Below are 58,820 nucleotides of genomic sequence, written 5' to 3' on the forward strand. Positions count from 1 at the left end.
TGGGATAAGGAAAAGAAAGGACAGTATTTATATAAAATTCAGAGGATGGTGGGAACTCAACTGGGAGATGGATATAAGAGGAGGGTAGACATTATACTTAAACATTTACATATTGGACATACCAGGTTAAATAATTCCCTGTTCAGAATCAACATCATTTTATTTTTACTATGGATGTCCAGTCCCTATACACCTCCATACCCCACCAGGAAGGCCTCAAAGCTCTTCATTTCTTTCTGGACACCAGACCTAACCAGTTCCCCTCCACCACCACCACTCTCCTCTACCTAGCGGAACTTGTCGTCACTCTTAATAATTTCTCCTTTGGCTCCTCCCACTTCTTTCAAACAAGAAGTGTAGCCATGGCACTCGCATGGGTCCCAGCTGTGTCTGCCTGTTTGTCAGCTACATGGAACAGCCTATGTTCCAAGCCTACACTAGTGACTGTCACGCACTTTTCCTATGCTACATTGATGACTGCATTGGTATTATTTCCTGCACCAGTACTGAACTCTTCGATTTTATCAACTTTGCCTCCAACTTCCACCCTGCCCTCAAATTTACCTGGTCCATTCCTGACACTTCCCTTTCTCGATCTCACTGTCCATTTCCAGAGACAGCGTATACACCGACGCCTATTACAAACGCACGGACTCTCACAGCTACCTGGACTACACCTTGTCCCACCCTACTACTTGTAAAAATTTAAATACATCCTGCTGAAGGGTTTCAGCCCAAAATTTCAACTGTGCTTTTTTCCATAGATGCTGCCTGGTCTGCTGAGTTCCTCAGGTATTTTGTGTGTGTTGCTCAGATTTCCAGCATCTGCAGGTTTTCTCTGAGATTTTTTGATAGTATTTGAGTTTTTTATGATGGGGAAATTTAGCAGGTATTCTTCCTGTGTCTTTGTTCACCACTCCAACTCACTATGTGGCAGTAGTGCACCTTATATTAGTCTGCTAACCGCCATTAAACTTTACAAGAAGGGTTTAGGGGAGTAGGAGCTACAGACATGGGGTGGAGAAGGGGTAAGTATTGGGGGGTCTACAGGCATGGGGAGGGTTAGAGGTTTTACGGACTCAGGGAGTGTATATAGAGGGGTTTCAAACACGGGGAGTGGAGTAGGGAGGCTACAGACACACGGTGAGTGAAAGGAGATGGTTTCACAGCTAGGGGGAGGAGAAGGATGTTATAAACCGGGGCGTGAGGAATTTAGAGACGGGAGGAGTGTAGGGGGCGGAGAGAGAAGGGAAGGTGGAGTCAGGCGGGACAGGGCAAGCCGAGTCAAGACAAATCAAGACATTGAATCACGGTGTCGGGATGGGACGACTGCGAATAGTGTTGATGCTAGTGTCTGGAGCGTTGCTAGTCGGTTAGTGACCCCGGGAATCCCTCCTCACCCGCCCGGAAACCCCGAACCCCATCCACTCTCACCGGGACCCTTCGACTGCCTTGAATCCCAGCCGGTATCACCCACTTGGACCGGTCTCGCACCCCGGAAACGCCCTCTGTCTTTCGGAACCCCTAACGCCCGGGAGCGCGCCCCTGACCCGCCGTAACCTCGGACGTCCGGGTCCCGTCTCCGACACCGGGAACGTCCCCCGGCTTTCGGAACCCCCAACATCCGGGATTGGTCCCCGACCGCGGGAGCGCCACCACCCCCTCACCCGCCTTGACCCTGGGAATCTCCCGCTGGAGGAAGCGGGAACTTCCGCGTGGTTGAATCCGGTACGGCGCGTGCATTTGCTGCGCGATTGAGCTCGCTCACGGCACACGCGCTGATGGCTGTTTTGTGTCGGTGCCCAGGCGCGGCGACGAGCGGCGCGCGGCAGGACTGGGGCTACGTATCGGTCCGGGAACGCGCCCGGCTCTTCTGGTGGCTTTTCTACTCGGAGAGGGAAGCGGGCGGTAACTCGTCCGCGCCGCTCGTCCTCTGGCTCCAGGTACGGCCTCGGGGAGAGGAAGACATAGGGAATGAGGGGTAAGGATGGGGATGAATGGGGGCATGAGGGGTACGAGCTAGGGTGAGTGGGGGGAATGAGGGGTACAGATGGGGATGAGTGGGGGCATGAGGGATACGAGCTAGGGTGAGTGGGGGGAATGAGGGGTACAGACGGGGATGAGGGGTACGAGCTAGGGTGAGTGGGGGGAATGAGGGGTACAGACGGAGATGAGGGGTACGAACTAGGGTGAGTGGGGGGGAATGAGGGGTACAGACGGGGATGAGGGGTACAGATGGGGATGAGTGGGGGAAAGACTATGCGGAACTGTCTGGCACTCACGTGTCAGGCAGTGTGCCAATTGTCCACTAGTCTGATTCCTGGGACAATAATATGGTGTGATGAAAGATTGGATGGAGCATCATGGGGTCCAGACAAGGAGAGGAGATCTGTGACGGGCACAGCTCTTCAGAGGGGTGGTTGTTGTGTTGGGGTTCGGGACGAGGATTGAAAAAGGGAGAAATGTCTTCCCTTGAAGGGTGTGACCTTGTGGGGTGCTATCCCATGGGCAGTGGAGACCATCACTGAATGAATGTAAAAACAGAGATTTTGAGTCAAGAGAATGAATTGCTATATTGCATCAGCAATGATTTTATTGAATGGTGCAGCAGCTTTGAAGGGTGAAATGGCCTCTCCTGTTTGGATATTCCAATTTACAGCAGGGTCCTGGGCACAGAGTGGGTCCATAGACCATGGGTTCAGATACTGAATCTCCCTCTCCTCCCCCTGCAGGGTGGTCCGGGAGCCTCCGGTTGTGGTTTTGGAAACTTTGAAGAGATTGGGCCTCTCGACGTTGACCTGAATCCCAGGAACTATTCATGGGTAATGTTCCCATCTCTTATTGCTGAAACCACACAAGTGCCAATGAGGTTCTTTTGGGAAGTTAAACCAGGGCATTGCATGGCAGGGTTTGGGAATGTTGTAGATCCAGGAAACCTGAGGTGTAGATATGTAGTTCTTTGAAAGGGGATACAGGCGGACAGGAATTTGGCACATTTTCCTTTGTCAGTGAAGGCACTGGGTGATACAGCTGTACAAAAAGGATGTCATCAAGAGGACACTTTTTCCCAGGTTGGAAATGGCTAGTACAAGAGGTCATAATTTTAAGGTGATTGGAGGAAAGTATTGCAGGGATGTCAGAAGTGTTTTTTTACACTCTCTTAACTCTACAAATCTCTGGTGAGACTGCACTTAGAGTATTGTCTTCAATTCTGGTCACCTCATTATAGGAAGGATATGGAAGCTATGGAGAGGATGCAGAGGAGATTTACCAGGATGTTGCCTGGTTTGGAGAACAAGTCATATGAAGCAAGGTTAGCAGAACTGGGACTTTTCTCTTTGGAGCGTAGAAGAATGAGAGGGGACTTGATAGAGGTCTACAAGATTATGAGAGGCATAGATAGGATGGATAGTCAGTACCTGTTTCCCAAGGCACCAATAGCAAACACCAGAGGGCATATGTACAAAATTAAGTGAGGAAAGTTTAGGGGAGACATCAAGGGTAAGTTTTTTACACAGAGGGTTGTGAGTGCCTGGAATGACTTGCCAGGGATGGTGGTGGAGGCTAAAACATTAGGGGTATTTAAGAGCCTCTTGGACAGGCACGTGGATGAAAGAAAAATGGAGGGTTATGGGGTAGTGTGGGTTTAGTACTCTTTTTAAGGATTATATGGGTCAGCACAACATGGAGGGCTGAAGGGCCTGTACTGTGCTATAGCGTTCTATGGGTGCATGGAATACATTGACAGAGTGATGGGTGTGTGGAATGCTTTGACAGGACTGGGTGCAAGGACAGGGATTGGTGCAGTCAGGGCTGGGTGCATTGGCAGTGATTGGTGCAGACTGGGTGCATGGACAGGGATTGGTGCAGACTGGGTGGCTGGACAGGGATTGGTGTAGTCAGGGCTGGGTGCATGGACAGGGATTGGTGCAGTCAGTGCTGGGTGCCTGGACAGGGATTGGTGCAGTCAGTGCTGGGTGCCTGGACAGGGATTGGTGCAGACTGGGTGCATGGAAGGGGATTGGTGTAGACTGGGTGCATGGACAGGGATTGGTATAGTCAGGGCTGGGTGCCTGGACAGGGATTGGTGTAGTCAGGGTGCCTGGACAGGGATTGGTGTAGTCAGGGCTGGGTGCCTGGACAGGGATTGGTGTAGTCAGGGCTGGGTGCCTGGACAGGGATTGGTGTAGACTGGGTGCATGGACAGGGATTGGTGTAGTCAGGGCTGGGTGCATGGACAGGGATTGGTGCAGTCAGTGCTGGGTGCCTGGACAGGGATTGGTGCAGACTGGGCTGGGTGCATGGACAGGGATTGTTGTAGTCAGGGCTGGGTGCATGGACAGGGATTGGTGCAGTCAGTACTGGGTGCCTGGACAGGGATTGGTGCAGACTGGGTGCATGGAAGGGGATTGGTGCAGACTGGGCTGGGTGCATGGACAGGGATTGGTGTAGTCAGGGTGCCTGGACAGGGATTGGTGTAGTCAGGGCTGGGTGCCTGGACAGGGATTGGTGTAGTCAGGGCTGGGTGCCTGGACAGGGATTGGTGTAGACTGGGTGCATGGACAGGGATTGGTGTAGTCAGGGCTGGGTGCATGGACAGGGATTGGTGCAGTCAGTGCTGGGTGCCTGGACAGGGATTGGTGCAGACTGGGCTGGGTGCATGGACAGGGATTGTTGTAGTCAGGGCTGGGTGCATGGACAGGGATTGGTGCAGTCAGTACTGGGTGCCTGGACAGGGATTGGTGCAGACTGGGTGCATGGAAGGGGATTGGTGCAGACTGGGCTGGGTGCATGGACAGGGATTGTTGTAGTCAGGGCTGGGTGCATGGACAGGGATTGGTGCAGTCAGTACTGGGTGCCTGGACAGGGATTGGTGCAGACTGGGTGCATGGAAGGGGATTGGTGCAGACTGGGCTGGGTGCATGGACAGGGATTGGTGTAGTCAGGGTGCCTGGACAGGGATTGGTGTAGTCAGGGCTGGGTGCCTGGACAGGGATTGGTGTAGTCAGGGCTGGGTGCCTGGACAGGGATTGGTGTAGACTGGGTGCATGGACAGGGATTGGTGTAGTCAGGGCTGGGTGCATGGACAGGGATTGGTGCAGTCAGTGCTGGGTGCCTGGACAGTGATTGGTGCAGACTGGGCTGGGTGCATGGACAGGGATTGTTGTAGTCAGGGCTGGGTGCATGGACAGGGATTGGTGCAGTCAGTACTGGGTGCCTGGACAGGGATTGGTGCAGACTGGGTGCATGGAAGGGGATTGGTGCAGACTGGGCTGGGTGCATGGACGGGGGGGGGGGGGGGGGGTGGTGCAGTCAGGCCTGGGTTCATGGACAGTGATTGATGCAGACTGGATGCCTGGACAGGGATTGGTGTAGTCAGGGCTGGGTGCATGGACAGGGATTGGTACAGTCAGGGCTGGGTGCATGGACGGGGGTGGGGGGTGGGTGCAGTCAGGCCTGGATGCCTGGACAGTGATTGGTGCAGACTGGGTGCCTGGACAGTGATTGGTGCAGTCAGGGCTGGGTGCATGGACGGAGGGGGGGTGGGGGTGGGTGCAGTCAGGCCTGGGTGCCTGGACAGTGATTGGTGCAGACTGGGTGCCTGGACAGTGATTGGTGCAGTCAGGCCTGGGTGCCTGGACAGTGATTGGTGCAGACTGGGTGCCTGGACAATGATTGATGCAGACTGGGTGCCTGGACAGTGATTGGTGCAGTCAGGGCTGGGTGCATGGAACGCACTGACATGGATTGGTGGTGGAGGCAAATACATTGGGAGTATTTAAGAAACTCTTTATGATAGAAAATTGGAGGGTCATGTAGGAGGGAAGAGTTAGGTAGATGACAGAGGAGGTGGTTGATTCAGGTTCAATTTCAACATTTGAGAAATATAGATAGATACACGTATGGGGGGTATGGAGGGCTCTGATCTGGGTGCAGATCAATGTGAGCTAGATAGAGTAATAGTTCAACATAGACTAGATGGGCTGAAGAGCCTGTTACTGCACTGTGGTATTTTAAGACTCTATCTTAGAGAAGGTTAAAAGGTCAGCTCTAATTTGTGGGCCGAAGGGCCTGTACTGTTCTATAGTCTATGTTGTAACATCTATTTGTGCTGCATCCTTGACAATTGGATTTCAACAGCAAGGGTCCTCTGTTCCTCTGTACTCTCTGGCATTTTATCATTTGTGATATCCTAACCTTAGTAGACCCCCAAAATGGATCACCTCACATTCACCAGGATTAAATGACATTTACCATCCTTTTGTTCAATATATCAACTGATCAAGTTAACCAGTTTACCATAAGTGACGGTGGTACAGTTGATGGAGGTGCTGCCTCACTGCTCTATAGAACAGGGTTTAATCTTCACCTCAGGTCTGTCTGTGCAGTGTTTGTATGTTCTTCCTGTGACCAGCTGGGTTTTCCCCTGGGTGCTCCAGTTTCATCCCACATCCCAATGAATATGGATGGGTTGGTTAATTTGCCTCTGGAGTTGGTAAGTGTTTGGGAAGATGAGATGATATGGAGGAAAATAAAAAATGTGTTGATATAGGATTGGAGTAATTGGGTGGTTGATAATTGGCACAGACTTGATGGGCTGAAGGGCCTGTGTCAATGCTGCCTCTCATCCTGCAACCTAACCCTGTCCTCACTATCGAATTTTAGTCTCGTACCTCCTACACTTGTATCCATATTGTTAATGTTTACGGAGAGCAGAGAGACCTAGAGGTCCAAGTCCACAGTATTGATGCTGGTTTATTATTGTCACATGTACCAAGACTGAGTGAAAAGCTTATCTGGCAGAGTCAGGCCTCTGCAAACGAGACTCAGCTCGTGGACTTGTTTCAGCCGGCAGTCCGGCCCTCTGGGATTAAGTGTCAGCTTTGGGGCCTGACCCGATCAACAGCCTGGGCCCCCAGCAGCTGGAAGTGGCGGTGGAGCCTCCCTCATCACTTAGCCCGACGACGCGACCTGCTGATCAATCCCCATGGGATGCGTTCACCAACCTCAAAGAGCTGCCAACAACACACTGCATCGATGGAAATCTGGAAAGATGCACTATTTACCGAGGAAGCATAGGAGAAGAGCTGGGCTGCCGGTCAGATTGAAGCTGAGGGGCTTTAAGGGTCCCTCTGCCCACCATCCTACTAGCTAATGTGCAACCATAGAGAACAAGGTGGATGATCTTAAAAGGAGACTCACCTACTGCAAGGAGATGCAGAACTGCTGTGTATTCTGTTTCACAGAGACCTGGCTCTCCCCTGCCAGCCGCAACTGTGCCATCCAACTGGAGAGATTTTCGATCCATCGGATGGACCGCACGGCATCTTCGGGCAAGACGAGGTGAGCTGATGTCTGCCTACTGATAAACTGCGTGGTGCTTCGATACAGTGGCACTGACAAGCTCCTGTAGCTCATACCTGGAAAACCTGTCGGTGAAGTGTCGTCCTTATTATCTGCCACGGGAATTCACAGCAGTCTACGTTCCCCCCCAGGTGGATGTGGAGTGTGCTCTGAACACACTGTATGCCAACATCAGTGAACTTGAGACCAGGTATCCAGAAGCTTTGCTCATTACAGCCGGGGACTTTAACCAGGCTAACCTCAGAAAAGCGCTGCCAAAGTTATACCAACGTGTCTCCTGATCCACTAGAGGCTTGAATATACTTGACCACTGCTACACAGCTGTTAAGGATGCCTACTGTTCCATCCCATGACCTCACTTTGGAAAATTGGACCATCAGGCTGTACTTCTCCTGGTTTACAAACAGAAACTGAAGCAGGAGGTCACGGTGTCAAAAGTGGTGTCATGTTGGACAGAGGAAACAGATGAGGTCCTCTGTGACTGCTTTGAATCGGTGCACTGGTTGGTATTCAAGGACTCGGCAGCTAACCTCGATGAGTATACCTCAGCTGTCACAGACTTTATCTGGAAATGCACAGAGGACTGTGTGTCTCGCAAGATGATCCAGGTATTCCCTAACCGGAAACCTTGGATGAATTATGAGGTCCAATCCCTTTTGAAGGCTAGAGCTGCGGCTTTTAGGTCCGGGGATACCAGTCGCTATATGGAATCCAGGTGTGAACTCCGGAAAGTCATTAAGAGCGCCAAGAGGGAATATCGAGCCAAGTTAGAAGCCCAGGCTAACCAGAGGGATGCCGGTAGACTATGACGGTCTAAATGAGATCATGGGGCGCAAAGAAAAGGCTGGGAATACCAATAACTGTAGTGCTCTCTTCCTGCCGAACTTAACATATTCTATGCAAGATTCGGACAGAAGAGGAGCGTCCCGCCCCCACCAGGTGAACCGGACCTGGTGGCATCAAGATTCATCGTCACCGAGGAAGATGTTAGAAGAGCCTTCCTGAAGATAAATCCAAGGAAGGCAACGGGCCCAAATGGTGTCCAGGGATGGGTTCTCTGGGCCTGTGCAAGCGAGCTAGCTGGAGTGTTTGCTGACACCTTCAACTGCTCCCTGCTTCAGTCTAAGATCCTTTTGTGTTTTAAGAAGGCAACAATAATCCCGATGCTGAAGAAGAGTAAGGTGGCCTGCCTGAATGACTATCGACCTTTGGCTCTAACATCAATTGCTATGAAGTGCTTTGAGCGATTGGTTATGGCACACATCAACCATAGCCTACCAGTCAACCTCGACGCTTTGCAATTCGCCTACCGGAGCAACAGGTCAACGGCAGATGCCATCTCTCTGGCACTACATTCCTCCTCAGAACACCTGGAGAATAAAGACGCATATGTAAGGCTCCTTTTCATTGACTACAGCTCTGCCTTTAATACCATCATTCAAAATAAACTGATTCCTAAGCTCCAGAACCTGGGTCTTAGCACTCAGATCTGCAGCTGGATCTTCAACTTCCTCACAGACAGGACCCAGGCTGTAAAAGTAGGAGACAAGCTCTCCTCTACAATCACTCTGAGCACCGGTGCCCCACAAGGCTGTGTACTCAGCCCCCTGCTGTAATCACTGTACACCCATGATTGTGTAGCCAAGTTTCCATTGAACTCAATATATAAGTTTGCAGATGACACCACAATTGTAGGCTGTATCTCAGGTAATGATGAGTTTGAGTACAGAGAGGAAATTAAGAACCTGGTGGCATGGTGCAAATAACCTATCCCTCAACGTCAGCAAGACGAAGGAATTGGTTGTTGACTTCAGAAGGAGTAGCGGACCACATGACCCCATCTACATCAGTGATGCGCAGGTGGAACAGGTCAAAAGCTTTAAGTTCCTCAGGGTGAATATCACAAATGACCTGACTTGGTCTAACTAAGCAGCGTCCACTGCCAAGAAGACCCACCAGCGCTTTTACTTGCTGAGAAAGCTGAAGAAATTTGGCCTGTCCCCTAAAACCTTCACTAAATTTAATAGATGCACCGTAGAAAGCATTCTTCTAGGGTGCATCACAACCTGGTATGGAAGTTGTCCTGTCCAAGACTGGAAGAAGCTGCGGAAGATCATGAACACAGCCCAGCACAAAACACAAACCAATGTTCTGTCCTTGGACTCACTTTACACCACACGCTGTCGAAGTAGTGCTGCCAAGATAATCAAGGACACGACCCACCCAGCCAAAACACTTTTTGTCCCTCTTCCCTCCGGGAGAAGGTTCAGGAGCTTGAAGAGTCGTACGGCCAGATTTGGGAACAGCTTCTTTCCAACTGTGATAAGACTGCTGAATGGATCCTGACCTGGACCTTCCAAATATCCGGACCTGTGTCTCGGTTTATTTGCACTACCTTACTTTCTCTTTTCTATTTTCTATTTATGATTTATAATTTAAATTTTTATTATACTTATTATTGATTTGTACTCCAGGGAGCGTGAAGCGCAGAATCAAATATCGCTGTGATGATTGTATGCTCTATATCAATTGTTTGGCAACAATAAAGTAATAAAGTATTAAGTCTGCATACAGATCCAATCATTACACAGTGCATTGAGGTAGAACAAGGTAAAACAATAACCATGCAGAATAAACTAAAAGCTATTGAAAGATTGCAATGGCAGTAAACAATAACGTGCAAGATAATAACAAGGTAGATTGTGAGGTCAAGAGTCAATCTTGTACAAAAGGTCCATTCAAGAGTCTGATAATGATGATATAGAAGGTGTTCTTGAGTCTGGTACATGCTTTCAGGTTTTTGTATCTTCTACTTGATGGAGAGGGAAAAGAGTATAATGGTAATAGAAAGTTTGTGGACCCTGTACAATTTTCTCTATTTCTGCATAAATATAATTTAAAATGTGATCAGGTCTTAATGTAAGTCCTAAAACTAGATAAAGAGAGCCCAATGTAATAACATAAAAACATTATGCTTGTTCATTTATTTATTGAGAAAATTAATCCAACATTACATGTATTTGTTGGAAAAAGTATGTGAACCTTTGCTTTCAGTAACTGGTGTGACTCCCTTGTACAGCAATAACTTCAACCAAATGTTTCCAGTAACTTGATCAGTCCTGTACGTCGGCTTGAGGAATTTTAGTCCATTCCTCCTTAAAAAATTGTTTCAACGCTGGGATGTTGGTGGGCTTCCTTGCATGAAGTGCTTGCTACAGGTCCTTCCACAACATTTCTATAGGATTAAGGTCAGGACTTTGTCTTGAATTTTCTTCTTTTTAAATCATTCTGTTGTTGATTTACTCTTGTCTTTCAGATCATTGTCTTGCATTGCCCAACTTCTATTAAGCTTCAGGTGAAAGACTGCTACCCTGACATTCTCCTGTAAAGTGACTTGGTACAATTTTGAATTCATTGTTCCCTCAACGATTGCAACCTGTCCAGGCCCTGAGCCAACAAAGTACCCCCAAACCATGAAGCTCCTTCCACTACGCTTCACAGTTAGGATGAGATTTTGGTGTTGGTGTGCAGTACCCCTTTTCCTCCAAACATAGCAGAATGCATTTCTGCCAAGGAGTTCAATTAAATTGACTTTACTCCTCATGTATGTGAAGGATGTAAGAAATAAAAATCTTTACGTTATGTCTGCATCTAAATGTGCAATCATAGTAATTTATAATAAATAGAACAGTCAATGTAATATAGAGTACACTCAAGTCAGTGTGAGTTCATCAGTCTAGTTTCCTGGTGGAAGAAGCTGTCCCGGAGCCTGTTGGTCCTGGCTTGTAGCTGCTGGATGGTAGCTGCTGGAATAGATTGTGGTTGGGATGGCTTGGGTCCCCAATGATCCTACGAGGCCTTTTAACACACCTGTCCTTGTAGATGTCCTGAATTATGGGAAGTTCACAACTGCAGATGTGCTGGACTGTCCACACCACTCTCTGCAGAGTCCTGTGATTAAGGGAGGTACAGTTCCCATACCAGGCAGTGATGCAGCCAGTCAGGATACTCTCAATTGTGCCCCTGTAGGAAGTCCTTAGATTTGGCGGCCCGTACCACCTCTCCACAGAGCACTGTCCTTGAAACATTGTGGAACATCCAAGTGCTCTTCTGCAAACTTGAAACCTTTTGGAGAGCAGTGGTTTCTGCTGTGGTGTCCTTCCATGAACACCATTCTTATTTAGTGGCTTTCTTATAGTGGACACATGATCAGAGACTTAAGCAAGTTCTAGAGATTTCTGTGGGTCTTTTGCTGTTTGTGCTCTTGGTGTGATCTTTGCAGGACCCCCACTCCTAGGGTGACTAGCAACAGTACTGAATATCCTCCATTTCTGGACAATTTCTCTTATTGTGGACTGATCAATATTCAGGTCTTTAAAAATACTTTTGTTACCTTTTCCAGCTTCATGCATCTCTACAATTCTTCTAAGGTCCTCTGAAAGTTGTTTTGATTGAGGTATGATGCACATAAACTGCTTTCTTGAGAAGCAAGTTGGTTTTTGTTGGTAATGTATCTTTTTTAGAGGGCAGGCAACCTCTACAACCCACATCTCCAATCACACCTCATTGACAGGTAGCGTGCAGTCAGACTGTCAGGAAAGGCAAGCAGGTGATGGGACAGTTGTGGCCTACAGGCTGGGTATCAAAACATTAGAGATGCAGAGTCAAAAAGGATAGCAAATTTAGTACTCAAGGTGTTGTATCTAAATGCACATAGTATAAGAAATAAGGTTGATGATCTTGTTGCACTATTACAGATTGCCAAGTGTGATGCTGTGGCCGTCACTGAATTGTGGCTGAAGGATGGTTGTAGTTGGGAGCTGAATGTCCAAAGTTACATGTTATATCAGAGGGATAAGAAGGTAGGCAGAGGGGTGGTGTGGCTCTACTGGTAAAGAATGGTGTTAAATCTTAGAAAGATGTGACATAGGATTAGAAGATGTTGAATCCTTGTGAGTTGAGTTAAGAAACTGCAAAGGTAAAAGGACATTGGTGGCAGTTATATACAGGCCTCCCAACAGTGGCTGGGAGGTGGCCCACAGATTACAACAGGAAATAGTAAAGGCAAGTCAAAACGGCAATGTAATGGTAGTCATGGGAGATTTTAACATGCAGGTCAACTGGGAAATTCAGGTTGGTATTGGATCTCGAGAGTGAGTTTGTTGCATGTCTAAGAGATGGCTTTTTAGAGCAGTTGTTGAGCCTATGAGGGAATCAGCTATACAGTATTGGGTGTTATGTAATGAACCAGAGGCGATTAGGGAGCTTAGCAATCAGTGATCACAATATGATTAAGTTCAACTTGAAATTTGTTAGGGTGAAAGTAAAGTCTGATGCAGCAGTATTTCAGTGGAGTGAGGGAAATTACAGTGGTATGAGAGAGGAGTTGGCCAAAGTAGATTGGAAGGAGCTGCTGGCTGGGATGTCAGCAGAACAGCAATGGCGTGTGTTTCAGGGAAAAATGAGGAAAGTGCAGGATAGAAGTACTTAAATGGTAAAATAGTACAACTGTGGCTGACAAGGGGAGTCAAAGCTATTGAAAAAGCAAAAAAAGGGCATACAACAAAGCAAAAATTAGTGGGAAGATAGAGGAATGAGAAGTTTTTACAGAGAGCAACTTAAAAAAATCATTAGAAGGGAAAAGGTGAAATATGAACGCAAGCTAGCAAATAATTTAAAAGTGGATAGTAGAAGTTTTTTCAAGCATATTAAAAATAAAAGAGAAATGAGAGTGGACATAGGACCGCTAGAAAATGAGGTAGGAGGAATAATAACGGGCAGAAGGAGATGGTTGATGAACTAAATGAGTATTTTGCATCAGTCTTCACTGTGGAAGACACTAGCAGTATGCCTGATGTAGTGGGTGAAGGAAGAGAAGTGGGTGCAGTTACTATTACAAGAGAGAAGGAGCTCAAAAAGCTAAAAGACCTAAAGTTACATAAGTCACCCAGACTAGATGAACTGCGCCCTAGGGTTCTGAAAGAGGTAGCGTTAGAGATGGTAGTGGCATTAGAAAAGATCTTTAAAAAAATCATTGGATTCTGGCATGGTGCCAGAGGACTGGAAAATTGCAAATGTCACTCCACTCTTTAAAACAAGAGGAAAGCAGCAGAAAGGATATAATAGACCAGTTAGCCTGACCTCAGTGGTTGGGAAGATGTTGGAGTCAATTGTTAAGGATGAAGTGAAGTAGTACTTGGTGTCTCAGGACAAAATAGGACAAAGGCAGCATGGTCTCCTTCTGGGAAAATCCTGCCTGATGAACCTGTTGGAATTCTTTGAGGAGATTACAAGTAGGATAGATAAAGGGGATGCAGTGGATGTTGTATATTTGGACTCCCAGAAGGCCTTTGACAAGGTGCCGCACATGAGGCTGCTTACCAAGTTAAGAGCCCATGGTATTACAGGGAAGTTACTAACATGGTTAGGGCATTGGCTGATTGGTAGGAGGCAGCGAGTGGGAATAAAAGGATCCTTTTCTGGTTGGCTGCCGGTGACTAGTGGTATTCCGCGGGGGTCAGTGTTGGGACCACTTCTTTTTATACTGTATATAAATGATTTAGATGATGGAATAGATGGCTTTGTTGCCAAGACTGCAGATGATATGGAGATTGGTGGGGGACAGGTAGTGTTGAGGAAACAGGTAGAATGCAGAAGGATCTGGACAGATTAGGAGATTGGGCAAGAGAGTGGCAAATGAAATATAATGTTGGAAAATGCATGGTCATGCACTTTGGTAGTAGAAGCAAATGTTTTCTAAACAAGAAAATCCAAAAATCTGAGATGCAAAGGGACTTGGGAGTCCTTGTGCAAAACACCCTAAAGGTTAACTTGCAGGTCGAGTTGGTGGTGAGGAAGGCAAATACAATGTTAGTATTCATTTCAAGAGTTCTAGAATACAAGAGCAAGGATGTGACGCTGAGGCTTTATAAGGCACCAGTGAGGCCCCCACCTTGAGTATTGTGAACAGTTTTGGGCCCCTCATCTTAGAAAAGATGTGCTGGCATTGGAGAGGGTCCAGAGGAGGTTCACAAGGATGATTCCAGGAATGAAAGGGTTATCGTATGAGGAACGTTTGATGGCTCTGTGTCTGTAATCATTGGAATTCAGAAGGGTGAGGGGGGATCTCGTTGAAACCTTTCGATTGTTGAAAGGCCTAGACAGAGTAGATGTGCCTCGTGTGGCACCATGTCAAAGATCTTCTGAAAGTCCAAGTACACAACATCAACTGATTCTCTTTTGTCTATCCTTGTTTTTTTTAAAAAAGAATTCCAACAGATTTGTCAGGCAAGATTTTCTTTGAGGAAATCATGCTGACTACGGCCTATTTTATCATGTGTCTCCTGAGACCTCATCCTTAATAATCGATTCCAACATCTTCCCAACCACTGAGGTCAGACTACAGTTTCCTATCTTCCTGCTTGAAGAATGGGGTGACATTTGCAATTTTTTAGTCTTCGGGAACAATTTCAGAATCTAGTGATTCTTGAAGCCTTCGCAATCTCTTCAGCCACCTCTTTCAGAACCCTTGGGTATACACTATCTGATCCAGATGACTTATCTACCTTCAGACCTTTCAGTTTCCCAAAAAAACACCTTTCTAGTTATGGTAGCCTCACACATTTCATGCCCCTGACACCTGGAACTCTCACCATACTGCTAGTGTTCTCCACAGTGAAGACTGATGCAAAATGTTTATTCAGTTTGTCCGCCATTTTGTTGTTCTCCTGCCCCCATTACTACCTCTCCTGCTTTGTTTTCCAGCAGTCCAATATCCACTCTCGCCTTTCTTTTACACTTTATGTATCTGAAGAAACTTTTCATATCCTCTTTAATATTGTTGGCTAGCTTACTTTCTTATTCCATCTTTACCTTCTTAATGGCATTTTTAGTTGATTCTGTTGGTTTTAAAAAACTTTCAATCCTCTAACTTCCCACTAATTTTTGCTCTATTATATGTCCTCTCTCTGGCTTTTATGTTGGTTTTGACTTGTTACCCATGGTTGTGTCATCTTGCCTTTCGAATACTTCTATTTGGGATATGTATATCCTGTGCCTTCCAAATTGCTTCCAGAAATTCCAGCCATTGTTGCTCTGCTGTCATCTTTGCCCGTGTTCTTTTCCAACCTCTTCTGGCTAGCTTTCCTCTCATGGCTCTGTAATTCCCTTTAGTCCACTGTAATACTGATACATCTGACTTTAGTTTGTTCTCAAATTTCAGGGTGAATTTGATCATATCACCTGTCCCCGAAGGGTTCTTTTACCTTAAGCTCTCTAATCAATTCTGGTTCATTGCACAACACCCAATCCAGAATTCCTCAACCCCTAGAGGGCTCCACCAAAGCTGCTGTAAAAAGTCATCTCTTAGGCATTCTAGAAATTCCCCCTCTTGGAATTCAGGACCAATTTGATTTTCCCAATCTACCAGCATATTGAAATCTCCCATGACTATTGCAATCTTTTGGCATGCAATTTCTGTCTCCCATTGTACTTTGTAGACAACATCTTTACTACTGTTTGAAGGCCATTATACAACTCCCATCAGGGTCTTTTTACCCTTGCATTTCCTTAGTTCTATCCACAATGACTCAGCACCTTCTGGCCCTAGTCACTTCTTTCTATGGACTTGATTTCATTTTTTACCAACAGAGCAACGCTGCTCCCTCTGCCTTCCTGCCTGTTTTTCTGATACAGTTTGAACTTTTGGTCATCTCACACACAACTAGGATCTTCTTTCAGCCATGATTCAGTGCTGCCTACATCATACCTACCAATCTGCAACTGTACTACAAGTTCATTTGGTACCTTACTCCATATTCTGCACGCATTCAAGTACAACGTCCTCAGTCCTATGCTCACTCTTTACGATTTTTGTCTGCCTTTTACATTGCAGCTCATTCTGTTGACTGCAATCTTGCCCTATGAACAGCCTCTCCTCACTACACATTGCCTCTGTTTGTAAACCAGCTACTTCATCCTCAGCACTATTATCCACCTTTCCTACGATCCTACTTGCATTGAAATATACACAGCTCAGGACACTAGTTGGACCGTGCTCAACCTTTTGATTCCTAACTTTGAGGTTTTACCAACTTCTGCCTCCACAACCTCTCCACTAACTGTTATGACACTCTGGTTCCCATTCCCCTGCAACTCTAGTTTAAACCCCACTATGCAGCATTAATGAATCTTCCCACTAGGATATTAGTCTCCCTCCAGTTCAAGTGCAAACCTTCCCTTCTGTACAGGTCCCACCTTCCTTGGAAGAGAGCCCAATGATCCAAAAATATTATGCACACCCTCCTACACCAACTCCTTAGCCACATGTTAAACTGTGTAATCTTCCTAGTTCTGGCCTCACCAGCACATGGCATGGGTAGCGGTCCTGAGATCACAATCCTGGAGGTCCTGCTCTTTAACTTAGCACCTAACTCCCTGAACTTCCTTTGGAGAACTTTGTCACTCATCCTACATATGTCATTCATACCTACATGGACCATGACCTCAGATTGTTCACTCTCCCACTTAAAAATGCTGAGGATTCGATCCGAGATATCTGAGGATCTGGGCCCTGGCACCCAGGATGCAACATACCATCTGGGAATTTTGTTCTGGCCCACAGAACCTCCAGTCCGTTTCTCTAATGGATGAATCCCCTATCATCACAACGAGCCTTTTCTATCTCTCCCCCCCCCCCCCCCCTTTTCCTTCTGAGTCACAGAGCTGGACTCAGTTCCAGAGACCCAACCTCTGTGACTTTCCTCTGTTAGGTCACCAGTATTCAAAGTGTTATATGTTGAGGGGGATGGCTGCAGGGGTACCCTGCACTGGCTTCTTAACCCTTTTTCGACTGTCACACAGACTCCTGTGTCCTGCACCTTGGGTGTAACTATCTCTCTGTATGGCCAATCTCTCACTCCTTCAGCCTCCCAAATGATCCAGAGTTCATCCAGTTCCAGCTCCAATACAGCTGCAGCTGGATTCCCTTCTCACAGTTTGTAGTCATCTGGGACACTGGAGGTCTCTCTGCTTTCCCACATCCCACAAGAGGATCATTCCACCATCCTTTTTGGCATCTCTGCTGTCCTAGCTGAGCAGATGTAAAAAAAGGGAAGGAGGTAAAAAATCTTAACCTTGAGCTTTTCTTTTTTTGCTTTCTCTGGATGAAGTGTCAAAGAGCTAGAGTCTCAAGATCATCACTGACTCTGACCACTGTGACGATTGCTGCCTATCCATACTGTTTGGATCAGAGTCTTTACTGTTCAAATGCTCAAGGGACAAGAGTAAGGCCAGGAGATGGTATCTGCCATAAGTCTGTTTTGGCAGTTACTGAATTGCAGTGGGTTCAGTTTGTCCAGAAGGCTGGAGTTATTGTGTGCCATGACTGGCCTCTTGAAGCACTTTATGATGGTGGTGTCAGGGCCTCTGGCCAGTAGTCACTGTGTGATGGTAGCAGTCAGAGACACCGGCCGGTAGTCACTTTACGATGGTAGATGTCAGGGCCACTGGCCGGTATCACTTCATGATGCTAGATGCCAGAGTCAGTTCATGATGGTAGATGTCAGTTGTCGTTAAAACATGATCTCTTGTGTTTCTTCTAATCAACACACAAAATGCTGGAGGAACTCAGCATGTCAGGCAGCATCTATGGAGGGGATTAAACGGTTGATATTTTGGGCTCATCCTTCATCAGGACTGGAACGGAATAAGGCAGGAGTCAGAATTGCCACCCATCCCTAGCTTTCCTTCCCCCTTCCTTCCCCCCCCCCCCCCCAATAACCCTGTCTCCTCCTCCCCTCTTCCCTGCATGTACCCATGTGTAATGCAATAAGATTCTGCCTGTTCTTTGTCTGGCTGACAGGTACAGGCAGCCAGTTTGCTGTTTGTGGATAACCCAGTGGGCGCAGGTTACAGTTACACCACTGACAGCAGTGCTTTTGCCAAGGACCTGGACACGGTGGTGAAAGACATGATGGTCCTTCTCCAGAACTTCTTCCAGCACAAGCCTGAGTTCCAGGTACTGGCAGCAGTGGGTGTGGCACCATGGGGGTCGTATGTAGGCCCCCGATGCCATGAGGTGGGGTCACAAGTTGAGGACCTGCTCCTCCACCAACAGGAGAATTAGGGTGGTGTCAGGGGATCAGGGCTGAGGATCAAAGGTGGGCTAGGGTCAGGGTTTAGGATGGGTTTTGGGAAGAAGGTGGGGTGGGGGGGTTCAGGCTGGGTTGAGGATCAAGGGTGGGGTCATGAAGGGTGGGGTGGGGGGGTTCGGCTGAGGATCGACGGTGGGGTTGGGTCAGAGTTTAGGATGGGTGTCCAAGTGGGGTGAAGTGTTCATGCTGGCCTGAGAATCAAGGGGTGTCAAGTCAGGGGTGACTGGCTTCTCTCTCTCCACAGAATGTCCCGTTCTACATTTTCTCAGAATCGTACGGTGGGAAGATGGCTGCGGCCATTGGACTGGAACTACTTCAGGTAGAAGTCAGAGGGTCATGGGGAAGAGTCAGGGTGGAGCAAGGTGAATCAGGGTCAGGATGCGTCGTGGAGTCTCAGGGAAATCGGGTCGTGGGGTCATGTGTGAACTCAGAGGGTCACAGGGAAGGGTCAGGGCAGAAGTCACTGGATTGTGGGCAAGAGTCAGGGTGAAGGGTCATGGTTAATGGGAGGGGTCAGGGTGTGTAGTGGGGTGACATGGAAATTGGGCTGTAGGGTCAGGGTGGGATCAAGACAGAGGGCCACAGGGAATGGTCAGGGCAGAATGTCATAGGGTCATGGAGGATAATGGTTAATGGGAGGGGTCAGGGTGGGTAGTGGGGTCACAGAAAAATCAGATCATAGGGTACCAGAGTTGTGGGGAGTGGTTAGGGCAAGGGTCGCAGTGAGTGGGCAGGGTCACAGGTAAGAGTCATGGTAGAAGGGTCAGGGCAGAGGGTCATGAGGGTCATGAGTTTGCGGAGGGTGGGGATGGAGGGGGGGATAGAAACAGAGAAACATAGAAAACCTACAGCACAATACAGGCCCTTCGGCCCACAATGCTATGCCGAACATGTTTTTACTTTACAAATTACCTAGGGTTACCCAAAACCCTCTATTTTTTAAAAAACTCCATGTACCTATCCAGGAGCCTCTTAAAAGACCCTATCGTAACTGCCTCCACCACAGTCACCGGCAGCGCATTCCACGCATTCACCACTCCCTGCATAAAAAAACTTACCCCTGACGTCCCCTCTGTACCCACTTCTGAGCACCTTAAAACTGTGCCCTCTCGTGTTAGACATTTCAACCCTGGGAAAAAGCCTCTGACTATCCACATGATCAATGCCTCTCATCATCTTATACACCTCTATCAGATCACCTCTTATCCTCCATCGCTCCAAGGAGAAAAGGCCAAGTTGACTCAACCTGTTCTCATAAGGCATACTCCCCAATCCAGGCAACATCCTTGTAAATCTCCTCTGCACCCTTCCTATAGTTTCCACATCCTTCTTGTAGTGAGGTGACCAGAACTAAGCACAGTACTCCAAGTGGGGTCTGACCAGGGTCCTATATAGCTGTAACATTACCTCTCGGCTCTTGAACTCAATCCCATGGTTGATGAAGGTTCATTTCCCAATACCAGATCAAGTACAGCCTCTCCTCTTGTAGACTTATCTACATATTGTGTCAGGACACCTTCCTGAACACACCTAACAAACTCCACTCCACCTGAACCCCTTGATCTAGGGAGATGCATTTGGGAAATTAAAATCTCCCACCATGACAACCCTGTTATTATTGTATCTTTCCAAAAATTTGTCTATAAAAAACACCCAGTTCAGTTATTGACCCATTCCTGTTCCTAACTTCCACCCACAGAGACTCAGTAGACAATCCCTCCTCGACTTCCTCCTTTTCTCCAGCTGTGACACTATCTCTGATCAGCAGTGCCATGCCCCCACCTCTTTTGCCTCCCTCCCTGTTCTTTCTGAAACATCTAAAGCCTGGCACTCTAAGTAGCCATTCCTGCCTCTGAGCCATCCAAGTCTCTGTAATGGTCACAATATCATAGCTCCAAGTACTGATCCACACTCTTAAGTTCATCCACTTTGTTCATGATACTCCTTGCATTAAAATCTCAAACACATCTCAAACCATCAGTCTGAGTGTAAGCTTTCTCTATCACCTGCCTATCCTCCCCCTCATGTTGTCTACAAGCTTTCTCAATTTGTGAGCCAGTTGCCCCATCCTCTATCTCTTCAGTTTGGTTTCCACCCCTAGCGATTCTAGTTTAAGCTCTCCCCAATAGCCTTAGCAAACCTCCCTGCCAGGATATTGGTCCCCCTCGGATTCAAGTGCAACCTGTCCTTTTTGTACAGGTTATACCTGTCCCAAAAGAGGTCCCAATGATCCAGAAATCTGAATCCCTGCCTCCTGCTCCAATCCCTCAGCCATGCATTTATCCTCCACCTCGTTCTATTCCTATTCTCACTGTCGCGTGGCACAGGCAGTAATCCCGAGATTACTACCTTTGCGGTCCTGCTTCTCAACTTCCTTCCTAACTCCCAGTAGTCTGTTCTCAGGACCTCTTCCCTTTTCCTACCTATGTTGTTGGTACCAATATGTACCATGACCTCTGGCTGATCTCCTTCCCACTTTAGGATGTCATGGACGTGATCAAAAACATCCCGGACCCTGACACCTGGGAGGCAAACTACCATCTGAGTTACTTTCCTGCATCCACAGGATCGCCTGTCTGACCCCCTAACTAAAGAGTCTCTTATCACTGCTGCCATCCTCTTCCTTTCCCTACCCTTCTGAGCCAGGGGTGGGGCTCTCGCCCAGGCTGGCTGTGGTGGGTGGAATGGATGGGGGGATGGGATGGGGGGATGTGAGCTGATACAGACGGTGACTGGGACTCCTTCCGCATCATGCACCCCCCCCCCCCCCCCAACAGGCTGTGCTCCACAAGAAGGTCAAGTGCCACTTTGCCGGGGTAGCCCTGGGTGATTCCTGGATCTCCCCACTAGGTATGTACTGTACTGAGAATTGGGGGGGGGGGAGGGTAAGGGAAGGGGCAGTTGGGGACAGGGCCAGGACAGGAGTGGTTTGACTCTCCTGGGGGGAGGCGAAGGGGACAGTCTGGGTGGGAAGGGGACAAGTTTGGAGTTTGTGGGCTTTGGAGGGGCTGGAATATTTGGGAGTTTGTGTGTGGGGAGGGGAGGGAAGCAACTCCTCCATCAGATATTGACAGTTTTCTCCCCTGTTCCCACAGACTCAGTTCTCTTCTGGGGACCCTTCCTCCACAGCATGGTGAGTGGACTGGTGGGCTGTGTCACCCAATCCGTCCTTGTCATCCACCCTGTCCGACCCCCACCCTGTTGCCCGCCCTATCTCACCCTGACCCAACCAGTTCTCATCTTTTCCCCCCACCATCCCTGACTGTCCATTCCTCCAATATTGTCACTGTCGTCTCCCCCACCCCCAAGCTGTGGTCTCTCTGAGCCCTGAATGCTTTCTCTATCTGACCTATTCACCCACCTCCCCACCCCCTCTACCACCTCCACTCCTCACTTCCCATCTGACTGCCCTGTCCACAGTCTTTGCTAGATGACCTGGGCCTGGACGAAGTCAGTGCCGCTGCAGCTGAGGTTCAGGCAGCCCTCGAGGCTGGGCATTACCAGCAGGCTACCGAGCTGTGGGCCCAGACTGAGGATGTCATTGAGAGGGTGAGCACTGGTCTTCTGACTGCCACTCAGGGCAGGTGGAGTCGCGGCATGGGCGGGGTTTGTCACAGATCGTCGTCTGGCGCAGGGAGGTTGTGGCACAGGGTGAGGGATTCCAGTGAGGATTAGGGGTGCTGACGTGACCTGTAACACAGAGAGGTGGAGTCTGAGTTGCAGGAGGTTTGGTTTGTCCTGGGACAGAGTAGGGGTGGGGGGAGGTCAGTGGGTTCCGGGGTTTGTCCTGGGACAGAGTGGGGGTGGGGGGAGGTCAGTGGGTTCCGGGGTTTGTCCTGGGACAGAGTGGGGGTGGGGGGAGGTCAGTGGGTTCCCGGGTTTGTCCTGGGACAGTATGGGGGTGGGGGGAGGTCAGTGGGTTCAGGGGTTTGTCCTGGGATGGTGCGGGGGTGGGGGGAGGTCAGTGGGTTCCGGGGTTTGTCCCGGGTTTGGTACGGGGGTGGGGGGAGGTCAGTGGGTTCCGGGTTTTGTCCTGGGACAGTATGGGGGTGGGGGGAGGTCAGTGGGTTCCGGGGTTTGTCCTGGGACAGAGTAGGGGTGGGGGGAGGTCAGTGGGTTCCGGGGTTTGTCCTGGGACAGAGTGGGGGTGGGGGAAGGTCAGTGGGTTCCGGGTTTTGTCCTGAGATGGTACGGGGGTGGGGGGAGGTCAGTGGGTTCCGGGGTTTGTCCTGAGATGGTACGGGGGTGGGGGGAGGTCAGTGGGTTCAGGGGTTTGTCCTGGGATGGTACGGGGGTGGGGGGAGGTCAGTGGGTTCCGGAGTTTCTCCTGAGATGTTACGGGGATGGGGGGAGGTCAGTGGGTTCCGAGGTTTGTCCTGAGATGTTACGGGGATGGGGGGAGGTGAGTGGGTTCCGAGGTTTGTCCTGAGATGTTACGGGGATGGGGGGAGGTCAGTGGGTTCCGAGGTTTGTCCTGAGATGGTGCGGGGATGGGGGGAGGTCAGTGGGTTCCGGGGTTTGTCCTGGGACAGAGTAGGGGTGGGGGGAGGTCAGTGGGTTCCGGGGTTTGTCCTGGGACAGAGTGGGGGTGGGGGGAGGTCAGTGGGTTCCGGGGTTTGTCCTGGGATGGTACGGGGATGGGGTGAGGTCAGTGGGTTCCGGGGTTTATCCTGGGATGGTACGGGGATGGGGTGAGGTCGGTGGGTTCCGGGGTTTATCCTGGGATGGTTGGGTTGGTCTCGGATGGGGGCTGTCCACAGTAACAGGTCCCTGTTCTCTGGCAGTGCACAGCTGGCGTGAACTTCTACAACATCCTGAAGGAACGGAGCCCAGAGCAATCTCCCAGAGAGAGGAGTCAACACCTGGGTCTGTGAATAGGGGGAGATCTGCTCCGGGGAGAGGGGGGTGAGGGGGTAGTACTGAGGGAGGGCTACACTGTGGGACAGATGGTGGTGCGTGAGGCCTTGAGAAAGTCAATTTATTTCAGAATAAACCCTGTAGAACAGTGGCAAGGATGGTGGAAGGTGTAGGAGAGAGGAGTTTCATCTTTGGCAGAGGACTGCAGTAGTTTCCTTCTTGGAGGAATGCTGTTTTCCCAAGTTTTATTGAGCCTGTGCTCAGACTGTGGTAGCGACGTTGGCTGGCAGGTTGCCAAGGTTTATGTCTGCAACTTTAATTGGGAGCTGGGATGGATTTCACCAGTTGATAACATCAATAAGTCATCTCCCAGCTGGAGTACTCTGTGTGGGACAACTGGGAGAAGAGTTTTGCAGCGAATCCTTGACTTTTGCTTGGATGGTGTACATCCTTGACTTTTGCTTGAAACATCAAGGTGGCCTGGCTGTGCACCAAGATGGACAGTGCTGCAGTTTCATCGCACAGATTTCCCTGCCTGTCTGGAGGAGACTATTATTCTTTCTCTCTTCTCAGAACTGCTCTTCAAAAGATTGATGTGTTGTGACTGAGGTCATTCAGTGGCATTTGATTTTTGACTTTGTGGGGCTTTAAGATGGCAGGCTACTGCTCCAAAATGGTGAGACCTCGCTCCTATGTGGGAGCTGTAGCTTCTGACAAAATAACTCTTGAAGGCCTGTTACCTTTCAGACTGATAACTCTTTAAAAAGTTGCAGTACAATGTGATGTCACTGCACCTCTGAGGGCAAATGCAGAAGTTAGCTCTCATGCCTGTGTCTATGGGTGGAGATAAGGGCATTATTGGGATCAGTAAGATGCAGCAAAAGTCCCTTTTCTGCCTATGGTTTGCTAAAAGAGGTGTCCCTGGCCATAAGTAATGGGGTAAAGCTGGAAGGGGTCTCTGTGTTGATAGAGCCAGTGTCAGGCCCCATACACAAGGTGACCCCCTATAATGTGCACCTTCACCTCCAGCAAGTAGACCTCCTCCCTCAGCTGTGTTCTTTGGGTGAGGTGAGGTTGCCAGTCACCTGTATGCTGCTCAAGCCAAGCGGAGGTCATTTTGAGCAGAGGTGTACTTCCCATCGTAAGGTATTCATGGAGCTGGATTGGCCGGGGCATGCTGAGGGGTACTTTCATGTGTGGCACGGAAGAGAGCATTACCAGATCCGGTGGGCAACAGGCTGGCAATGTGGCCTTGCCTGCGAAGACTTTGGGCACGTGTAAGAATTGCCCTAAACACCAGGCAGCTGGAGAGGTGGGTTGAGGTAAAGGGCTGGAAGGCCAAGAGGAAGAAAACAAATCTCCAGGCTTCTCCACTGCAGGAGGAAGAACCAGGGCCTTTCCTTATCGCAGTCAGAGGACGTGGATCTCTCTGCAGCTCAGCAAGGGCCTGGAGAAGCCGTGAGAGAAGAGGACCCAGAGTCTCGCCGAAATGAAGGTCACAAGACCTCCCCACATTGGCAGACAACAAGGAAGAGGCACGCATCCTCTCTATCTAAAAACAGGGAACCAACTAAGGGGGAAGATTTAGCCCTACAAAAGGCTGCATACTCTGGGCATGCCGCCCCAGACCGGGAAGGTGGTCCCATCACTCAGGAACCATCTGTGGAAAGAGACTCACTCTCAGCCGAGACAGCATCTCCTGAGCTTGTAGCCTCTGGTTTGATGGGTAGCCCTGCTGAACAGGGGTTGTCTAACGGGGCTGAACTGTCCTTGCATGGAATAGAGTGCTCGGATCGTGTATCTGCCAGGCAGGGGATTGACACTGATGAACGGGGTTACTTGTGGTGGGTGGGGGTCACTTGTGGGGTTGGACTCAGACTGTAGTCTTTATAGAAGCAAAGTTCCCTTCTGGAGGTCATTGGGCTCCAGTGTCCGATGGGATCTGGAATACTGGATCAACGTACTCACTGAAGGAGTGGATTGCCAGGGTCACGATAAGTGCGACTCCTTTGTGTGTTTACCCCCCAGGGATGGGTAACCAAGATGACACAGATGCAGAGGTGGGTGAGGCCAAGGACTTTGAGGAGGCCGATGGGATGCCCAAACCAGGGAGAGCAGTAACAGTGAACAGAGGGCCAGTCCTGCACTGCCTCAGGAACAGGCTGTGGGTGCTGTTACCAATCCAGGAGGAGCAGGGTCTCTATAGCACTGGTCCTGAGTGCTGAGATCGATACTGGACCTGCTATTAGAGAATGAGACAGGGCAGGTGACAGAGATAGATAGATAGATACTTTATTCATCCCCATGGGGAAATTCAACTTTTTTTTCCAATGTCCCATACACTTGTTGTAGCAAAACTAATTACATACAATACTTAACTCAGTAAAAAATATGATATGCATCTAAATCACTATCTCAAAAAGCATTAATAATAGCTTTTAACAAGTTCTTAAGTCCTGGCGGTTGAATTGTAAAGCCTAATGGCATTGGGGAGTATTGACCTCTTCATCCTGTCTGAGGAGCATTGCATCGATAGTAACCTGTCGCTGAAACTGCTTCTCTGTCTCTGGATGGTGCTATGTAGAGGATGTTCAGAGTTTTCCATAATTGACCGTAGCCTACTCAGCGCCCTTCGCTCAGCTACCGATGTTAAACTCTCCAGTACTTTGCCCACGACAGAGCCCGCCTTCCTTACCAGCTTATTAAGACGTGAGGCGTCCCTCTTCTTAATGCTTCCTCCCCAACACGCCACCACAAAGAAGAGGGCGCTCTCCACAACTGACCTATAGAACATCTTCAGCATCTCACTACAGACATTGAATGACGCCAACCTTCTAAGGAAGTACAGTCGACTCTGTGCCTTCCTGCACAAGGCATCTGTGTTGGCAGTCCAGTCTAGCTTCTCGTCTAACTGTACTCCCAGATACTTGTAGGTCTTAACCTGCTCCACACATTCTCCATTAATGATCACTGGCTCCATATGAGGCCTAGATCTCCTAAAGTCCACCACCATCTCCTTGGTCTTGGTGATATTGAGACGCAGGTAGTTTGAGTTGCACCATATCACAAAGTCCTGTATCAGTTTCCAATACTCCTCCTCCTGTCCATTCCTGACACACCCCACTATGGCCGTGTCATCAGCGAACTTCTTTGTGTAGGAGAACACTTGGCATCCAATGATCACGATACCACTAGTTTCAAATTAAATATGCAAATAGATAGGTCTAGTCTGTGATTTCTAAATTAGAGATAGGCTAATTTTGATGATATCAGAAAGTTTCCGGCAAGTATGGATTGGGACAGGCTCTTCTGGCAAAGGTGTACTTGGTAAGTGGAAGGCTTTCAAAAGTGAAATTTTAAGAGTACAAAGCTTATATGTGCATGTCAGAATGAAAGGTGAAGATAACAGATATAGGTAACCATGATTTTCAAGAGATATTGAGGCTCTGGTTAAGAAAAATAAAGGAAGTGTGTTGCAGGTATAAACTAATGAGGTGCTTCTGCAGTGTAAAAAATGCAAGAGAACACTTAAAGTAATCAGGAGGGCTAAAAAAGGCATGAAGTTGCTCTGGCAGACAAGGTGAAAGAAATCCTAAGGAATTCTGTAGATATGTTAAGAGAAAAAGAATTGCAAGGGACAAAATTGGCCCTCTGGAAGATCAGAATGGTAATCCACACGTGAAGCCAAAAGAGATGGGGGAGATCTTAAATGAATTATTTGCATCTGTATTTACTGAGGAGATGGATACAGAGTCTATAGAAGTCGATTATAAAGGATGAGATCTCAGTGTACTTGAAGACACATAAAATAGGCTGTAGTCAGCGTGGTTTCCTCAAGGGAAAATCTTGGCTGACAAATCTGTTGGAATTCATTGAAGAAATAACAAGCAGGATAGACAAAGGAGAATTGGTTGATGTTGTGTACTTGGATTTTCAGAAGGCCTTTGACAAGGTGCCACACATGAGGCTGCTTAACAAGCTACAAGCCCAAAGTATTACAAGAAAGATTCTACCATGGATAAGGTAATGGGTGATTGGCAGGAGGAAATGAGTTGGAATAAAGGGAGCCTTTTCTAACTGACTGCCTGGGACTAGCAGTGTTCCACAGGGGTCTTTGTTGGACAGATTTTTTTTTTACGTTATATGTCGATGATTTGGATGATGGAATTGATGGCTTTGTTGCAAAATTTGCAAACAATATGAATGTAGGTGGAGGGCAGGTAGTTTTGAGGAAGTAGAGAGGCTACAGAAGGACTTGAACAGATTAGGAGAATGGGCAAAAAAATGGCAGATGGAACAGTGTCAGGAAGTGTATGGTCACGCACTTCGATAGAAAAAAATGAAAGGATTCACTATTGTCTAAATGGAGAGGAAATACAAAAAAGCTGAGGTGCAAAAGGAGTTTGGAGTCCTTGTGCAGGACTCACTAAAGGTTAATCTGCAGGCTGAGACCGTGGTACAGCAAATGCATTATTATAAAACCCTGGTGAGGCTTTGCTTGGAGTATCGAGCAGTTTTCAGGCCCCTTGTCTTGGAATGGATGTGCTGAAACTGAAGAGGGTTCAAAGGAGGTTCACTAAAATGATTCCGGATTGAGTGGCTTGTCATATGAGGAGTGTTTGATGGCTCTGTATCTATACTCACTAGAATTCAGAAGAATGAGGGGTGACCTCACTGGGTATTAAATGGTGAAAGGCCTTGATAGTGGATAGAAACATAGAAAAACTACAGAACAATACTGGCCCTTTGGCCCACAGTGCTGTGCCGAACATGTATTTACTTCAGAAATTACCTAGGGTTACCTGAAGCCCTCTTAAAAGACCCTATTGTATCTGCCTCCACCACCATCGCCAGCAGCCCATTCCACGCACTCACCACTCTCTGCTAAAAAAACAATTACCCCGACATCTCCTCTGTACCTACTTCCAAGCACCTAAAAACTGTGCCCTCTCGTGATAGCTATTTCAGCCTGGGAAATAGCCTCTGACTATCCACGTGATCAATACCTCTCATCACTTTATACACCTCTATCAGATCACCTTTTGGGTCTGAGAGGAAAATTGGATTAGCCATGATGAAATGGTGGAGCAACTTCGATGGGCCTTATGGCCTAATTCTGCTCCTATATTTTATGGTCTTATAACAGCATCAGCTTCTTGGACCTTGTACAGATTACAGAGGAGGAGGTGCTTGCTGTCTTGAGGCAAATTCGGATGGTTAAATCCCCAGGGCTTGACAAGATTTCCCTTGGACCCTGCAGGAGGCAAGTGCAGAAATTCCTGAGGCCCTTCCAGCGATATTTAAATCATCCTTAGCGACAGGCAAGGTACCAGAGGATTGCAGGATAGCCAATGTTGTTCTGCTGTTTAAGAAAGGCTCTAAACATAAGCCAGGAAATTATTGGCAGTGAATCTGACCTCATTAGTGGGAAAGTTATTGGAAGGTATTCTAAGGGACCAGCTATGAATAGTTGGATAGATAGGGACTGCTTAAGGATGGTCAACATGGCTTCACATATGGTAAGTCATGTCTAACCAGTCTTGAGGAGTCTTTTGAGGAAGTTGCCAGCAATGTTGATGAAGGTATTTGAGAAGGTCCCGCATGGGAGGTTAGTCAAGAAATTCAGTTGCTTGGCATTCAGGATGAGGTAGTAAATTGGATAAGTACTAGGTCTGTTGTTGTTTGTCATCTATATCAATGATCTGAATGATAATGTGGTTAACTGGATTGGTAAATTTGCAGATGACACCAAGATTGGGGATGTAGTGAACAGCGAGGAAGACTATCATGGCTGTCAGTGGAATCTAGACCAGCTGGAAAAATGGCAGATGAAATTTAATGCAGACAAGTGTGAGATCTTGCAATTATTTAGGACCAATCAGCATAGGTCTTACACAGTGAGTGGTAGGGCACTGAGGAATGTGTCAGAACAAAGGGATCTGAGAATATAGGTCCACCATTCATTGAAGGTGGCAGCACAGGTGGGTTGGGTGATAAAGAAAAATTTTGGCACATAGACCTTCATAAATCGATGTATTGATTACAGGAGATGGGATGTTATGTTGGAGTTGTATAATATTTTGGTGAAGCCTAATTTGAAGTATTGTGTGTCGTTTTGGTCACCTACCTACAAGAAAGATGTAAACAAGAAAATTTACAGCGATGTTATATGGAAAGATTGAATAAGTTAGAAATGTAGAAAATTGGGAGAAAATTTGATGGTGGTATACAAAATTATGAAGTGTATAGATACTGTAAATGTAAGCAGGCTTTTTCTACTTAGGTGAGTGGGACTACAACTGGAGGTCATGGGTTAAGGTAAAAAGTGAAAAGTTTAAGGAGAACATGAGGGGAAACTTCATTCAGAGGGCCATGAGAGTGTGGAACAAGCTGCCATCACAAATTCTGCATGCTAGCCCGATTTCAATGTTTAAGAGAAGTTTGGATGGGTACATGGATGGTAGGGGTATGAAGGGCTATGGTCCAGGTGCAGGCCGATGGGAGTAGACAGTTTAAATGATTTGGCATGAACTAGAAGGTTAAAGGGCCTGTTTCTGTGTTGTACTTCTCTATGACTATGACTTGCCAATGACTGATGGATGCACCTGCCTGGGATTGTGCAATCCGTCCACACATCCCTTTAAAAGAAGTGGGAAGTCATGATAGAGACTGAAAGCCCAGTTAGGGGTGGATAGGCTCAGTGTAAGGAGGCCTGCTCCTGCAAGCCTGGGTGTTAGCAAGAAGATGTAGCACTTTCATGAAGGTCCGAGTGGCGAGTAATATCAATGGCAGCAGGAAGATGTACCACGGATTCCATCATCTCTCAGTCCTCAGGGAACAAAGATATGCGGTGAGCTTCCTGCAGAAAACACACACATTCCAGGAGATAAATTCACCTGGCTCCTGAATTGGCGTGGGAAGGTCTACATGAGTCAGCTCAGCTCCAGTTCAAGCAGAGTGGTGATATTGTTGGAGATAAAGTAAATTAGCTCAAGCCAGGCTGCTTGCTGCATCTTGCCATGTGCTTGGGTGAACCATTATACTTTGTTAATGTGCATGTCTCTGTTTTGGGAGATGGCTGTGCTGTTGGCTATTTTGACTGAGGTAAGATTGTCCTCATGACAGTTGAGCATCATTGCAGCTGCTTGGATCTTTTGGTTGGTGGAACCTCCATTCTGGCCCCTGTGCCTGAGGTTTGCAACTCAGCTGACTACAAATTTCCAGGACACACGTCCACCATATGTCACGGCGTCCATTCTCGGACCACCGCCTGGTATGGATGGATGGTCTCTGCCGAGTCTCATTCTGTCTGTTCTGGGAAGCCTGGAGGGGAGAGCCTGGAAGGGAGAGCATAGGGCTTTTCCCTCCCTGAGGCTGCGGTGGGTGTGACTCTTGCAAGGAATAACTCATCCATCTGTCCTGTGAGGTAGGCCTGTCAGTTGCCTTTCTCTCTCTCTATCTCTCAATCAGGAGATGACATTTGACAGAGTGAATCATAACTAATTCCTCAGGACTGCACGTGTTCAGACTCAGACCACATTTTGTTGCCTGTGTCTGTCTGTTGTATGTTACCATTGAGTGCCTAATAAAGGTCAATAGATCCTTGACGCTACCCATTTGCTTCATGATGGGGCTGTGTCAGGGCTGCCCATTGTTGGGGCAACTGTACTCTATGTAGAGCCTTTCCACTGCCGCCTTCAGAAGCAGTTGACAGATCTGGTTCTTCACAAGCCGGAGATGAAGGTAGTCTTTTCAGCTTATGCCAGCAATATCCTCCTCACGATCACTGACCCTGTTGACTTACAGAGGAAGCAACATTGCCAGTGGATCTCCTGAGCTGTGTCCTCTGCTAGGGTCAAGAGGAGCAAGTGCTTTGCTCTTTTAGTGGGTCAGTGGGAGATGAAATCCCTGTCGGAGCTAAGACCGTTTATGTGGAGTACCACGCACCACCTCTGTCTGGGGGTGTACCTCAGATCCACTGTGGAGACTCAGCAGGCAAGCTGGCAGGACTTAGATTTGAAAGAGGCTGCCTGGCTGGGAAGCTGGTCAGGTCTACTCCACGTAATCTCATACCGGGCAGACTATTGGTCATTAACCAGCTGATAGCCTCTATGTTTTTGTACTGGCTGGTCACTTTAGTCCTGCCCACTCTATTTGTCACCAAAACCCAGAGGAAGCTGGTGGACTTCTTTGAGGCAACAGGAGGCATTGGGTCTCTGCTGCAATCCTGTGTCTTCCGAGTGAGGAGGGCATCAGTCACTGGTGTGCATAGGGACCCAACTAGCAGCTTTCTGCTTCAGGACCCTGCATAGATACATGTTCACTGAGCACCCTCTGAGGGTCAACACGCTGGAGTCATTGACATCAGCAGGGTATGTGGCTCCCAGAGGGGAGCATCAGCCGTGCCACGATGTGGGAGCTACTGCAGGTCTGGGATAAGGTCTCCTCTAGTCAGAGTGTGCCTGCAGGAAGCAGTACTCGGGCCGTGGTGGCGGTCTTTTCACATCCTGTTATGACGGGTGCGGGTGGCTCAGGGGTGTGGAGTGGCTCCGACCACACCAACCGTGCTCCACCGTTGGTGCTTGTGGGATGCAAACCCCAAAATCTCCTTCAGGAGCCAGTCCCACACAGCATGAGCTGCCTCTTGGAGTTACCTACTGTGCCATTCCATGATGTGCCAATGCTCTTTTGCACACTTTTCACTTCATTGCCCCTGCCTGCTGACTGGACATGCCATGACAGTCTGTCTTACCATCAGGCGGTGAGGGAGATCCCCAGTGGAAGTCTCTGTGTGCAGGGGTCTTTCCCCTGTACACTGGGAACTTGGGGTGGATGGTGCTGCACCGGGCAGAAACATGTAATAGAAATCTGAGCAGGTTCACTGATGCCCCACCCACATGGATAGGAGGAGTCTGTGTTCCATGCCTCTGTGGAGTGTGAGAGGCTGCAGCCCTTGTTTGAATAGCGGAATGGGCTGCTCCTCGTGTTCTGCCAGCACTGCAGCCCCACGGTTCTGGTATATGGGCTCATAGTAAGGAGGGGGCAGGCTGCTCAGAGGATGTCCTGGTGGGCTTGCTCTTGCACCTGGCCAAGGTGGCCATTCGCAGGTCCAGTCAGTGAGATGTCAAGGACTACAAGCCCCTCTTACAGAGCTACATACATGCCAGTGTGAAGGTACATGTGATCATATGTGTTCAGTAGGGGGTTTCCGTGAATAGTGGCCCCCAGGGAATTTAGTGCATTAAAGATGGTAATAACTGTATTTTAACTTGAATTCTCTATTATATGTCTTTTGGGTCACACAGTGGGAGACGGCGGTACTGAGGGAGAGTCAAACTATGGGAGAGGGTGGTACTGAGGGAGGGTCACACTATGGGACAGGTCAGTACAAGTCCCTCCCCCCAGCCCCCACTGACAACACCTTTGTCTCTCAGTCAGCCTGTTCCAACGACATGTGCGCCCTCTGCAACATCGCAGCCTGGCAGAACTGATGAACGGACCAATAAGAAAGAAGCTAAAGATCATCCCAGACTTCGTAGAGTGGGGCGGTAAGGGGTGATGGGTTGGGAGGAGGGGGAGTTGGGAAGTTTTGAGTTTGATTGGGGGAGATTGTTTAGGTGGGTGGGTTAGGGGGGATGGTCAGATTGGGGTTGGTGTTGTGAGGAGGGTGGGGTTGTTGTGGTTGGGTTGGGGGAGATTGTTCAGGAGGATGTGTTGGGGAGAGATGGTTGGATAAAGTTGGGATTGGTGCTTGGAGGAGGTTAAGGTTGTAATGGGATTGGCTTTGGGAGGAGGTTGTTGTCGCATTGAGAGGAGTTTGAAGTTGTGGTTGTGTTGGTATTCGTGTTGGGAGGAGGTCATGGTTGGGATTTATGTTGGGAGGAGATAGCAGTTGGAATTATGGTTGGGAGGAGGTTACAATTGTTTAGGGATTATCATTGGGAGGGGGTTGTAGTTGGGATTGGCATTGGAAGGGGATTGTGGTTATGTTGGGATTGGTGTTTTGCTATTGCTATAGCAATATTGCTATATTTCTTCACTATTCTTGGTTGGTGCGGCTGTAATGAAACCCAATTTCCCTCAGGATCAATAAAGTATATCGGTCTGTTTGGAGGTGGTTGTAATTGTGATGGGATTATGCTGGGAAGGAGTTTGTGATTCAGTGTGGTGTTGGGAAGAGGTTGCAGTTGTGTTGGGATCATGGTTGAGAGGACGTTGTGGTCGGGATTGGCATTGGGAGGAGGGTGTGGTTGGGATTGGTGTTGGGATTATGGTTAGAAGAAGGATGCAGTTGTGATTGGCGTTGAGAAGAGGTTGTGGTTTGGATTGGCATTGGGAGGTTGTGGTTGTGTTGGAATTATCGTTGGAAGGAGGTTGCATTTGTGATTGGCATTGGGAGGAGGTTGCGGTTTGTTGGGTCTGATTGTTCAGGATGCCATGGGGTCTCCAACCTCTAGACCCGATTTGAAAATATTGGGCCTCAATGTCCAGATTTACTGACTTTGGTCTTCTTCCAAAGACTGAGCAACACTTTGCACCATATACTGCTGATTGAAACCTGAGTCATTACATGTTGTAATAATTTGTGGATGAATGAGAACATCATTGGAGTGGTTCACCGAGATGTGGACAGACAGGAGAGACATTGATGGTCCAGGCTGTGAGACAGAATACTGGGAAATAGGATTTAATCCAGATATGTGTGAAGTGGTGAAACAAGGTGAGAGAATGTGTAGTATTGGGAGGGGTAGAGGAACTGAGCATGTGTGTGTCCAAAGGTGTTTAAAGGCAGAAGAACAGGGCAAAAGGGTGGCAAAAGCCTCAGAGTTGTACAGCCACAGAATACATGGGCAGGAAGTAAACACAGCACTAGACCAAACTTGGAGCACTGTGTACCCTACAGGGTGACACTGGTGCTGAGGGGAATCATGAGGATGTTGTGGGGGTTTGTGTGAGGGAATGTTCTGCCACACATAGGGTGGATGTGGTCTAAAGCTCTTGGCTGGTATAGGCTGTGCTGTAACATGGGTGGGACTGCCCTCTGTAATTGAGATGGGAGGATGGCATCTGATCAGTAGAAACAATTTTAATAGAATGTCTCTTCCATTAAAGGTCAGGCCAATGAGGTCTTCAGAAATATGGAGGGTGACTTTATGAAGCCAGTGATTGACACAGTGGATCAATTGTTGGCTGCAGGTGTCAACGTCACGGTCTATAATGGACAGCTGGACCTAATTGTGGATTCATTGGGTAAGGCTCTCCCTGCCTTTCCTCACAGGTTTCTTAAGGAACTAACAGAATGACAGTGTCACTTACTGTGACATCTGCCCTTTGATGCACCCCCTTCCGTGCGCTGGGTCCTCTTTCAGAGACTTGTGTTAGTGACAGAGGGCATGTCTCTCTGCTAGGTGTCAGTGCCTGTACCCAGTGGGTTGGCCTGTCTCTCACTACACCCAACTACTGCCTGTATGGCACCAGGAATTCATGAGAAAGAAACTTACTGGGAACAAGTTCTTGAGAATAGCTGTTTGTAAATGGCCACACTAATATATAGCTTTACATGTTTCACTGAGGTTGCCTCTACTCTGTGAACTCTAAAGGATACAGTCCCAAGTCTGGGTATTCCAGGAACTTTCCCTGTGCTCCTTCGGTTGTTTTTCCTTCCTTAGAATCTGTATGCCCTGGAGAACTGGGGCAGACATCTCTTCTCAAAACCTCATACAATAAAGGCCAGACTAATATCTGCTTCCCTGTTTGTTACTGCAGTTGTTTTGTGTCTTTCAGAGATTCATGTACAAAGGCTCCTGTAAACACCGTTTCAAATAACCTGCCCCTCTTTTTCAAGTGTCTGTCCCAATGGGGTGTAGTAAATGTGAAGTGGGACAGATTGGAATTGTTCCTGGGTTCAGGAATTTAGGTGGAAGATGTTGCTGCAGTGTGGGATTCACTGGGGGGGGGGGGGGGGTGGAGGGCAGTCAGAATCAGTATCAGGTTTACGATCTCTGGCTTGCATAACGTGAAATCTCTGCTTTTGCAGGCGTTAAATTACAAAACAAAAGGAATAGTGAGGTAGTGTTCATGATCCACTCTGATGGCGGAGGAGAAGAGGCCATTCCTGAAACATTGAGCATGTGTCTTCAGACTCCTGTAGTTCCTGCCTGTTGGTAGCAATGAGAAGGGGGCATGTCCTGATGGCAAGGGTTCTTGGTGATGGATGCTCATTTCCTAAGGCACCACCATTTGTGGGGAGGGTTGTGGGATTGATACAGAATTGTGAATAGATTCACACACCCCACCCCCTTCCTTTTCTCTCTTCCTGCTGTATCACTTCTCTCTTTGTCTCTGTGTTGTCAACACACACAAAATGCTAGAGGAACTCAGCAGGTCAGGCAGCATCTATTGAAATGAATAAACAATCAACATTTCTGACTAAGCCCCTTCTTCAGGACTGGAAAAGAAGAGGCAAAGATCCCAGAATAAGAGGGTGGGGGGAGGGAAAGGAGAAGGAGGAAAGCAAGAAGGTGATGGATGAAGCCAGGAGGGTGAGAGAGGGAGGATGAAGTAAGAAGCTGGGAGGAGATGGGTGGGAAAAATGTAAAGGGCTGGAGAAGAGAAATCTGATAGGAGAGAAGAGTGGGCCAGGAAGCTGGAGGGGCACCAGAGGAGATGATAGACAGGTGAGGAGAAGAGGTGAGAGAATAGAAGAAGAGACAAGGGGGAGGGGGAAAATTACCGGAAGGAGAAATAGATATTCATGCCATCAAGTTGGAGGCTACCCAGATGAAATACAAGGTGCTGCTCTTCCACCCTGAGGGTGGCCTCATCTTGGCACAAGAGAAGGCCAAGGACCAACATGTCAGAAAGGGAATGGGAGTCAGAATTAAAATGTTTGGGTACTGGGAAATTTTGTTTTTGGCAGAAAATGGAGATGCTTGACGAAGCTGGAGAGAGTCCAGAGGAGGTTCATGAGGATGATTCCAGAATGAAAGGGTTACCACATGAGGAGCATTTGGCAGCTTTGGAATTGAATTGACTTTATTACTTACATCCTTCACATACATGAGGAGTAAAAATCTTTGTTATTTCTCCGTCTAAATGTGCAATGTGCACTTTATAGTAATTTGTAATAAATAGTATGTATGACTGGACAGTCAATATAGCATAGAAATACAATTGTATCAGCATGAATTAATCAGTCTGATGACCTGGTGGATGAAGCTGTCCCGGAGCTTGTCGGTCCTGGCTTTTATGCTGTGGTACCATTTCCGCAGCATAAAGCTTGATTGAGATGACTCGGGTCCCCAATGATCCTTGAGGCCCTTTTTACACACCTGTCACTGTAAATGTCCTGAATAGTGGGAAGTTCACATCTACAGATGCACTGGGCTGTCCACACCACTCTCTGCAGAGTCCTGCGATTGAGGGAAATACAGTTTCCGTACGAGGTAATGATGCAGCCAGTCAGGATGTTCTCAATTGTGCCCCTGTAGAAAGTTGTTCAGATTTGGGGGCAAATACCAAACCTCTTCAACCATCTGAGGTGAGAAAGACGCTGTTGTGCTTTTTTCACCACACAGCCGGTATGTACAGACCAAGTGAGGTCCTTGGTGACGTGTGTACTGAGGAACTTAAAGCTGTTCACCCTCTCAACCCCAGATCCACTGATGTCAATAGGAGTTCACCTATCTCTTTTCTGCCTGTTGTCTATAACCAGCCCCTTTGTTTTTGCGACATTGAGGGAGAGGTTGATTTTTTGATACCACTGTGTCAGGGTGATGACTTCTCTGTAGGCTGCCTCATTATTATTTGAGATTAGGCCTGTACTCTCACTGGAATTTAGAAGGTTGCAGGGGGTGAATCTCATTAAAACCTACCGAGTGTTGAAAGGACTAGACGGTGGATGTGGAGAGAAAGTTTCCTATGGTGGGTGTTACCCAGAACTAGAGGGTACAGCCTCAAAATTGAGGGTCAACTCTTTAGAACAGAGGTAGGGAGGAATTGTTTTAGCCAGAGAGTAGTAAATCTATGGAATGTTCTCCCACAGTCTGCAGCGAAGGCCAAGTCCATGCGTATGTTTAAGGCGGAAGTTGATCATTTCCTGATCTGTCAGGGCATCAAAGGATACGGCAAGAAGGCAGGTGTATGGGGTTGAGTAGGATCCAGGATCAGTCATGATGGAATGGCCTAATTCTGGTCCTATGTCTTGTGGTCTTAAAGTGGTCCCCCAATTTATGACAGGTTTCACCGATGCAGAGGAGGCTGCATTGGGAGCAGCAGATACAATAGACAATCCCAGAAGATTCATAGCTTAAGTGTCTCCTCATCTGGAAGGACTGGTTTAGGGTTCTGAATGGAGGTGAGGGAGGAGATTATGGGCAAGTGTAGCACTTTGGCCTCTTGCCAGGAGGGAGATTAGTGGGGTGGGGTGAATAGCCAAGGGAGTCATGGAGGGAGTGATCCCTGGGAAAGGTGGAGAGTGGAGAGAAAGGGAAAGATATCTGGTAGGGTCCCATTGAAAATGGCAAATGTGGAGAATGATGTGTTGGATGCGGAGGCTCATGAGGTGGTAGGTGAGGATAAGAACTCTATCACTGTTAAGACAGTGTAAAGATGGGGTGAGTGTGGATGTTCAGGAAATGGAGGAGATGCAGGTGAGGGCAGCATCAATGGTGGAGGAAGGGAAACCCTGTTCTGTGAAGAAGGAGGACATCTCTGATGAGGCAGAAACAAAGGAACTGAGAAAAGGGAATAGCATTTTTACAGGAGACAAGGTGGGGAGAGGTATAGTCAAGATAGCCGTGGGAATCGCTAAATTTATAAAAGATATTGGTAGACAGTTTGTTTCCAGAGATGGAAACAGAGATTGAGAGAGGCGAAGGAGGTGTCAGGCATGGATCAAGTGAATTTAAGGGCAGGATGGAAATTGGAGGCAATATAAGTGAAATTGACGAGTTCAGCATGGGCGCACGAAGCAGCAGCAATGTAGTCAGCAATGTAGTGGAGGGAGAATTGGGGAGCGCTACTGGGGAAGGCTTGGAAATGGGCTGTTCCATGCAGCCAATGAAGAGGCAGGCATAGCTGGTGCCCATTTGGGTGCTCATGGTTACATCTTGAATTTGCAGAAAGTGGGTGGAGCCAAAAGAGATTCTTGAGGATGAGAACAGGCTCTGCTACACAAAGGAGGGTAATGATGGAGGGGAACTGGTCGGTGTGTTGTCGACAAAAGAAGTGGAGAGCTAGAAGGCCATCTTTTTGGAGGAAAGAAGAGGAGGGACTGGATACCTATGGTGAAAATGAGGCGGTCAGGGAAATGAAAGTAAGTGAGGAGATTGAGAACATGAGAAGTGTCGGATGTAGGTGGGAAGGGACTGAACTAAAGGGAATAGAATGGAGTCGAGGCATGTGGACACGTGTTCAGTGGGGCAGGAGCAGGCAGAAACAATAGGCCTAACTGGACAACCCGGTTTGTGGATCTTGGGTAGGGAGTAAAAGTGAGCAGTGCAGGGTAAGGGAACTATGAGGCTGGTGGCAGTGCATGGGAGTTCTGCATAGTTGATGAGGTCAGTGATGGTGTCAGAGACCATTTTCTGATAGTCCAGAGTGGGGTCCTTTTCAAGGGGTAAGAATGAGGAGGTGTTGGAAAATTGCTGCCTGGCTCTGCAGGGTGGAGGTCAATCCAGCAGCAGCTCCTTTGATGGTAAGGCTGGGATTGGTGCAATGAGAGTGGAGGGAAGTGCTTTATGGTCTTTCAGATGGGTAAGGTTTGAGGAGGAGAGAGGAGTACTGAAGTTGAACTGGATTATGTCTCATTGGCAATTAGAGATGAAAAGATCCAGAGCAGGCAGAGAGCTAGAGCGGGGTGTTCAAGAAGAGGAGGGGGAGGGTTGGAATGGGAGAAGGGGTCATCAGTGCAGGGTGGAGAATCCATGCCAAAGAAGTAGGCTTGGAGACAGAAGTGACGAAAGAAGAGCTTGGAGTCGTGGTGGACTCAGCTCACTGAGGTACGGGCAAAGGGGGACAAAGGTAAGACCCTTGCTGAGGACAGAATATTGCACCTCAGAGTGGGGAAGGTCAGAGGGAATGGCAAAGACACAGCAAGGATTACAGCTGAGATTGAGGTGGGAGGAAAGTTGGTGGTGTTAGAGGGGAGGGGAAGGTTGAATGTTCAGGAAAGGTAGGGTGGGAGGATGATGGAGAATCCAAGGACCCAAGAGGTTACAGGACAACTTGAGTTACCAGGGTTGGGGAGTAGTGGTGGGAGAGGGAGACCAGGGATCCAGTGGCAATGAGGTAGATCTCGGCCTGGAAGTGGAGACAGCTGAGGTCGAGGCTGGAGCTAGAGCTAAAGGCCGCATAATCTGCAGACTGAAAGTGGCAGGGTTATTGGAACCAGAGATAACAATGGCAGGATTTTCATAGGTGGTAAGATTCGAAGAAGAATGCTGAGTATTGATGTTTTATCTGCAATTAGGCATGGGATTCAAGGGGTCATTGCTTTGTAGATCCAGAACTGGCTTGCCCACAGAAGGCAAAGAGTGGTTGTAGACGGGTCATATTCTGCATGGAGGTCGGTGACCAGTGGAGTTCCTCAGGGATCTGTTCTGGGACTCTTACTCTTTGTGATTTTTATAAATGACCTACAAACGTTTGTAGATGAGGAAGTGGAGGGATGGCTTAGTAAGTTTGCTGATGTGGATAGAGGTGTTGTGGATAGTGTGGAGGGCTGTCAAAGGTTACAGTGGGACATTGAAAGGATGTAAAACTGGGCTGAGAAGTGGTAGATGGAGTTCAACCCAGATAAGTGTGAAGTGGTTCGTTTTGGTAGATCAAATATGATGGCAGAGTATAGTATTAATGGTAAGACTCGTGGCAGTGTGGAGGATCAGAGGGATCTTGGGGTCTGAGTCCGTAGGACGCTCAAAGCAGCTGTGAAGGTTGACTCTGTGGTTAAGAAGGCGTTCGGTGTATTAGCTTTCATCAATCATGGAATTGAATTTAGGAGCCAAGAGGTAATAATGCAGCTATATAGGACCCTGGTCAGACCCCACTTGGAGTACTGTACTCAGTTCTGGTTGCCTCACTACAGGAAAGATGTGGAAGCCATAAAGAGGGTGCAGAGGAGATTTACAAGGATTTTGCCTGGACTGGGAAGCATGCCTTATGAGAATAGGTTGAGTGAACATGACCTTTTCTCCTTGGAGCGAAGGAGGATGAGAGGTGACCTGATAGAGGTGTACAAGATGATGAGAGGTATTGATCGTGTGGATAGTCAGAGGCTTTTTCCCAGGGCTGAAATGGCTGCCACAAGAAGACACAGGTTTAAGGTGCTGGGGAGTAGGTACAGAGGAGATGTCAGGGGTAAGTTTTTTACTCAGAGAGTGGTGAGTGCGTGGAATGGGCTGCTGCCAACGGTGGTGGAGGCGGATCCGGTAGGGTCTTTTAAGAGACTTTCAGATAGGTACATGGAGCTTAGTAAAATAGAGGGCTATAGGTAAGCCTTGTAATTTCTAGGGTAGGTTTTGTGCTGTAGATTTTCTATGTTTCTAAAAGATCCACAGCAGGCACTGTGTCCCACTGACCAACCACTCTCTCTGTCACTACCCTTCCCTCTCTCACCACATGCTCTCTATACACACTCTCTCCACTCTGAATGCATTCTCTTCTCTCTCATTACCCTTCCCCCTCTCACTGTCCACTCTCACTTTTATGTCTCTCTCTCCCATTGCGGTGTAGGGCAGGAGGCATGGGTGAGGAAGTTAAAATGGCAGGGTCTGCCAGTTTTCTCCAGACAGCAGTGGACACCACTCTACACCAGGTCTCACCCCACCAGTACAGCCGCCTTCTACAAGCACTACCATAACTTTGGCTTCTTCTGGGTGCTGAAAGCAGGTCACATGGTGAGTCAGAATTGAGGGACATCTGTTTAGAACAGAGATGAGGAAAAATTTCCTTAGCCAGAATGGTGAATCTGTGGAATTCATTGTCACAGGCAGCTGTGGAGGCCAAGTCTATGGGTGTATTCAAGACAGAGGTTGATAGATTCTAGATTAGTCAGGGCACGAAGGGTTGTGGGGAAAAGGAAGGTGAGGGTAATGGATCTGCCATGATGAAATGGCGGAGCAGACTCGATGGACCAAATGGTCTAGTTCTGCTTTTTTTTTAATCTTATGGTCTTATGAGTCAATCACTGGCCACCTCTGTCTCCCTCTCCAGGGCTGGGGTGATGCTGTAGCTGTAGGGTCAAGCAGAAGAGGTGGGGGTATTCTGAGGGCAGGTGTGTGGCTGGCTGGTGTCTTGGGGTGGTTCAGTGGGTATCTCAGTGTGTCCTAGGGTGGGGTGGGGGATCAGGACAGGATGATTTGTGACAGTGGGGTGATTGTGCTGATTCCATGGTCACGCTGATGTTTTGTGTTTCAGATCCCAGCTGACCAACCTGAGATGGCTCTGCAGCTGCTTCGGGTGGTGACCGGACAGTGACTGGGAGAGAAAATGGGACATGACATGGGGAGGGACAGTGAATGGGCCTGGAGTACTACTGGCTATCAAATGAAGTCACGAGAGGAAAGACTGGTCCTCTTTTACTGATCCCATTAAAGGCAACTGCTGACTCTCCACCCAACTGCCATCTGTCTCTGCACTGGTAGGGGTCCTCCTCTGGTCTGGTTCTCTCTTGGAACTCAGTACACACACCATGAAGACTCAGACTGGGGGTGAATCATTTCCCCCTGAATGGCCCAGGAGAGGTACTGGGGTATCCTGAGTTGGGGTGTAGGATGGGAAGGTCACTGTCTGGGCTATTCAGAATGTGTCTTCATCCAAGGGTGGGGATACTCAGGAATTCTGTCTTTACCCAGAGGAGGGGAACCCAAGAACTCTCTGCCCTGTCTTGGTGTGGTCAGGACATCTGACAAACCGGATCTCAGTAGGGTGGGGTTGGAGCAGGAAGCTGTATGGGTTAAGGATGAGCCAAAAGAGTGTGTAAAATGTAGGGAATGTACAGGGGCTCTGGCTTCTCTGAACTGGTCTAATGATCCTCATCACAGTCCATGTGAGCGTAAACCCCACTCCCCAGAGGACTGGCTCACGTCTGGTCAGGTCCTGTTTCACATAGGAGGCTATTCGGCCCATTGAGTCTGTGCCCACCTTACCATGCTGACCATCCACTCTAATTCCATTTACCAGAATTTGGTCTGTAACTGTCTGCCTTTTTGAGGTTAGCTTTATTTGTCACATATACATCAAAATATACAGTGAAATGCACTTTCAGGTCAAATCAAATCAGTGAGGATCGTGCTGAGGGCAGCCCACAAATGTCTATGTGCTCCAGCAGCAACATAGCATGTCCACAACTCACTGACCCCTAACCATATGTCTTTGGAGTATAGGAGGAAACCAGAGCACCTTGAGGAAACCCAAGCAGACATGTGAACATACAAACTCCTTACAGTGTTGAGAATTGAACCCTGACTGGTGATCCGTGGTGGTGTAAAGCACTTGCACTAACTGCTGTGCTACCGAGCTGTACTACCTTGTTGAAAAGCCACTCAGTGTCCGTGCATTTGCTCATGACCTGCTGAGTTTCACTTAAAATCAGAGATATTGACCTTTAACCCTCCTAGATACAATGACAACACTTAGTGATTGACAGCATGGAATAGTAACCATGACCATAGTTGGTGTGCCTGGGTGGGTGAGTAGGCAGCATGGAACATCCCACAGATGATGCACAGTAGATGACACGGTCTAGTCATATAGAATAATCAACAGCACAACTCAAGAACAGACCCTTCAGCCCATCATGTTGGCACTGACCATAATGCTAAACTAAACTAGTCCCTTCTGCCTTCATGTGATCATATACACCATTCTCTGCCTGTCCATGTATTTGTCTAAATCCCTCCTAAAAGTTGCTATCATATCCTCTTCAATCACCTCTCCTGGCAGCATATTCCAGGCACCCACCTCTCTCAGTTTAAAATAAAACTTACTTTGTAAATCTTAAAGCTGTGCTCTCTGGTATTTGACATTTCCAGTCAGGGACAAATACTACGACTGTCCTATTTATGCCTCTCATCCTCTGCTCTTCCCGAGAAAACAATCAAAGTTTGTCCACACCTAGAAAGTAATCTCTAATTTGGGCAGCCTCTTCTGTATGCTCTCACAAGGCTTCACATGCCCCCTATGATGGGATAACTAGAACAACCCACAGTACTCCATCTGTGACTTAACCAATGTTTTATTCAGCTGCAAGATGAATGACTGATGAAGGCAAGTATACCCTGTGCCCTCTTTACCACCCTGCCCAATTGCGATTCTGGGAGCTATGGACTTGAACACTGCAAATTTCCCTCAGATAATAGTTTAGGTGGGTCAATATACCACCTAAGCCTAAAAAAATTGCAAAAAAATGTTTTATGATCATTTATTATACTGTTTGATGTGGAGAACAATGCATCAAAAGTTGGACAGTTTTGACACATGGGAAAGTCTCCAAAAATTACATCAAAAACAAGATGGCTGCCAGCAGAAAAATATCAAAAATCTGACTGATAACCATCAAATTGCAAGTCTTTTAAACCTGATGTTTTAATGAATGTTCTTTTCACCAATATTTTTCAAATAACAGTAGTTCCTGGAATGAAAGTTGCATTTGTACTGACGTCATCTATGACGTAATCAAGGGACAACTCTGGTATTGACGTAATGACACATAATATGCTACCTTATGGCTTCTCAGATGCAGTCTTGTTCATCATCCTCTTCGATCACTGGCTCATTTGTCATATTGTCACAGCTGCCATCTTGGCAATGCCCACATGTACTGGTACATTCCAACCTCTGCATTCTGCAGGTACACTTTAACGTATTGCACCCTCCTGAACAGTTGCAGTGAATCATCTGAAATAAGTACCTTTGGAGTGGGCCTTTTGTGTCATCACTGGAACAGGTTTTTCCTCTTCTACCCTCCATCCCCACTCAGACGGCTCCATTTCATCACTACAGCCCATCCACTCCATAACCTGGTAGTAAGTCCGCAGAGAGACCCCAAGACAAAGGAGCAGAAGTCGGCCATTCGGCCCATTGAGTCTGCTCCGCCATTTCATCGTGAACTGATCCAATCTCCGCTTTAGTCCCATTCCCCTGCCTTCTCACCATAACCTTTGATGCCCTGACTACTCAGATACCTATCAATCTCTGCCTTAAATACACCCAATGACTTGGCTTCCATTGCCGTCCATGGCAACAAATTCCATAGATTCACCACCCTCTGGCTAAAAAAATTTTTTTCGCTTCTGTTCTGAATGGGCACCCTGCTATCCTCAAGTCATGTCCTCTTGTACTAGACTCCCCCACCATGGGAAACAACTTTGCCACATCCACTCTGTCCATGCCTTTCAACATTCGAAATGTTTCTATGAGGTCCCCCCTCATTCTTCTAAACTCCAAGGAGTACAGTCCAAGAGCCGTCAAACGTTCCTCATATGTTAACCCTCTCATTCCCGGAATCATTCTAGTGAATCTTCTCTGAACCCTCTCCAATGTCAGCACATCCGTTCTTAAATAAGGAGCCCAAAACTGCACACTGTGTTCCAAGTGAGGTCTTACTATTGCCTTATAGAGCCTCAACATCACATCCCTGCTCCTATACTCTAGAAATGAATGCCAATATTGCATTTGCCTTCTTTACCACTGACTCAACCTGGAGGTTAACCTTAAGGGTAGCCTGCACGAGGACTCCCAAGTCCCATTGCATCTCAGAACTTCGAATTCTCTCCCCATTTAAATAATAGTCTGCCTGTTTATTTCTTCTACCAAAGTGCATGACCATACACTTTCCGACATTGTAATTCATTTGCCACTTCTTTGCCCATTCCCCCAATCTATCCAAGTCTCTCTGCAGACTCTGTTTCCTCAGCACTACTGGCCCTTCCACCTATCTTTGTATCATCAGCAAACTTAGCCACAAAGCCATCTATTCCATAATCCAAATTGTTGATATACAACTTAAAAAGAAGCGGCCCCAACACGGACCCTTGTGGAACACCACTGGTAACCGGCAGCCAACCAGAATGGGATCCCTTTATTCCCACTCTCTGTTTCCTGCCAATCAACCAATGCTCTATCCACGTATGTAACTTTCCCATAATTCCATGGGCTCTTATCTTGTTTAGCAGCTTCAGAAGGCCTTGTCAAAATCCAAATACACAACATCCACTGCATCTCCCTTGTCTAGCCTACTTGTAATTTCCTCAAAAAATTGCACTAGGTTTGTCAGGCAGGATTTTCCTTTAAGGAAACCATGCTGAGTTCAGCCTATCTTGTCATATGCCTCCAGATACTCCGTAACCTCATCCTTGACAATCGACTCCAACAACTTCCCAACCACTGATGTCAAGCTAACAGGTCTATAATTAGCTTTTTGCTTCCTTGTATGCCCTCTGCTTTGCTTTTACTTTGGCTTTGACTTTTCTTGTCAGCCACGGTTGCATCTTTTTTCCATTCGAAAATTTCTTCTTCCTTGGAATTTATCTGTCTTGCACCTTCCTCACTTCTCGCATAAACTCCGGCCACTGCTGCTCTGCCGTCCTTTCCGCTAGTGTCCCTTTCCAGTCAACCTTGGCCAGTTCCTCTCTCATGCCACTGTAATTTCCTTTACTCCACTGAAATACCGACACATCAGATTTCGACTTCTCTTTCTCAAATTTCACAGTGAACTCAATCATGTTATGATCATCGCCTCCTAAGGGTTCCATCACTTCCATCTCTCTAATCACCTCTGGTTCAATACACAATACCCAATCCAGTACAGCCCATCCCCTAGTGGGCTCAACAACAAGCTGTTCTAAAAAGCCATCTCGTAGACATTCTACAAATTCTCTCTCTTGAGATCCAGAGCCGACCTGATTTTCCCAATCCACTCGCATGTTAAAATCCCCTGCAATTATCATAACACTGCCCCTCTGGCAAGCCTTTTCTATTTCCTGTTGTAATTTGTGGTCAACATCACTGCAGCTGTTTGGAGGCCTGTAGATAACTGCCATCAGGGTCCTTTTACCCCTGTGATTTCTTAGCTCAACCCTTAAAGATTCTGTACCTTCTGATCCTATGTCAACTCTTTCTAATGATTTAATATCATTTCTTACCATTAAAGTATGTTACCATTAGAATGAAATTTACAGGCTGAGGTGGTTGGTGGCAGTCTCTCAGGCATGACGAAAGTCTTAGCTCTTGCAACTTTCTTGCAGAGCATTTTGTATCTGATAGATGCCAGGGAGTCATTCTGATTTTCATTGAATGCCACCATTGCACTACAGCCATTGGTTTCCACAGCATTCTGACTTTGGTGAACAACGCTTTCGAACAGTCTCTGATTCCCTTTTCTTTCTTGTGTTACGTACCCCGTAACTGGGTCACTTACCAGCAAAGGTAGAGAGGTCCGTTGAAGTCTGATGGTACTATTTTTAACAGTATTGATAAAAATACACAAAAATAATATCAATGCAACCATACAGATAATATACGTCGTCAATACTAAATCTAAAAGTGCGGGTATAATAATAATCAATAAGAAATAACTCTATCGTTGTCTAGGAGATAATGTATTGTCCGATGGAAATATAAAAGTCACTCAAGTTCATTCAAGCTGCAGGCTGCAGCCTTTGGTTGGAGTCAAGAGAGAGAGTTTAAAACTTGCCCATTCCTTTTATGATGTCAATCCTTCGAAAGTCGTTGGGGCTGATTTCTCCTTTGTTTTAGCTAAAGCCGTTCTTCCGTGGTAAGGCCCACCAATTCCGAGGCAAATGGAAAAGGACGCACGTGGGTTTTCCACCGGCTTTCGCTATTACGCAGTTACAGGATTTCTAGCATTTCTTCTGGTGCGTCTGAAGGGGCCGTTCCCCAGACCCTCTTTTATCCCCACTCACGGGGTCTCAGATGTCAATCAGGGTGGAATGATGCCATCCCCCAACCAGCCCACGTTGCCTGAGGGCTTCCACGAAGCACAGTACTCAATACACAATTCCGTCTCCAAGAGACAATGACCGCTTCCCGTTGCTTTGTATCGCTGAGGGCCAGGACATTTCAAACCCCTTTGTGGATTCTGCATGTCTTTCTCTCATTTCCTGGGTCTCCTGACCCGAATCAATAGTGATCCAGCGATTCTCAAAAAGGAGGGGGCCACTCTGCACCCCTCGGCCCCTCAAAGTTGAGCACAGGCGTAACACTTGATGATTCTTTGGAACCCCGACTTCTTTCTGATCCCAAATACTCTGGATGTTGAGTCAACAACCGGTAAAGGCATGGAGAATCTATAGATCATTTACAAGCTGCTTCTCTAAGTATCTGCTTAAGGACCTTGATATTATAGGCATTTGATTTTGCCTTGTCCTAGCAGAAATAGAGTTCAATGTAGTTTGTTACCACTACATGGTAGAGCAAGAGCACGAGGAGATCTGTGTCTTCTCTAACCAGGGCGGTAGGTTTGAAAGCAAATGTTATGATGGCTGCTTTTGCAATCTCAACATCAGCATCTCCTTCAGCTTGAATCACTTTGCAGCCTCTCTGTCGCAAATGTTCCGTGATGAGCTGGATAATTACCTGCTTGTTTGCCTCATTTGACAGGGTCCTTTTTTTCCAAACAAACTTTGTTGCCCCTGTAATGTTCAGCTTGTTTGCATTCAAATTTCTACTTTGATGCTGATGAGTACAGTCCTTTATGCTTGGCCTAACCCCATTACCATCAAACACTACAGTGGCTCTGGCATAGGGTTTGACAGTGAATGAGGCATAGTCTTCTGCAGTTGAACTGTAGGTGCACCCCTCCATCCATTTTAAGCGGTGCAGAAGTGATCCCCCATCTATAACATAGTGATCTGTCACCGGGACCGTCTGTGTGACAGCATTGTCTGATTTGGAGGTGACATAGTTCTTTATTGCTTCTGCCAGTTGTGGCTTATCCGGCTGGCGCAAGATGTTCTTTGCTTCAGACAAAGACATCAGATATGGACAGAGTTCATAGTTCATCACTTTGTCTAGCCGGAGATCACCTATCGTTGACACAGCTAGGAACCTCTGGAATAACAATGCTGGATCTATGGTATGGTCTTCAGCAACTTTGACTGCCCTGCTGGATGCTAGTGTCTTGACCTTCGAACTCCTTTTGTGTGAATACGAGAAAACAGAGTGTCCGTCCATCTTCCTAACTATGTCATTTCCTATTGTGAACAGGTCATGTGCATTGACATCCTCATTTGCATAAACCCCTGTGATGATGTTGCACAATGATCTATCATCTGAAAATGGCGTGAAACAGTCCAGTTTTGCTGCAACTTTTTCAAGGTCAGCCTCATCTCTACTCACTGCCTCCTTATGGTGTTCACTTGTTGTGTAACTATTCACAGTCAGCTCTTGCATGGCAAGGTTGTAAAAGGATGACACAGTGGAAGACATAGTCCAAACTTCTCTCTGGTGCTCTGACATCCTACTTCCTCACGTTAGACCCCCTTGGCTTTTCAGTAAGCGCATTAGTATCTGTTCTATCACAAGATCAAAGCCATGGCCAGCCCAGTGTTGGCTGCTGCGTCTGATTACATGGAGCCCAGGCTGGAACTTCTGATGAACCTCAAGGTTGTCATCCTCCAATGCATGCATCTTCTGGAGATAGGGAGGAGCTGACTTCAGATAATTCAGATGGCCAGTGGCCACGAATATCAGCAAGCAAGCTGAGATGGCGCTGAGATGCATCTCTCATGACCCCATTCGATTGGCCGCAACAAGTGCCCTAGCAATCTCTACTGTGTGCTGGTAGTTGACCCACAGTGTGATGTCATGAAATAATAGTTCATAGTTCTGGCAATAAAACACACCCTGCGGGTATTCCCATTCACATTTTATACCCCAATTATGGCACTACCATTGTTAGAAACACAGCAAAATGAGACAGGTATGGGTCCAATTCTTTTCATTGGTGGCTATGTTTTTAATGTCAGATTTTTTTACTTTCCTGTGCTCCGTTTCAGTCCAATTTTTGGTATGTTGTTCAGTATGTCTGAAAGTACAAGAAATGACCATAAAACTATTTTTTGCAATTTTTTTGGGGTAGGGGTATTTTGGTGCTATATTGACAGCGTTAGTTGGGCTAATTTCATATAACAGGGAGGAAGATGTAAAAGTCCTAATCACAAAGACTTGAGAGTGGCATGGTAATGTAGCAGTTAGCACAATGCTTTACACTACCAGAAACCTCGGTGCAATTCCTGCCTGTACCTGTAAGGAACTTGTACATTCTTCCTATGGCTGCGTGGGCTTCTGAGTGCTGCAATTTCCTCCCACTGTCCAAAGACGGACCATTTAGTAGGTTAATGGGTCATTATAAATTGTCCCTGATTAGGCTTGGGTTAACTTGGGGGTTGCTGGGTAGCAGGGCTCAAGGGGCCTATTCTGCACTGTATCTCAATAAATAATAATTAGAGAAACTCACAGAACAAATAAATCACTGGTGGTTTGTACCCAAGGAAGTGGCTGTACAGATGATGGGCCCGTTGGTTGGAATGTTTCAAATTCCAGAAGGATAGCAGAAGATGGAAAACAGCCAGCTAATGTGCCTCATTTGTTTTGGAGGGGGCAAGACAAAGCTGCGGAACTGTAGGCCAATGGGTTTAACACCAATTGTTGCTAGAATACGGGAGTCAATAATCAGAGGAAATAATGAATCATTCAGAAAGCCTGAATATAATTAAAAGGTCAACATTGTTTTTTGAAACAGCACAGGGAGAAACTTAAAAAATTTAAGGTACAAAGGAACTTGGCAGTCCCCTTGCAGGATTCACTAAAGGTGAACTTGTAGGTTGAGTCAGTGGTAAGGGAGACAAATGCAATGTTAGCATTCATTTTGAGAGGACTAAAATATAAAAGCAAGGATGTACTGCTGAGGCTTTATTAGGCATTGGTTAGACTGCATGTGAAGTATTGGGCCACATTCTGAGAAAAGATGTGCTGGCATTGGAGAGGGTTCAAAAGGGTTAACATATGAGGAGCATCCGATGGCTTTGGGCCTGTACTCATGGTGGGGGGGGAGGGGGGAAAGAGAGATGAATCTCATTGAAACTTAAGGCCCAGATAGAGTGGATCTGGAGAGGATGTTTCCAATAATGTGGAAGTCTAGGACCATGATTGAGGGATGTCCAATTAGAACAGAGATGAAGAGGAATTTCTTTAGCCAGAGGGTAATGAATCTGGAATTCATTGCCAGAGATGGCTGCTCAGGCTAGGTCATTGAGTATATTTAAAGTAGAGGTTGATAGGTTCTTGATTAGTCAGGGTGTCATAGGTTACGGGGAGAAGGCAGGAGTGGAGAGGGATAATAAATCAGCCATGATGGAATGGCAGAGCACACCCGATGGACCAAATGGCCTAATTTGCTGATATGACTTATGGTCTCATAAATCATCTTCAACAAGTTTGTTTGAATTCTTTGAAGGTTACACAGACAGAGGCGTTCCACTGGATGTAATTTTCTAGACCTCCGACAGGCACTTGATGAGGTACCATTTAAAAAGCTAGTGCATTAATTAGAAGTTATTAAAAGAAGTGTGTTATCATGGATTGAACATTGTCTGTTACAAGACAGAGTCAGAATAAATGTGTCTTTTTCAGCCTTGAGTGGTGTAACTGGCAGAGAACCCCAGGGATCGGTTCTTGGTCCTCAGTTATTCACTATTGAGACCAAAGCTGTAGAAAATAGCCAGTTACATGTCACATTGGTGGCAAGATTTCCCTATTTGTGCACTCCAGCCCTTTGACAAGACATTCTAGCATTCAATTTGCTTTTCTGATGACTGGTGTCTGCACGGTGACTTTGTATTTCATGTAGATGAGCACACAGATCTTCCTGTCCCAGAACATCTTGTTGATTTCCTCCATTTAACAACATTGTACTTTCTGGTCTTTCCAATGCAGAAGAAAACCTCCTATTTTCTTAAGTGATCCTTCACCTACCAGATGTTGAGCATTGTGGACATGCTATGTTGGTGCCAAAATGGGTGGAGATATTGGTGGGCTGCTCCTAGCACATGCTTGGGTTGTGTTGGCTGTTAACACAAATGATGCATTTCACTGTGTGTTTCAATGTACAGGTGAAGAATGAATCTGAATATGAACCTATTTACATTAATGAGCTGGAAGAGGAAGCAAAACATAAGGCTTCCAAGTTTACCAATGAAATGAAAGTAGATGAAAGGGTAGATTGTGATGAGGACATTAGGATAATAGATAGGCTGAGCAAAACCTGCAAACGGAGTACATGTGAGGTTACATATTTCAGCCAGAGGAATCAAAAGGCAGATTATTGTTAAATACAAAGGAGAGGTTCAGGTGGGTCTAAGTGTTACCATAAGACCCTAAGATAAAAAAGCAAAATTAGGCCATTTGGCCCATTGAATCTGCTCCACCATTTCTTCATGGCTGATGCTTTTTGCCTCTCAGCCCTACTCTCCTTCCTAATCCCTATATCCCTTTGTGCCATAATTAACCAAGATTCTATCAACCTTGCCTTAATTGTGCCCAATGGCCTGGCCTCCACAGCTGTCCGTGGCAAAATTCCACAGGTTCACCTCTCTGGCAAAAGAAATCCTCATCTACGTTCTAAATGGACATTCCCCTGTTGTGAGGTTGTGTCCTCTGGTCTGAGAATCCCCCATCATAGAGTGGATGTGGATCCCCCTATAACCAGAGCACCAACTGTGAGTTGGAGAACTACGAGAGAGAAAACGGCGCACAGGTCTGGGAGTGAAGCTTAAAAGGGGAAAGTTTCACGGAAACTTGGCTATAACCGGAACACCAGTCGTGTGTTGGAGAACAGGGAAGGTTCAGGCATAAAAGGAAGACACTGCCTAGCAGAGCATCATTGACGGAGTGGTCTGAGTCAGTGTGCTAGGGCTTTGGCGAGGTAAGTCATTTTTTCCTGGCATCTTTTGAGGAATAGAGAGCATGTCTGTAGGGTTAGTACTTTGCTCTGGGTGTCAGATGTGGAAATCCTGGGAATCTTCCGGTCTCCCAGATGGCCACATCTGCGCTAGGTGCACTAAGATACTGCTCCTGAGAGACCATGTTAGGGATCTGGAGCGGCAGCTCGATGACCTACAACTTATTAGGAAAAGAGAACAGGAGATAGATAGGAGCTACAGGGAATTATTCACCCCGAGGTTGCAGGGGTTAGATAAGTGGATGACCGTCAGGGAAGCAAGGGTAAGAGCTCAGATAGTAGAGAGCACCCCTGTGGCCATGCCCCTCAGTAATTGTTATCTCGTTTTGAATGCTGTTGAGGGGGGTGACCTGACAGAGGACAACCACAGCGATTGAGTCTCTGGCACTGAGCCTGGCTCCATGCTGCAGAAGGGAGAGAAGATGATGAGGAATGCGGTAGTCATAGGGGATTCCATAGTGAGGGGAACAGACAGGAGGTTTATCAGCCTGATACAGATACCCGTATGGTGTGTTGCCTCCCAGGTGACAGCGTACAGGATGTCTTGGATCAGGTGCAAAGTATTCTGATGGGAGAGGGTGAACAGCCAGAAGTCTTGGTACATAGGTAGAAAAAGGGAGGAGGTCCTGAAGAGAGAATTTAGGGAGTTGGATAGGAAGCTGAAAAACAGGACCTCCAGGGTAGTAATCTCAGGATTGCTGCCTGTGCCATGTGCTAACAAGTACAAGAATAGCATGGGAAAGCGGCCAGTGAGTGAGTGGGCGGTGAAGGAGTGGAGCTTTGAGGCTTTGACTCGAGAGATTCTGGCAGTTGGACTGTGCAATCAAGTCAATCAAGATTTGAATAGCTCAGACTCAGCAGAAAGCAGCTGATTGGGCAATTGAGGTCAGGTGACCAAGCAGTTTGAAAAGCTCAAACAAATAATTAGAGGGGTAGCTCAAGCGGAGTGGCCAGTGAAGGAGTAGAACTGAGAGGCTTCGACGAGAAGAGGCGGAGGACGAATTTGTTCCCAGTTAGTCTTTACAATGCCTCCTGAGATGGTGATGTGCCTCTCCTTTGAGATGTGGCAGTCTTGGGGGAACTCCCCTCTCCCGCAGAGTCACATCGGCCAGAAGTGCATGCGGCTGGGCAATCTGGAAGACCGTGTAAGGAATCTGGAGCAGCAGCTGGATGACCTTCGACTCATAAGGGAGAATGAGGCAGTCATAGATGAGAGCTACAGGGAGGTAGTCACACCTAGGCTGCCGGAAGCAGGTCATTGGGTGACAGTCGGGGGGAGGGGGAAGCGAAGATGAGTGGACAGGTAATGCAGAGCACCCCTGTAGCCATTCCCCTGAATAATAAGTTTACTGTCTTGGATGCTGTTGGTGAGGACGACCGACCAGGTGTGAGCCACGGTGGCAGGGCCTCTGGCACTGAGTCTGACCCTGTGGTGCAGAAGGATGGGATGGAGAAGAGGAGAGCTGTCGTCATTGGAGACTGTATAGTCAGGGGATCAGACAGGAGATTTTGTGGATGTGAGAAGGACACCCACATGGTTTGTTGCCTACTGGGTGCCAGGGTCCGGGATGTCTCTGACCGGGTGCATGACATCCTGGTACAAGAGGGAAAGCAACCAGAAGTCGTGATACATGTTGGTACCAATGGCATAGGCAGGAAGAGGGATGAGGTCCTGAAGTGTGAGTTTCGGGATTTAGGCAGAAGGCTGAAGAACAGGACCTCAAGGGTGGCGTTCTCAGGATTGCTGCCAGTGCTAGGTGATAGTGATGGTAAGAATTGAAGGAGATGGCAGTTGAATCCATGGCTGAGGAGTTGGTGCAGGGGGCAGGGTTTTAGATTTCTGGATCATTGGGATCTCTTCTGGGGAAGGTGAGACCTGTACAGATTGGATGGGTTGCACCAAGACCAAGGAGATGGTGGTGGACTTTAGGAGATCTAGGCCCCATATGGAGCCAGTGATCATTAATGGAGAACGTGTGGAGCAGGTTAAGACCTACAAGTATCTGGGAGTACAGTTAGACGAGAAGCTTGACTGGACTGCCAACACAGATGCCTTGTGCAGGAAGGCACAGAGTCGAATGTACTTCCTAAGAAGGTTGGCGTCATTCAATGTCTGTAGTGAGATGCTGAAGATGTTCTATAGGTCAGTTGTGGAGAGCGCCCTCTTCTTTGTGGTGGCGTGTTGGGGAGGAAGCATTAAGAAGAGGGACGCCTCACGTCTTAATAAGCTGGTAAGGAAGGCGGGCTCTGTCGTGGGCAAAGTACTGGAGAGTTTAACATCGGTAGCTGAGCGAAGGGCGCTGAGTAGGCTACGGTCAATTATGGATAACTCTGAACATCCTCTACATAGCACCATCCAGAGACAGAGAAGCAGTTTCAGTGACAGGTTACTATCGATGCAATGCTCCTCAGACAGGATGAAGAGGTCAATACTCCCCAATGCCATTATGCTTTACAATTCTACCGCCAGGACTTAAGAACTTTTTAAAAGCTATTATTAATGCTTTTTGAGACGGTGATTTAGATGCATATCATTTTTTTTTTTACTGAGTTAAGTATTGTATGTAATTAGTTTTGCTACAACAAGTGTATGGGACATTGGAAAAAAAAGTTGAATTTCCCCATGGGGATGAATAAAGTATCTATCTATCTATCTATCTATCTATCTATCTATCTATCTATCTATCTATCTATCTATCTATCTATCTATCTATCTATCTATCTATCTATCTATCTATCTATCTATCTATCTATCTATCTATCTATCTATCTATCTATCTATCTATCTATCTATCTATCTATCTATCTATCTATCCTTGAAGGAGAGCAATATCCTTGCAGGATAGGTTTGCTAGCATGGTTCGGAAAGGTTTAAACTAATTTGCAAGGGGGATGGGACCTGGAGCGATAGAACAGTGAAAGAAGTGCATGGAGTAAAGCCAGATCTAACATATAGAAAGGCTTTGAGGAAAGAGAAGCAGAATAAAGGGTGTAAAGGTAGCAAGATAGAAGTGTGTGTACTTCAATGCAAGGAGCATCAGGAACAAAGGTGATAAACTGAGAGCCTGGATACATACATGGAATAATGATATAGTGGCTATTACAGAGACTCGGCTGGCACCAGGGCAGGAATGGATTCTCAATATTCCTGGATTTCAGTGCTTTAAAAGGGATAGAGTCGGGGGGAAAGGGGAGGATGGGTGGCATTACTGGTCAAGGATACTATTACAGCTACAGAAAGGGTGGGTAATGTAGCAGGATCCCCTTTTGAGTCAGTATGGGTGGAAGTCAGGAACAGGAAGGGAGCAGTTACTCTACTGGGGGTATTCTATAGGCCCCCTGGTAGCAGCAGAGATACCGAGGAGCAGATTGGGAGGCAGATTTTGGAAAGGTGCAAAAATAACAGGGTTGTTATCATGGGTGACTTTAACTTCCCTAATATTGATTGCCACCTGATTAGATCCAAGGGTTTAGACGGGGCAGAGTTTGTTAAGTGTGTCCAGGACAGATACCTGCCACAGTATGTTGACAGGCCGACTAGAGGGAATGCCATACTTGATCTAGTATTAGGTAACGAACCGGGTCAGGTCACAGATCTGTCAGTGGGTGAGCATCTGGGGGACAGTGATCACCGCTCCCTGGCCTTTAGCATTATCATGGAAAAGGACAGAATCAGAGAGGACAGGAAAAATTTTAATTGGGGAAGGGCAAATTATGAGGCTATAAGGCTAGAACTTGCGGGTGTGAATTGGGATGATGTTTTTGCAGGGAAATGTACTATGGACATGTGGTCGATGTTTAAGGATCTCTTGCAGGATGTTAGGGATAAATTTGTCCTGGTGAGGAAGATAAAGAATGGTAGGGTGAAGGAACCATGGATGACAAGTGAGGTGGAAAATCTAGTCAGGTGGAAGAAGGCAGTATACATATGGTTTAGGAAGCAAGGATCAGATGGGTCTATTGAGGAATATAGGGTAGCAAGAAAGGAGCTTAAGAAGGGGCTGAGAAGAGCAAGAAGGGGGCATGAGAAGGCCTTGGCGAGTAGGGTAAAGGAAAACCCCAAGGCATTCTTCAATTATGTGAAGAACAAAAGGATGACAGGAGTGAAGGTAGGACTGATTAGAGATAAAAGTGGGAAGATGTGCCTGGAGGCTGTGGAAGTGAGCGAGGTCCTCAATGAATACTTCTCTTCGGTATTCACTAATGAGAGGGAACTTGATGACGGTGAGGACAATATGAGTGAAGCTGATGTTCTGGAGCATGTTGATATTAAGGGAGAGGGGGTGTTGGAGTTGTTAAAATACATTAGGACGGATAAGTCCCGGGGCCTGACAGAATATTCCCCAGGCTGGTCCACGAGGTGAGGGAAGAGATTGCTGAGCCTCTGGCTAGGTTCTTTGTCCTCGTTGTCCACAGGAATGGTACCGGAGGATTGGAGGGAGGCGAATGTTGTCCCCTTGTTCAAAAAAGGTAGTAGGGGTAGTCCGGGTAATTATAGACCAGTGAGCCTTACGTCTGTGGTGGGAAAGCTGTTGGAAAAGAGTCTTAGAGATAGGATCTATGGGCATTTAGAGAATCATGGTCTGATCAGGGACAGTCAGCATGGCTTTGTGAAGGGCAGATTGTGACTAACAAGCCTGATAGAGTTCTTTGAAGAGGTGACCAGGCATATAGATGAGGGTAGTGCAGTTGATGTAATCTACATGGATTTTAGTAAGGCATTTGACAAAGTTCTACATGGTAGGCTTATTCAGAAAGTCAGAAGGCATGGGATCCAAGGAAGTTTGGCCAGGTGGATTCAGAATTGGCTTGCCTGCAGAAGGCAGAGGGTCATGGTGGAGGGAGTACATTCAGATTGGAGGGTTGTGACTAGTGGTTTCCCACAAGGATCTGTTCTGGGACCTCTACTTTTCGTGATTTTTATTAACAACCTGGATGTGGGGGTAGAAGGGTGGGTTGGCAAGTTTGCAGACGACACAAAGGTTGGTGGTGTTGTAGATAGTGTAGAGGATTGTCAAAGATTGCAGAGAGACATTGATAGGATGCAGAAGTGGGCTGAGAAGTGGCAGATGGAGTTCAACCCGGAGAAGTATGAGGTGGTACACTTTGGAAGGACAAACTCCTAGGCAGAGTACAAAGTAAATGGCAGGATACTTGGTAGTGTGGAGGAGCAGAGGGATCTGGGGGTACATGTCCACAGATCCCTGAAAGTTGCCTCACAGGTAGATAGGGTAGTTAAGAAAGCTTATGGGGTGTTAGCTTTCATAAGTCGAGGGATAGAGTTTATAAGATGTGATGTAATGATGCAGCTCTATAAAACTCTAGTTAGGCCACACTTGGAGTACTGTGTCCATTTCTGGTTGCCTCAGTATAGGTAGGATGTGGAAGCATTGGAAAGGGTACAGAGGAGATTTACCGGGATGCTGCTTGGTTTAGAGAGTATGGATTATGATCAGAGATTAAGGGAGCTAGGGCTTTACTCTTTGGAAAGAAAGAGAATGAGAGGAGACTTGATAGAGGTATACAAGATATTAAGAGGAAAAGATAGAGTGGTTAGCCAGTGCTTCGTCCCCAGGTCACCACTGCTCAATACAAGAGGACATGGCTTTAAGATAAGAGGAAGGAAGTTCAAGGGGGATATTAGAGGAAGGTTTTTTACTCAGAGTGGTTGGTGCGTGGAATGAACTGCCTGAGTCAGTGGTGGAGGCGGATACACTAGTGAAGTTTAAGAGACTACTAGACAGGTATATGGAGGAATTTAAGGTGGGGGGGTTATATGGAAGGCAGGATTTGAGGGTCGGCACAACATCGTGGGCCGAAGGGCCTGTAATGTGCTATGTTCTATATTCTATGATTGGGCATATTAATGCGTGGCTGAGAGACTGGTGTAAGGGGCAGAGCTTCGGGTTCCTTTTCTGGGGGAGGTACGAACTGTACAAAAAGGACAGATTTCACCTGAACCCAAAGGGGTCCAATATCCTAGCAGGCAGGTTTAATAGAGCTGTTAGGGAGGGCTTAAACTAATTGGCAGGGAGGTGGGAACTGGAGTGATAGGACTGAGGAAGGGGAAAACAGAAATAAAGCAAAAATAGCGTGCAACAGAGATGATAAAAAGGACAGGCAGGAGATGAGGCATAATCACAGCCAGTGGGATGATTTACAGAACAATAGAGGCGTAGTGTAGTTAAAAAAGAAAGCAACAAATACTGGACTAAAAGTGTTGTATTTGAATGCATGCAGCATAAGAAATCAAATGGACGATTTTGAAATTCAACTACAGATTGGCAAGTATGATGTTGTGGCTGTCTTTGAAACTTGGCTAAAGGATGGCTACCATTGGGAGCTGAATGTCGAAGGATATATGGTGTATCAGAAAAATAGGTTAGTAGGCAGAGGGGGTGTTGTGGCCCTGTGTTTAAGAAATAATATTAAATCATTAGAAAGAGATGACATGGGATTGGAAG

General features: G+C 47.2%; 1 protein-coding gene across 3 annotated transcripts; it reads left to right on the top strand.

The window, feature by feature from the left end:
- Positions 1–1,226: 1,226 nt before the first annotated feature.
- On the top strand, positions 1,227–43,378 carry scpep1 (serine carboxypeptidase 1). Of its 3 annotated transcripts, XM_073026517.1 has the most exons (13): positions 1,227–1,372; positions 1,807–1,943; positions 2,733–2,822; positions 18,227–18,382; positions 18,763–18,837; positions 21,296–21,368; positions 21,614–21,651; positions 21,939–22,067; positions 23,303–23,384; positions 32,810–32,923; positions 34,488–34,625; positions 41,109–41,272; positions 41,793–43,378. In XM_073026517.1, exons 1-13 carry the CDS (start codon positions 1,321–1,323, stop codon positions 41,850–41,852), a joined length of 1,308 nt encoding a protein of 435 aa, XP_072882618.1. In that variant the 5' UTR covers positions 1,227–1,320; the 3' UTR covers positions 41,853–43,378. The 3 variants fall into 3 exon arrangements, with proteins under 3 accessions (XP_072882618.1, XP_072882620.1, XP_072882619.1); XM_073026519.1 differs by lacking the exon at positions 18,227–18,382; XM_073026518.1 differs by lacking the exon at positions 2,733–2,822.
- The last annotated feature ends 15,442 nt before the right edge of the window (positions 43,379–58,820 follow it).

Source organism: Hemitrygon akajei, chromosome 22 (assembly GCF_048418815.1).
Source record: "Hemitrygon akajei chromosome 22, sHemAka1.3, whole genome shotgun sequence".
Taxonomy (NCBI): Eukaryota; Metazoa; Chordata; class Chondrichthyes; order Myliobatiformes; family Dasyatidae; genus Hemitrygon; species Hemitrygon akajei.

Coding starts and splice junctions, on each gene's coding strand:
- scpep1 (XM_073026517.1), top strand. CDS start 1,321: ATGGGACGACTGCGAATAGTGTTGATGCTAGTGTCTGGAGCGTTGCTA. Junction 21,369..21,613: donor TTCCTGGATCTCCCCACTAG/GTATGTACTGTA, acceptor CTGTTCCCACAG/ACTCAGTTCTCTTCTGGGGA. Junction 34,626..41,108: donor CCTAATTGTGGATTCATTGG/GTAAGGCTCTCC, acceptor ATTGCGGTGTAG/GGCAGGAGGCATGGGTGAGG.